The sequence below is a fragment of the Triticum aestivum genome, chromosome 5D (assembly GCF_018294505.1).
Source record: "Triticum aestivum cultivar Chinese Spring chromosome 5D, IWGSC CS RefSeq v2.1, whole genome shotgun sequence".
In the NCBI taxonomy this organism is placed as follows: Eukaryota; Viridiplantae; Streptophyta; class Magnoliopsida; order Poales; family Poaceae; genus Triticum; species Triticum aestivum.
In genome coordinates this window covers 294,960,242-295,032,330 of record NC_057808.1, presented here as the reverse complement: position 1 = coordinate 295,032,330, position 72,089 = coordinate 294,960,242, and the positions used below count along the sequence as shown (strand labels likewise).

The 72,089-nt window shown below is 47.3% G+C and overlaps 1 pseudogene; it reads right to left on the bottom strand.

Annotated features, from left to right (window-relative positions):
* Window positions 1-37,853: 37,853 nt before the first annotated feature.
* LOC123121286 (putative disease resistance protein RGA3) lies at window positions 37,854-57,785 on the bottom strand (annotated as a pseudogene).
* Between the last annotated feature and the right edge of the window lie 14,304 nt (window positions 57,786-72,089).

Sequence of the window (72,089 nt, the reverse complement as noted above, 5' to 3'; positions counted from 1 at the left end):
AATACTTAAGAAAATTTCTTCTTCAACATCTTCACATAATCTTGTAAACCGCCATGACATCATCTTTTAGGATCATGGTAAACCGCCGTGACGTCACCTGTCATTAACGAGCCTCCGACAATCGAGGTGACAACTCCGCCTCATATCCAAAATTTAGGCTCATCGATTTTCGCGCCTGACGCTTATCTTTCTGCCCTTATAAATAGGGCCAGGGGGTCTTTCCATTTTTTCCCCTCGTGCCTCTTCCTTACGCTGCCCGACCTTTGGAGCTCCGCCGCCACCGTCGACTTTCGCTTCTGCCTCAACTCCGGCCGCTGCATCACCCTAAACGCACCAGAGAAACGCGGCGCCTCTCCGCTCTTCCATCAGCATCAGTAAGCCTTCTTTCCTTCCGCCATAGATCTGTCATTAGGGTTTCAGTGTTCATCGGTGTTCGGCGGTGTTCGCCGGTGTTCGTCATTGTGCAATAGCTCTTTGATTCAAACCTTGATATTTATCCTGTACAGCGATAGCCGTAGCCCTTCTTTTCCATCCATGCATCTCGTTTAAGTAGAAAATCCCATCTGAACTTTCATCAACTGCTTCGGTACCAATATTTAGGTCTGAATATATTTTCATTTTCTAACATGCGGTAGATCCAAAATTATAATGCCAACTTGTGAAACCTGTTTTTCCCTTCACTTATACATCTTTAATACCAGATTGGGTGGTTTAACTTCATATACAAAATGATGACCCAGTAGATACCATTAGTCCCCTGTTGAACCGCCAATGCTTTCATCATTGTACTGTTTCCATTGTCAGACTCCGGTTTACGAATAACCAATTCTGGTTTATCAATATACTTGTATCCTTAAACTGTTGTATAATTATCCACTGTAAATCTTAAACCGGCAATAATCATGTTTCAGACTTCTATTGCCATGGCCAAGCAAGTCTATGAGTGTAATTGGGCTCCTTCTCGAGTAACCGAAGAACAGTTAAACAATCTTGTTAAAACGGGCGCTTTAGCCAAGAAAGATGTCATCCACTGGAGGGTCCCTGGCCCAGAAAATCCTCCTACACCCAAGGATGGAGAGGTAGTCGTGTTTGCTGATCATCTCGGACGAGGTTTTAGCCCTCCCGGTTCAAAAAATTTCCGAGATGTACTAGCCAATTTTCAGCTGCGCCCTCAAGACATCGGTCCCAACTCTGTGACCAACATCTGCCAGTTCCAAGTATTCTGTGAGGTTTATCTGCAAGAGGAACCTACATTCGAACTGTTTAGGGATTTCTTTCACTTAAACCGTCGCACCGAGTTCTCGGATGGACCCAATACGGAACTGGGCGGAATGGCTGTTTAGAAAAGGAAAGAAGTCACCTTCCCTCATCCCAAACTTCACAGTCACCCCAAAGAGTGGAACCAGACTTGGTTTTATTGCATGGATACCTCTCCATCTGATGAAAACCCCCTGCCGGGTTACCGCCCTGAACGCCTGAGCAACACACATCCTTTTCCTCAGAGGCTGACTGCAAGAGAGAGGGCCAACTATGCTCCTCAATTATCAAAGCTTAGAGCCTTCATGGCAAACGGTTTGACAGGAGTTGATCTTGCTCGTTGTTGGATAAGCTGGAGTATTCTGCCCTTAAGCCGGCGCTTCGGTTTGATGTGTGAATATACGGGGAGTTTGAAGGATGCTCAGCGGCACATTGACATTCAGCTTACAGATGCAGAAGTCACTGAGGCTGTAAAAAAGATACTGAACGAACCGGAGGCTGTCTGTGCCCAAACCGGACTACTCCCTTTCTGCACCTTCAACAAACCACCAGCTGTAAGAATCATATAATCTTTTTATCTGAAGTTTCTTCTGTCCAAATATTCTCTAAAAGTGTGATTATTTTCTGACAGGGTGATGATCCGTTCTGGATAAAGAAACCATCACAGGACAAACCGGCGAAGCCGCAAGACAAACCGGTCAAGCCAGTTCGTCCAAAGACCAAGGTTGTTAAAAAACCTGCCAAGAAAAGGACCAATGCATCCTCCGATCTACCAGCTGATGACGATGTGGGTAATCCGGAACTAGAGGTAGAACTTGACTCTCTTGGTTCATTTTTCGTACATCTCATTGAAAATGATTATTATCAGGACGACGCTGAAGGCAGTCATGCTAAGGACGTAGAGGCAACCATTCATTCCTCCGATTCAGATCCTCTGCCAACATCAAAAATCCGTCAAGCAAACCAGAAAGTAAAATTATCTCACCCTCTTGCTTACTTGGATCCAAACTTTCTTTTGAAGACGCAGCAGCACGAGGCTCGCCGTACAACCCGGCACAGCGGCCAGGTAGTTACCTCCGCCGGTTTACCGAACAGTCCGGTTCGGAAACGCCGATCCGAGGTCTCTTATCCCATTGATACTTCATACCCCAAAGCAGGCTGTTTCCGCCAGCCTCTTAACCCGTCTGATTCAAATTATCAGGGTACTTCTCACTCATCTTCTGGCGAGTCATCGGCCACACAGCTTCCGCCCCTCAAAACAGTTCCTGGGTGAGCTATGCACGTGTCTTTATTCTTGATGTGTTATCTTTTCATACTGTACTGATTCTCATGTCTATCTTTTCTCAGCGCCAAGCCGAGACCCAGCAAGAAGGCTTGGTTAAGCAAACCGGCTGATGATAATGTAGCTGTTGAACCGGAAAAAACTCCAGATCCAGAAGAAATTGACGCTGACGACATACTTAACGATCCGCTGCCTCAAGACCATGATTTCCTTGCCAAACAAGTGCAAGTTGACACTACAAGCCATGCAGACCGGCCAACCAGCCCTGTCCAAACTGATGACAAACCGATCAGTCCAGTTAAGGATACTGACAAACCGCCGACTCCAGTGAAGGCTGCTGATGACCAAGATGATGACATTATGATTACTGGCACTGGCCACACCACTCCTGGCAACCTTGTCGCTTTGTCAAAGCATACTGCCAAGGACGACCTCTCTGCTATCGGCAAAGGCAAATGGAATGCCGATTTATCAAGCTACGCCCATCTCAATGCTCAAGACATTCACTCTGGCTTCTTGAACCGTCTGTATACCAGCCATGACTATGAAGCTAGTTTGGTAAACTTGATGAAGGAGCGATATGAGGTAACTACTATTTTTCTCTTTTGTCCAATTGCAGTTTATCAACTCCTAGTAGCCCCCAAGTGAAGGTTTATGATACCGATCTAAACCGGGACTGTTGTCATAACTTAACTTTGCATATTTAGCCTCCAGGGACCGGATTACCTCTTTATGATGAACCGGTTCCTTAAAATTTGCCATACTGCTCTTTCACCGGTATAGCTCCCAAGGGCCGGTTTAACTTTATAAAGATGAACCGGGACTGTATAAGAATTCCTATACCAACAGTTTTTGAGCAAACACACATTAGCCCCCAAGTGCCAAGATTAATACTTGTATTGTGCTTGGGACTTGTAGAAATTTCTGATAAGGAGCAAATATGCATTAGCCCCCAAGTATCAAGGGCATAACTTGTTATGTGCTTGGTACTTCAAATGTGTACTGTCAACTCATTATATATTTGTCTCTTTATAGGCTGAACTGAGCAAAAAGGAATCTCAAACCGCCGATCTCCAAGAAAATATCAAGTCCCAACAGGCCGAAGCTTCCAAGGCAAAAGATGAGCTGACAAGCGCCTTAGCCGCTATGGAAAAGCTAAAAGAGAGCTTCAACAAGGAGCGGGTGGATTGGGAGACTGAAAAATCCGCTTTGATCAAAAGGGCTGAGAATGCAGAAGCCGCTCTTAAACCGGTGGTTGATGAACTGACCGGCGTAAAGCGGCAGATTCATGCCATGACTGCTGATGTGTTCGGTAAACATCTTTCCCTTAATACTTTCAACATATCTTTCTCATGTGTTGTCGGTTTACTGATGTTTGCAATGATGCAGGAACTCACATTAGTCATCTGGGCTCTGATGTTCAGAAGAAGCTGAAGGCTGCCTACACGCTGATAGAGCAACTGTATACCGGCGCACAACGAATTATCTGCACCGCTTCTCACAATAAGCCGTCCCTGACGTTAATCAAGGATACCTTAGACAGGCTATCTATGCTGCCTGCCCGGGTAGAAGAGCTAAAGAGGTCTGCTGCAAGGGCTGGCGCTCTGACCGCACTAACCCGGCCAAAAGCATGGGTGCCTGACCTTGATCCGACGGACGTGGCTAAAGGCTACCCAAGCTTAAAAGAAGACGGATCAGAATTTGGCACTGAAGATCTCCGCGCCATAAACCGGGAAGTACGTCCACTGGCTTGTCAACTTGCTGAAGAGGCTGATCTTTCATTTTACCAGGCGAGTTACGATACCAATAACAAACGGGTTGCTGCACCAACTCCTGAGGCTCAAAACCTGATCCCTCCAATCCGTAAGCACACTTATGCCCCTGACATTGAACCGTCCACCCTTATAAGTGACGAAGCTGTGTTCCAAGCTTTAACTGGGATCGACTGGACAACTGTTGACTTCCAGCCGCTGGGTAGAGATGAAGAAGATGAACCGGTGCAAGATGATCCGCAGCCGTCAGGTCAAGCTGATAAGCAATCATAATCCGGGAGCCTATTTAATCTTCCACGTGCTGCAATACTTGTTGAGAAACAATTATCCCTTTGGGCACTGAAACGCCTTGTAATAGGCTAGTTAAAACACTTGGTATGTTATGCCTTCGTGCATATTTATCTGCAACTGATGCGTGCTAATCCGCCATGCTTAAGATATGATGTTCATAATCCATAGCTATTTATTCAAGTTGTTCCTGCAGATAAGAAGCTTAAAGCGCCCTGGCGGTTTACCACCGGGCGGGTCATGATACACAAATATATATATGACCATGGTTTATAACCAAGGTTGTAAAAGATAACCAAATATGGAAATATATGATACCTGTGACCTTTAGGCATAGTGTTGGCTGACCAACTTTGTAATGAGGGTAATAACCCTAATCCGGAGTAGAAGTAACTCCTGTTATATGATGCCGGTTTATCAGAAAACCGTTCCGGGCTGTGATAAACACCGGTTTATTCCATACTGGTGAATTTTAGCCAAAACCAGGCCGGGCTGATAGTCTCCGGATTATAACTTGGTCATGTACTGACAACTTGTAGTTGACAGCCTAACCGGGTTGATAAACGCCGATTTGAAAACGTCACAAATCTTATGAAAATGAAGAAAACTCAGCAAAAAGGCAAATAAAAACCGTTGTAGTCGAGGCTTTTCACGGGCTGCCAGGCCCTAAATTCGACAGCAAAGAAATCCCAAGCAACATCGTGAGCTGTCCTCAGTGGGTGCCTATGTTTCAGCTGTTGTTTTACAACACTCTCTTTAGCCCCGGATTGACATGGCTTTGAGCCGATCAAGAGGTGTGACTGTGGTTCGGATACGACCAAGCCCCCAAGTGATGCTTTGGCATTGCACCGATCAAGAGGTGTAGCTATGGTTCGGGTTCGACCAAGCCCCCAAGTGATGTTGTGGCATTTCGCCGATCAAGAGGCGTAGCTATGGTTCGGATACGACCAAGCCCCCAAGTGATGTTGTGGCATTTCGCCGATCAAGAGGTGTAGCTATGGTTCGGATACGACCAAGCCCCCAAGTGATCTACTATGAAGCTTTGAGAAGCTAAGTCAAGGGGTAAACCGGACGCCGCTTTGTAAGCTCCATGTGACCACACATGATGTAAGAAAAACAACAGATACCCCACTTTAGCTGAGGTTCCGGTTTATTATATTGAACATAATATATACATTGTCATAATATGTACATAAGCAGAGCCTATAGCTCAAGTATAGTAAGGCCGAAGATGAGCAATATTCCACGGTCGGTTGGTCTCCTCCTCCGATTTACGTGAGTCTTTGCGCTCTCGAACATCGACTAGGTAGTACGACCCGTTGTGTAGATTCTTGCTGACCACAAAGGGTCCTTCCCAAGGGGGGATAGCTTGTGCATATCCGTCTGATCCTGGATGAGCCGAAGCACCAAATCACCTTCTTGAAAGGTTCTAGTTCTAACCCGGCGACTATGATAACGACGCAGATCTTGCTGATAAATCGCCGAACGGGCTGCCGCCATGTCACGTTCTTCATCTAACAGGTCAAGAGCTTCCTGCCGTGCCTTCTCGTTGTCAGCTTCAATATATGCCGCTACACGAGGCGAGTCATGACGGATGTCACTAGGAAGAACTGCTTCCGCTCCATAAACCATGAAAAATGGTGTGTATCCTGTCGATCTGTTGGGTGTGGTATTGATGCTCCACAACACAGAAGGTAACTCCTCAATCCAACAACCCGGCGTCCGTTGCAAAGGAACCATAAGCCGGGGTTTGATGCCTCTCAAGATCTCTTGATTGGCCCTCTCCGCTTGACCATTAGACTGTGGGTGAGCCACTGATGACACGTCCAGCCGGATGTGCTCACGTTGACAGAATTCCTTCATGGCACCTTTTGACAGATTGGTACCATTGCCTGTTATAATGCTGTGTGGAAAACCAAACTGGAAGATCACCTTCTTGATGAATTGAACCGCCATGGCTGCATCACACTTACTAACTGGCTCTGCCTCCACCCACTTCGTGAACTTATCAACCGCCACCAAAAGGTGGGTCTTCTTGTCCTTGGACCTCTTGAAAGGTCCAACCATATCCAGCCCCCAAGTTGCAAACGGCCAGGTGATTGGAATCATCCTCAATTCTTGAGCCGGTACATGAGCGCGTCTTGAGAATTTCTGACAGCCATCACATCTTTTGACCAAGTCCTCGGCATCAGCATGAGCTGCCAACCAATAAAAACCGTGACGAAATGCCTTGGCCACCAAAGATTTTGAACCGGCGTGGTGACCACAATCTCCTTCGTGGATCTCACTCAAAATTTCACGGCCTTCCTCAGGAGACACACAGCATTGAAATGCCCCTGTCACACTGCAATGATGTAACTCTCCATTGATAATAGTCATGGATTTGGACCGCCGGATTATCTGCCTGGCCAGAGTTTCATCCTCTGGTAACTCGCCCCGGTTCATATACGCAAGATATGGAACCGTCCAATCCGGGATAACATGAAGGGCCGCCACCAACTGAGCCTCCGGATCAGGAACAGCCAAATCCTCTTCACCAGGGAGCTTGACGGACGGATTATGCAAAACATCCAGGAAGACATTAGGTGGAACCGGTTTACGTTGGGAACCCAGGCGGCTTAAAGCGTCCGTCGCTTCATTCTTTCGCCGGTCCACATGATCCACCTGATAACCTTTAAAGTGACCTGCAACAGTATCCACCTCAGGACGATATGCTGCCATTAGTGGGTCCTTGGAATCCCAAGTGCCGGACACTTGTTGAGCCACCAGATCCGAGTCACCGAAGCACTTAACTCGGCTTAGATTCATCTCCTTAGCCATTCGAAGACCATGGAGTAAAGCCTCATATTCAGCTGCATTGTTAGTGCAAGGGAACATTAAACGGAGAACATAACAAAACTTATCACCTCGTGGGGAAGTTAATACGACTCCAGCCCCCGAGCCCTCCAATTGCCTGGACCCATCAAAATGAATAGTCCAATAAGTATGATCCGGCTTCTCCTCTGGCGCTTGTAATTCTGTCCAATCATTGATGAAATCCACAAGTGCCTTAGATTTGATCGCCGTTCGGGGTATGTATTTCAACCCGTGAGGCCCGAGCTCGATAGCCCACTTAGAAATCCGGCCCGTTGCTTCCCTGTTCTGGATTATATCCCCCAAAGGAGCAGAGCTGACCACCGTGATGGGATGACCTTGGAAATACTGCTTAAGCTTCCGGCTTGCCATAAAAAACCCATACACCAATTTTTGCCAATGCGGGTACCTCTGCTTGGACTCAATAAGTACCTCACTGATATAGTAAACCGGCCGCTGAACCAGATATTCCTTTCCTGCCTCCTTGCGCTCCACCACAATAGCCACACTAACAGCCCGAGCATTAGCTGCCACATATAGCAACCATGGTTCTTTATCCACTGGAGCGGCGAGAATCGGCGGATTAGCCAGCTGCCGCTTTAAGTCCTCAAATGCTTCATTAGCAGCGTCACTCCAGACGAAGTTATCCGTTTTCTTCAACATCTGATACAAAGGGATGGCCTTCTCGCCAAGGCGACTGACAAACCGGCTCAATGTGGCAATCCGGCCTGCCAGGCGTTGAACAACATTGATACACTTCGATTTAGCCAAGGAGGTGATGGCTTTGATCTTTTTCGGATTAGCTTCAATGCCCCTGTTAGACACCAAAAATCCCAAGAGCTTGCCTGCAGGTACACCAAAGACACACTTGGCCGGATTAAGCATCATTTTATAAACCCGTAGGTTATCAAAGGTTTCCTTCAAGTCATCAATCAATGTCTCCTTCTTCCTTGATTTTACCACAATATCATCCACATAGGCATGAACATTGCGGCCGATCTGTTTATGAAGACAATTCTGCATACACCATTGATAAGTCGCCTGGGCACTCTTGAGCCCAAAGGGCATGGACACATAGCAGAAGGCTCCAAAGGGAGTTATGAAGGCTGTCTTCTCCTGGTCCTTAACTGCCATTTTGATCTGATGATAACCAGAATATGCATCCAAAAAGCTTAAAGGCTTGCAACCCGCCGTAGCATCAATAATTTGATCAATACGGGGGAGGGCAAAAGGATCTGCCGGACAAGCTTTGTTGAGATCTGTGTAGTCCACACACATACGCCAAGTGCCATTCTTCTTGAGGACCAGCACCGGATTAGCCAACCACTCAGGATGGAATACTTCAACGATAAATCCAGCCGCCAAGAGCCTGGCTACTTCTTCTCCAATAGCTTTGCGTCTTTCTTCATTGAACCGGCGGAGAAACTGCTTGACCGGTTTATACTTAGGATCAACATTGAGAGTGTGCTCAGCGAGTTCTCTCGGTACGCCTGGCATGTCAGAAGGCTTCCATGCAAAGATGTCCCGATTCTCACGGATGAACTCGATGAGCGCGCCTTCCTATTTTGGATCCAAGTTAGCGCTGATGCTAAACTGCTTGGATGAATCGCCAGGCACGAAGTCAACAAGCTTAGTCTCGTCAGCCGATTTAAACTTCAGGGCCGTATCATGCTCTGTAGTTGGTTTCTTCAACGAAGTCATATCCGCCGGATCAAGATTGTCCTTGTAAAACTTCAACTCTTCTGTTGCACAAACCGACTCAGCATAAGCCGCATCACCTTCTTCACACTCCAGAGCAATCTTGCGGCTCCTATGCATGGTTATAGTTCCCTTGTGACCCGGCATCTTGAGCTGCAGATAGACATAACAAGGTCGTGCCATAAACTTAGCGTAAGCTGGCCGTCCAAATAGGGCATGATACGGGCTTCTGATTTTCACCACTTCAAAGGTCAAGGTTTCTGATCTCGAGTCATGCTCATCTTCAAAAGCCACCTCCAGAGCTATCTTACCAACAGGATATGCCGACTTACCATGCACCACACCATGGAACACCGTATTGGACGGTTTAAGATTTTTATCTGTTAGCCCCATGCGACGGAAAGTTTCATAATAAAGGATATTGATACTACTCCCTCCATCCATGAGCACCTTAGTGAACTTATAACCTCCCACCTGAGGTGCCACCACCAGAGCCAGATGACCCGGATTGTCAACCCGGGGTGGATGATCTTCTATACTCCACCCAATCGGCTGCTCGGACCAGCGCAAATAACGGGGCACCGCCGGTTCAACGGCATTCACCACCCTTTTATGAAGCTTCTGATCATGCTTGTCCAAGCTAGTGGTGAAGACATGATACTGTCCGCTATTCAACTGCTTCGGGTTGCTCTGGTAACCCGACTGCTGCTACTGCTGCTGCTGATTGCCCTGATGATTATAGCCACCTTGGTTACCTTGATTACTTTGATTGTTATGTCCACCCTGATTACCGTGAAAGCCTGAACCGGAATTTCCTCCGCCACAACCCGGCCCATGAGAGCCGGGGCCCGAACCGCCTCCTGATCCATGATCATACCGGAAAGAATCAGAATTTTTGAACTCCTGCATGATGTAACAATCTTTCCAGAGGTGCGTGGACGGTTCCTCCTTCGTCCCATGCTTTGGACAGGGCTGGTTCAACAGATAAGACAAACGGTCTGGATTAGGATTTGGCCTTCCACCGCGCTGGGGCGGTTTACCCTTACGCCGCTGGCCCTTGTCATGTGTATTAGTGTTAGCCACAAAATCTAAACCGTGGTCCGCCTTACGCTTTCCGCCGTTTCCATGACCCGTCGGGTTGTGGTGCTGTCCCTTGGCGTCGCCGCCCTTCTTTCCCTTCCCTGTCTTATCATCGTCAGACTCGGGATCCTTGGTACTATCAGAGTCGGCATACTTCACCAGCGCAGCCATGAGGGTTCCCATGTCATTACAATGACGTTTGAGCCGTCCCAACTTCAACTTCAGGGGTTCAAACCGGCAATTGCCTTCCAATGTTAAAACTGCGGTGTCAGCGTTGATGCGGTCTGATGAATGCAAAATCTCCGAAACCCGACGCACCCAATGGGTTGTTGACTCTCCTTCCTCCTGGACACAGGCAGCTAAGTCCACAATTGACATGGGCTGCTTGCATGTATCCTTGAAATTCTGAATGAACCGGGCTCTCAACTCAGCCCATGACCTGATAGAATTAGCCGGTAAGCTCTTTAACAAAGTGCGGGCTGTCCCTTCTAGCATCATGATAAAGTATTTCGCACATGCCGCATCATCCACATCCAGCATCTCCATGGCCATCTCATAGCTTTCGACCCATGTTTCAGGGGATAAATCGGCAGTGTAATTCGGCACCTTGCGCGGGCCCTTGAAATCCTTAGGCAGGCGCACATTGTGTAACGCCGGGACGAGACACGGCACTCCCAAAGAACTAGAGGTAACTCCTGGTTCCACCGATGTGGTTGGACGAACCGGAGCAAGCTGGCGGGCTTCATGCTGCGCCGCTAACTCGGCCTCTCTGCGTGCCCGAGCCCGGTCCACCACCTCCTGAGCATCACCAGCACCACCCGCCGGGTTATTGCCACGGGGCGGATCACGGTTCCGCGCATTGCTTGACACTGCCGGTTCATCCATACGCCTGCTGTAACTCCGGCTTGGACGGGGAGTAGAATGAATCCGATCGCGACTATATGAATAAGCCTCCTGTTGAACCAAGGCTGTCTGAAGAAGCTCCTTAACCCGACGCGTCTCGACCGCCGCCGGAGAATTGCCTTCGATTGGGATGGCCGCCAGCCGTGAAGTGGCAGCGACAATGTTGTCCATTGGGTTAGAATAATGACCTGGTGGCGTGGGGACATGCGGTACTACAATGTTGTTCTGACAAGGTGGATCCACCAAACGTGGCTGAACCAGCGCCCCTGCTCCAGGTGCCTCTGCCCGGTTTACCACCGGCGGATTACTGGTCCCTGCTCCTGGGGTGTTAAAGAGATTTCTAGCGTCATAAACCGGCGGCAGGCGAGATCGGTGCCTCCTTTTCAGGACTTCGTTCGACGCACTCTGATCCAGCATAATCCGGTAAGCTTGTGCACCCAAAGCGGCCCGCTCCGCGGCTATCCTGGTATCCTCAGCTGCTAAGTCGGCTTTGGCCTGGGTGATCTGATCTTTCACTTTTGCGATTTCCGCATTGTGTGCATCCTGATCCGCCGGGTTAACCTCCGCCATCAGCGTTGCCAACGCGTCAAACAAATCAGATAGAACCTGAGCTGGCGGTCGCACAGGGCCTCCTACCCCGGCCGCTGCCGCCGCTGCCGATCCGGAAATCATCGTCGCTGCAGTCGAAGAGTGGAGCGCCGGTTGCGTGCTGGCCATGAAGATCGCAACCCGGTTTGGCAGATCAAAGGGGTCCGAAATACTGTCGCCAACGGAACAGCCCCCAATCCGGCCATCTTGTAACTGATATAACGACTCAGTCTCTCCGGTCGATGACTCGTCGCCGGAATAAACGACGGTCTCACCACCAGATTCTGATCTATCCTCGGATTCCCCTCCATGGATAACTCCCATGAAGGCACGCTTCATGACAGGCTTGACCCGGGAAGATCTCGCATGCTGAGCCGTTTCAACGAGGTCCGTGCAGATGTCCGGCTCAGGGCCCGGTTCGCCGATCTTGCCAATGAAAACGTGTATGCCACCAAAGGGGACCCAGTACCCGTACTCGATTGAGCTGGCCTCGGGGCCCCAGCCTACATCATCGATGTAGAGCTTGCCGCGACGACTCTTGGTCATCCGGCCCACAGCGTAACCCTTGAGTCCTTCGAAGTTGCCCTCCAAGAACTTGAAACCATCGTGCGATAGCCCCACGGTGGGCGCCAACTGTCGTGGTTTTGTCACGGCAGATGTCCTAGAGAAAGGACTTAGTCATGGAGCCATCGCTACGGGTTAGCTTAAAGGGGTTAAAGCGGTCAAGGGACGCAAGAGAGTTTTATACTAGTTCGGCCCCTTACGATGAAGGTAAAAGCCTACGTCTAGTTGTGATGGAATTGATGGGGTTTCGATGACCAGGGAGCGAATACGCTTTGCCTGAGTCTCGAGTTGTTGTCTGTTGTCCTTGAACCGCCGCCGGGTCGTCCCCTTATATACATGGGTTGACGTCCGCCGGTTTACAGAATCCCGAGGCCGGCTCATAATCGTGTCCGGCTCGGTCTCTGCTACTTCTGTCTTGCAACACAAGTTTACATATCAATGCCGGTTTATGTCTACAGGCCTTAAACCGGCTTTGGGCCCTGGGCCTTCATGAAGCGTCACCGTCTATCTTCATGGACTTCAGATACAGATAAACTACTTATGGGGTTAACCCGGCCTCTCCTGGCCGGTTTACGCCCAGTGGTAATATCCCCAACAGGACCACCTAGTGAAAATGTTACCAACAGAAAGATCTCGACGAGACAAAGAAGTGAGCGTTGGTTTCACCTCAATCGGAGTTACGGTTGCGGAGTTATGAGGGGTTGAACACCAAGGACCAATCTGTAAAAAGTTTCCCCACAAACAAGTCCCTGGCAGCTGAAATAGAAAGCGCCTTCGGTTAGAATACATTTTCTGCACAAAGAAACGTATTTCGAGCCGAAGTGCAAAGTGAATACGCTTTCAGAACTGAGAAAATGCATTTTACATAAAAGAGGAAGGGAATATGCTTTCATATACCGAAAACGTATTCCAAGAAAACGGTTCCACTTATCCAAATGGATAAGGTGGTGGCTCACTTACGGGTGGGGTCCGCGGGGAAGAGGGGTCCGCCTGGCCAGCTGGGCAAGGCGTCGTCTTCTTCCTCCTCGTTTTGTTCCTCGACAGAACAGAGGAGGCGAGGAAGGATGACGCCGGTGCCGGCCTGGCTTCCTCCGGCCACCCCCGGCCAGGGAGAGGCCACCGGCGGGCGCGGCTCGGCCGGCCGCATCCATCCAGGGGGAAGGGGCATGCCGGGGAGGGCAGGGGAGGCGGCGACGGGAGGAGGCAGGAGGAGGACAGAGAGGTGGGGGCGGTGGTGATGCTCGGTGCTACGGCCAACTCCGGCGAGGGGCAAGTAGGTGGGGCGGCTCGTGGTGGTGTGGTGAGGACGATGGTGAGGTCGGGGAAGGCTGGAGAGGCTCGCGGTGGCCGGACGAGGAGGTGCCCGAGAGGAACGAGCGGCGGCCGTGCTCGGGGAAGACGACCTCGAGGGACTCAGGGGTAAAAAGAAGAGGTGGGGGAGGTGCGCCAGGAGGAGAGGAACTCGTTGGTGGTGGTGGAACTGCGAGGGAGAGGCTAGGATCGCCGGAAACAAGAAGAGACCGCGATGGCCGAGGCGAACTCCGGCGAAAAACGGCGAGATGAGGTCGCTCCGGTGGCCAAGTGATTCGAGGGAGAAGTGGGTGAGCTGCGGAAGGACTCGGGGCACGCTTATATAGCCGAGGGGACGGCTCTAGAGCATCGCTAGCGAGCTCGAGCAGTGCTCTAATGGTGGACAGCGGCTGGACGCGGCACGGGGATGGCGCTAGCGGCGCATTTATGGCGAACGACGACGAAGCAGCAACGCAGGGCGATGTAGTAGAGCACGGGCGAGCTCCAGGACACGGAGGGACGTCGAGACGAGGAGGAAGGAGACGGGAACAGGGGCAAGAACGCGCCAGAGCTTGCAATCTGCATGGCGCAAGCGTGATCACCACGCGCACTGGAGCAAATAGCTCGTTCCGGCCGGACCAACCGTGTCTAGTAGAATGACCTTAGTGCCCTGAGTCTAAATGAAGAAATAATTGGGTCCAGGGGCAAAGAAGAGATTTGCAGATGGCCCCAAAGCAAATCAGCAGCCAAGTGTTTGTGTTGTGCAGTGGGTACACCAACTTGGTAACGAAGTAAATAATTTATCTGGTGATGATCAGACACTAAGGTGATGTTGATCACCAAAAATCAGATTAAGAGGAGGAGTTTAGTGGGCACTTGTTGAAGAAACCATCATAATGGCCAGAATAAAAGATGATGAAGGTGCCCTCATATACATGATTGTCATGAGCTGAAATTTTCAGGAGGTGGGTTATTTGATCATATTAATACACTGAAAAGTTTCATACCAATTGGATATACCAAAGTGGTACTTGCTTCACAATGCTTTATTATGACCAGAAACTTGGAAAAATTGCACAGGGCAATTGGCTAGATGAAATGGGCCAAAAGTTGGTGGAGGGAGTTTATATGGACAGGAGAATGCCCTGGAAAAGTTTCAGCTTAAATGAAGCAATATAAAATATAGTTGCTTCACAAACTGAAAATCTGACCAGAAACCAAGATTTGGAGCTGGGCTCACATAGATGAGTTACATGAGCTCAAATTTGGTGGAGAGTCATGATTTGATCATATGAAGGGCCTTTCAAAATTTCAACTCATTTGGATATGCCTAGCTTGTACCTCCTTCACAATCACTTCCCTCAGACAGGAACTTTGAAAATCACTCAGGAAGCTTGGCTAGGCAAATGAAGTTGAATTTTGGCACATGGCAATTATTTGGACAAGAAAAGATGTACAAAAATTTTGGGGTCAATTGGGCAAAGGTAAATGGCACCTGCTTCACAATCTGCCATTCATGACAGAATAGGAAAATAATTAATTGAGCATGATGAGGAGCATGGCAAATGAAATATTTTGCCATATTTGAGAAAGATATGACCCAAAAAAATTATGAGAATTATTTGGGAATTTTAGGAGTGATGGAAATATAGGTTGCTTCACAACCTAGGGCAAATTGGGTTATTCCTTTAATAGAAAAGGAATATTCCCAAGGAAAAGAATATTAGGGTTTGGTCCAAGATGAAAATGGCAAGGTCTAGGAATGGATATGGGGATGACAAGCCACTCTAGAAAGAAAGAAGAGGGCATCTTCTTCATTTTCCAGACCACATAGCCACGGAAAAAGGAAACTCAAGCAAAAATCTCAGAGAAACAAAAGAAAAAGAAAGGGCCAAAAATCAGGCTGTGACAGAACTCTTAGTTAGATCAATCAGAAAGGATAACTTGGTGTTATTTTAGTATGAACTCTTGGATAGATCGATCGGAAAGGATAACTTTGAGGTGGTTTCATACCCAACAAACAATTTCTTTTTATGTTCTCCTCTAGATAACAACTTTGGAGTGATTCTTCATCGCACGTTGAGGGATGGTTATATGATCCAATTATATTAGCATTGTTGAGAGATTGCACTAGCGAAAGTACGGACTCTAAGCCTTGTTTCCAAGCATTGCAATACCGTTTGTGCTCACTTTTGTTACTTGCTACCTTGCTGTTTTTTATTGTTACTATTACAAAAATCAATATCTACTATCATTACTACACTTGTATCACCATCTCTTCGCCGAACTAGTGCACATATACAAATTACCATTGTATTTGGTGTGTTGGGGACACAAGAGACATTTTATTATTTGGTTGCAGGGTTGTTTGAGAGAGACCATCTTCATCCTACGCCTCCCACAGATTAATAAACCTTAGGTCATCCATTTGAGGAAAATTTATTAGTGTCATACAAAACTTTGCGCTTGGAGGCCCAACACGAGTCTACAAGAACAAGTTGTGTAGTAGACATCAGTAAGCAAACAAATGGTTCGGATTTGGCATCCCCCCATTCGGCTACGCATTGTGTTTTGCACTCTATCTCTCATGTCTTAAAATAAGAAACTATACTAGCATCGGGTTTCTCTAAAGAATCTAACCTTGGCTTTAAGTTTCTGAAACAAAAATAGTTAGAACATACATGCCTCATTTGAGACCAAGTGTAAGCTAAGTATGAAACAAGCAAAGCTACCCATGTAGATATAAACTGTATAGACAACGGGAAAAGCTTTGATTGTAATAATTTTTCACTATTGGTCTTTCTGAATGGTGCAATATGTTGACCGATATGCTTTGTGACAATTTGATTTCTAATAAACAAATTACCATTCTTCATTGGTCTCTCAATATTGCTTATGAAATTTTTTCTTATAGATGCATCAACAACAAAGTTATGACCAAATTGGAATATAGGTAAATTATTTGCTAAATATACATCTTCAATTAGGTTGGGAGAGCATGATGGTTGCATTACATAAATAATACCGTGCTTCGCTTCTAGATTGCTTCCCAACAGCTCGTTGTCCTCTTTTCTTGTTTCCGTGTGTCATTACATTGAAGATCTTTGTCAACCCAACTTTGTCGCATGCTATTGGAAGTTCCTACATATGGTGTTTCGACTTGATTAACCAGACCCATCATGTTGTTCATCGGCATATAAATTTGTGGGGTTACCGATGCATGAGAGTTAGGATACATATGTTGTATGTTGCTAAAATCATAAGAATTTGAAGCATGAAGATTATTTTGTATCGGCCCTTGCACGTAATTAGATGCATGATTGATAAAACTAGGGCTACCTGATACATTATGCTCATTAAGTGACCTAGCAACAACATATGAATTATTTAGATCTACAAAGGGGAATTTGGTATTCATATTCCTTTGTAGATTGCAGCGACTTGATGACGATCTCTTCGTAGTAAGAACAGGCTAGAGAGTGTTCGAAACTTCTTCCCCAGCGGAGTCGCCAAAAAGTGTGCTTGCACACGAACATGTCACCGTGTACCCTCGACGTCGGGGTGATCCACTACAACTCGCGTCCAAGGAGACCCGACCGTAAGCGCGGTACGCAAGCAATCTGGCGAGCGCTTTTGTAGACCTGAAACCCCACGCGCCCGGGAGGGACCCCGTCAGGGCGCGAGGCGGCTATGGGCTGCTGAAAGGATCGATATAGTTGACTAGAGGGGGGTGAATAGGCAACTAACAATTTTTAGTTTTTCCTTACCAAATTAAACTTTGCATCAAAGTAGGTTGTCTAGATATGAAACTAGGTGGGCAACCTATATGATGCAACAACAACACGCACACAAACAAGCAAGGTATATAACACAAATAAGCTTGCACAAGTAAAGGGAAGAAATAACCAAGAGTGGAGCCGGTGAAGACGAGGATGTGTTACCGAAGTTCCTTCCTTTTGAGGGGAACTACGTCTCCGTTGGAGCGGTGTGGAGGCACAATGCTCCCCAAGAAGCCACTAGGGCCACCGTATTCTCCTCACGTCCTCACACAATGCGAGATGCCGTGATTCCACTATTGGTGCCCTTGGAGGCGGCAACCGGACCTTTACAAACAAGGTTGGGGCTCTCTCCACAACTTAATTGGAGGCTCCCAACGAAACCACGAAGCTTCACCACAATGGAATATGGCTCCGAGGTGACCTCAACCGTCTAGGGTGCTCAAACACCCAAGAGTAACAAAATCCACACAAGAAATTATGGGGGAAGCAAATATCCTTTGGTGGAAGTGTAGATCTAAGTCTCCTCCTTCAATCCCTAGCAAATCAACAAGTTTGAGTGTCTAGAGAGAGAGATCGGGCAAAGAGAGCTTGAGTAGCATTAATGGTGGAGTGAGAGAGGAAAGAGGTAAATGTGGTAGGTGGAAGAAGCACCCTTATATAGCAACCCTAAAAAGCCAATACAACGTTTTCTGTACTGCAGCGATACAACCGCTCCTTGTCCCGGTACAACCGGGACTCACGGTTGATGTGCAGAACCCTACCAAGCGGTACAACCGGGCGACCAGGCGGTAGTACCGGTTTAAGAGAATAATCGGACCAACCGCCCAGCCACCGCTCGACTACCGCATAGAAACAGTAGGGAGTCACCCCTGAGTGCGGTAGTCGAGCGGTACAGGACCGGTGCAACTGCTTGGTCTTGAGCGCTCGGGGCAGCTAAGTCCTGAGCGGTAGAACCGCTCCGGACACCGGTGGTACCGGTACGACCGGACCAACCGGGCCACCACCGCCCGAGTACCGCATCAAAACAGAAGTCTGACCGGTACTTGGCCGGAACAACCGCCCTAGCTTTTGCTGTGCATGGTGGCGGTACCACCGCCCGGAAGCAGCGGTACAACCGCTCGATCAAAGCTGGTAAGCGTCAAGAACCAGCGGTACAACCGCTCTAGAGAGCGGTACAACCGCTGGGAAGCCACAATAAGCAATAGGATAAGAAGGGAGATGATCTCTCTCACAAGAAAGGAAGGCAAGAGAGGGGTGAGGAAGTGTACGTGAGAAGATTCCCCCAACTCTTTCCAATGTGGATTCCCTCTTGATAGTACGGGTTCCCTACGACCAAAGAGATAAAAAGCGTAGAAAACTCCGTCTTCGATCTTTTCCTTCCAGAGAGAATAGCTATCCGATGAAAGCCTAACCACCGAGAGCCTGAAGCACTTAGCACACGATTAGACCAACAACAGGTTGTCATCATCATCCAAAACACAAAGTATGGAAATGCCCTTACAATCTCCCCCTTTTTGGTGGATGATGACAACAACACGATTTGCACGAGGGAAGTCTGGAAAATGTAGACGGGACTCCCCCTAGATGTGTGCCCCAGTTTTGGCACCCATTAAGGGCGAGACTCCCCCTAGATTTTATAGACTCACCACTCCTACTAGATAAGCGAAAGTAAGCAATAAGACCATAAAATGGACTACAACGAATAGTGCAATAATATCACTGATAATAACCATAACAAGATAGCTTAGATAGGCACATGTCTTACACCATGCAAGATGAGATAAGTAACAAGGTTCACAAGCTGAAGTTCAAACACAACGCACGACAAAAGGAAACACAAACCCAAGCAAGGCAACAACCACCCATGCAAATCCCGAGACCTATAGAACTCTCTCCCCCTTTGGCATCAAGACACCAAAAAGGAAAAGAGCGAAGCTAGTGCCCCAGAGCTCAGTCGTCCTCCTCTGACTCCTCGGTCGCATCTGGATCCTCATCAGCAGACTCGTCATCATCGTCGTGATCGGATTCCTCCATGGTATCGTCAGCTGCAGTAAAGGAGGTGGAGGGCTGGGGAGGAGCTTCATCATCAGTCCAGGTGTTGTGGGTAGATATCCAACGCTCCTCCGGTGTGATGCTCTTCTCAGAGCCACTCTGAACCGGCATATTGAGGTGCTTCATCATTGCAATTTGACGACGCTAGGCATGCTTCTCATTGACATGGGCCTCATACATCCTCTTCTGGATGTCAGACTGGAGGCAGAAAGTCTTCTTCACCTTGGCAGTGAGCTTGTCCACCCAAGAGGGCTTGGCCCCTGGCTCCATCTCAAAGTCCTCATCGTCAGAAGTGGCATAGACATCCTCAGGAGCATTGGCAGGGAAGCGAGGCTCGGCATGCTTCTTCTTCTTGAGCAGCTTGACCTCGTGAATAGTGAGATTATCGGGAGAAGTGAGAGCCTCTCCAGGACGGCGAACCTCCCAAACTGAGTTCAGAAAGCACATGACAAACGGAGCATAAATGGGGACCTTCATGTAGATGACCATGTTGAACATCTCGTGCCACAGCCAGTTGGACACATCAAACGTTTCCCCAGAGCCCACCTTGGTCTTCATTGCAACCATCAAGTCAACAAGATAGCCATGGATTTCATCTTGATCCCCACCTTGGGCAGAAGCACATTGCGAAACACGCGATGCATGATGTCATAGACCTTCACCAAATCCTTAGATTCTCCAATAATACCACGGCCCCGAATGTACAGAGGGGCAAGCTTCTCCTTAGGCATGGACTCAGGATGATCATGAGGACGAATGCCACCCCTTCCTTCCAGACCGGTATCATCATACCCAATAGCATTGCAAAAATCCCTCCAGGGAACTTGAAAGAGCTCATCACGACACATGAAAGTGAGAGTGCACGCGTCATCTTCTCCAAAGTGAACCGTGGCACAGAACTGATGGACGAGTTGAACATCAAAGTCACAGTTGACAGACATGAGCTTGACAAGATCAAACTCCTCACAGAGAGCCAATGCCTCACCAAAATACTCCAAGTTGTTCCTCCAATGGTCAATATCGATGGTCCACTGCTTGGCGTACCTGTTCTTGTTGTGCTCAAAGAGTTCATGAACAATCCGCACTTGCATCTCATTCCGGAACTGAACGGTGGTCCAACGAGGAGCAATGGGAACCTCATAAGGATTCTTCGAGCGGAAGGCTTCCCAATCCTTGGCTTTCCAACGGTGCAACGGCAACACCACACGTTGCTTGGCAGCGGCAGACTTTTCACGGCGAGTGGGCTTGGTGGGAATCACAACCTCTTCTTCGTCATCAGACGCAGCCGGGCGCAAGGTCCTTCGGGCCCTCTTCTTGGTCTTGCGAGGAGCAGAGCGAGAACTAGAGCCACCTGAACACACACACGAGGATAACACAAGAAACCCAGCAAAGATGAGAGGATTGCACACACAAACAGAGGAATAGATAATTTGCACAAACATAGAGAACAGAACAGGGCCACGTGGTGCAGATATCCCGGTTGAACCGGTTCTCCCACCGGTAGTACCGCTCCAGCGGTTGTACCGCCCGTGGAGGCGGTAGAACCGCTGAACAGTGGTACTACCAGTAGGGAGTAGATCTAACCGCGAAATATGAATCACACTAGCCATATTCTAATCTCGAAGAAGTGCAAACTAAGCAGGAGGCAAAAATAGATTTCTTCCACCCAATAGTTTAAATAATAAATGCGAAATGTCATGTAATGCCCTAGAAGTAGGGAACAAACCCTAGAATGAAGAACGAAAGACAGTGGGGCATTACCGGCATCCATGGGAAGAAATCGGGAAGGAGGAGGCCTCCTTGGAGAGAATCCACGGAGACCCCACGGATCTGAAGCGCGAGAAGCACTCCGGGGCAGAGGCAATGGCGACCGGCGGCTAGGGCACAAGATGGGAAGGGTTGGGGAAGAAGGGAAAAAGAAATCCCCTCCAGCCCCGATGGGTATAAATAGGCCCAAAGTCGCGCGGCGGTTGTACCGCTCAAGGAAGCGGTTGTACCGCTGCCTGGTACTAGCCAGTGGTAGCAGGCGGTACTTCCGTCGCCAAGAGGCAGCGGTAGTACCGCCATATCCAACCGGTAGTACCGGCCAGACGGGCACCCTAGTGGTTGTGCGGTGGAACCGCTCAAGCACCGCTGGGAGACCGTCTGGGGCGGGACAGCCCGAGTGCACCAGCGGTAGAACCGCCTGTAGCACCGGTTGTACCGTCCGATCACCATCACCTAAGCCATGATCAAGTATGTGCAATTGGACTAGATGGTTCAAGGACAGGGAAGGCTTGGGATAGACAGGACACTGGATAAAAGAGTGAGGATCTCCAAAATCCTAAGAGGAAAACACGAAAGAAAACCACACTTGGAGATCCCAACACCTAGAGCCTACGAAAACAAACTAAGGCAAGGACAAGGAGGACAAACACAAAGCACAAACTCTTCCAAGGAGGGTCGGTGGCCATAGCCACCTATGTATGAGTCAATTGGTATGGCACCGCGAAGAATTATCCTTGGGCCCATGACCAAAACTCATCTTTAAAGCACAAGTACCATCAACAATGGCTAATGTGAAAGAGTTGATCAATTTATGCATAATGGGGGGAGGGAGAGTTCATTGATAGAACAACACTCCCCCTATGTCCATGCTTACATCTAAACAAGATAACAAGTTGAGTATGGTGGGTGTGCAAGGGTTCAAGCAACAGTGCTCGAATCAATGATATTTAGCTCATGCCTTAACTCGCGAAATATTGCTTCATCCAAGGGCTTCGTGAAAATATCTGCAAGGTTATCATGAGTGTTGACGTAGTTGAGCTCGATTTCCCCTCGCCTAATGTGATCTCGGATGAAGTGATACCGAATCTCAATATGCTTTGTCTTGAAGTGTTGCACCCGGTTGAGAGAAATCTTGATGGCACTTTGATTGTCACACCAAAGAGGCACTTTGTCACAAATGACACCGTAATCCTTTAAAGTTTGCCTGATCCATAGAAGTTGTGCACAACAACTACCGTCCGCCACATACTCCGCTTCGGTGGATGAGAGAGACACACAACTTTGCTTCTTAGAAGACCAACTTACCAAAGAGCAACCAAGGAATTGGCACCCTCCGGAAGTAGACTTCCTATCCACTTTGTCTCCCGCCCAATCCGAGTCCGAATAACCTACAAGCTTGAAGTTTGCTCCTCTGGGGTACAATAAGCCAAAGTTTGGGGTATGAGCCAAATATCGAAAGATTCGCTTGACCGCCACAAAGTGGCTTTCCTTAGGTGCGGCTTGAAACCGTGCACAAATTCCCACACTCAACATGATATCCGGTCTAGATGCACAAAGGTAAAGCAAGGAGCCAATCATGGAGCGATATACCTTTTGATCCACCGCTTTACCATTGGGATCAATGTCAAGTTGGCACTTGGTGGGCATTGGAGTGGAAGCCGGCTTGACATCACTTAGCTTGAATCTCTTGAGCATGTCTTGAGTGTATTTGGATTGGTTGATGAAGGTTCCTTCTCTTCTTTGCTTCACTTCAAAACCGAGAAAGAACTTCAACTCTCCCATGGAAGACATCTTGAACTTTGAGGTCATGAGTGTGGCAAATTCCTCAATGAAAGCTTTGTTAGGGGAACCAAACATAATATCATCAACATATAGTTGGCACACAAACAAATCCCCTTTGGCCTTCTTAGTAAAAAGAGTGGGGTCGATTAGCCCAACTTCAAATCCACGGTCTTGTAACAACTCGGTAAGGTAGTCATACCACGCACGTGGGGCTTGTTTAAGGCCATAGAGTGCCTTATCGAGTTGATACACATGATCGGAAAAGTAGGGATCCTCGAACCCAGGGGGTTGCTTGACATATACCAACTCATTAATAGGACCATTAAGAAAAGCACTCTTCACATCCATTTGTTGCAACTTAAAGTTATGATGAGAAGCAAAAGCAATCAACAAACGAATGGATTCAAGGCGAGCAACGGGAGCAAAGGTTTCACTGTAGTCGATACCCTCGACTTGGGAGTAGCCTTGTGCCACCAATCTTGCCTTGTTGCGAACGATGGTCCCATGAGCATCTTGCTTGTTCTTGAATATCCACTTGGTTCCAATGACATTGTGGTTCCCCGTTGGCCTTGGCACCAATCTCCACCCATTTTTGTACTCGAAGTTGTTGAGTTCTTCATGCATGGCATTAAGCCAATCCGGATCTTCGAGTGCTTCATATACCTTTTGGGGTTCAACACAAGAGACAAACGCGTGATGTTCACAATAGTTTGCCAATTGTCTACGAGTGCTTACCCCCTTTTGAATGCTTCCAAGCACATTTTTCATGAGATGACCCTTGGTGGAGAGCTTGGATGCAATCTTGGCGACACGACGCTCCAATTCCTCCTCAGTGGTGAGTTGAGGAGCGGTCACTTGATCATCTTGAGCGCCGTCATGAGCTTGTTCTTGATCCTGAGCTTGCTCGGAGGAGAGAACTTGACCTTGGGCATCACTTGGTGTTTCAACACCGTCTTGAGCATGATCGTGCCCTTGGTCTTGTTCATGAGGTTGAGGGCCTTCACTTTGTTCTTCGAAAGCGTGTGGCCTTGGGTTGGTGATGGCTCCACTTGAGTGGAGTATTGTCCTTCTCCTTCGGCCACAAGGGGTTCCTCAATGGGTAGGATAAAACCAACACCCATTCTTCTTATGGCTTGAGGAGGAATTTCATCACCTACATCACAAGTGCCACTTTGCTCCACTTGGGAGCCATTATTCTCATCAAACTCCACGTTACACGTCTCCTCAATAAGCCCCGTGGACTTATTGAGGACACGGTAAGCATGAGAGTTTGTAGCATAACCAACAAATATGCCCTCATAAGCTCTAGCCTCAAATTTAGACAACCGAACACCCTTTTTGAGAATGAAACACTTACACCCGAACACCCGGAAGTACTTGAGGTTGGGCTTGTTACCGGTGAGTATCTCATACGGAGTTTTGTTCAAGCCTTTGCGGAGATAGAGACGATTTGAAGCATGACACGCGGTGTTGATGGCTTCGGCCCAAAAGTTGTATGGAGACTTGAACTCCGTCATCATGGTCCTTGCCGCATCCATCAACGTCCGGTTCTTCCTCTCCGCAACACCGTTTTGTTGAGGGGTGTAAGGTGCGGAATATTGATGCTTGATCCCCTCATCACTAAGAAACTCATCCAAGGTGTAGTTCTTGAACTCGGTGCCGTTGTCACTTCTTATTGTCAAGATCTTTGCATTATGTTGACGTTGGGCTTCATTTGCAAAGTCAATGACGGTTTGTTGGGTCTCGCTCTTCCTCTTGAAGAAATACACCCAAGTGTATCTTGAATAGTCATCCACAATCACCAAGCAATACTTCCTACCCCCAAGACTATCAAAGGATGGAGGCCCAAAGAGATCCAAGTGAAGGAGCTCCAAAGGCCTCTTCGAGTAAATGATAGTCGTGGGAGGGTGAGCCTTCTCATGAAGCTTTCCTTCGATACAAGCACTGCAAGCACGATCTTTAGCAAAACTAACATTCGTTAGTCCACGGACATGGTCCCCCTTGAGAAGACTTTGAAAAGATCTCATATTGACATGGGCTAAGTGGCGGTGCCAAAGCCATCCCACATCAACTTTAGCCATTAGGCATGTCGCGGTCTTAGTGGGTCGCTCCAAAAAGTTAATCACATATAGACCGTTCTCGACATGCCCAACAAAGGCTACTTTAAGAGTCTTGCTCCACAAGAGGGCCACGTTATCAATATCAAAGAAAGTGGCAAAACCCATGATTGCAAGTTGACGAACGGAAAGTAAATTGTATGCAAGGGACTCAACAAGCATGACCTTCTCGATCGTGAGATCATGAGAAATGACAACCTTGCCGAGTCCCAATACCTTAGAAGACGAGGCATCACCCCACTCGACATTGGTGGGCATATGGAATCTTGTGCACGTCCACCACCAAGTCCTTGCTTCCGGTCATATGATTTGTAGCTCCACTATCGAGCAACCATGATCCCCCACCGGAAGCAAACACCTACAAGAGATCAATGCTTGGTTTTAGGTACCCATTTTGTAATGGGTCCTTTGATGTTAGTAACAAGGGTCTTAGGAACCCAAATAGACCATTCAATATACTCATGAGGAGAACCAACAAATTTGACATAAACATGCCCATCACTAGCACGGCACAAAACATAAGAAGGGTTAAAGTCGCCGGCTTTGTTGGAAGGGGTGGCATTGCCGTTCTTGACACCGCCACCCTTCACATTGTTCTTCTTCTCCTTGGAAGCACCCTCTCCCTCCTTCACAAAGGTTTGCTTGAGAGGGGAGGTCGTTTGGTCTTGTCATTCTTCTTCTTATTCTTGGGCATGGGTGCGAACACAATTCCTTCCTTGCCCAAAACTTCCTTTTGATTGCTCAAAAGGTCGTTGAGGTTCTTCTCACCTTGAATGCACGACACAAGGCCTTTCTCAAGTTGTTCCTTCAACTTAGCATTCTCCTCAACAAGATGCACATGCTCACAACAAGGGTTAGTAGCATTTGCATTATCAATTAACACCATATGGGGAAAGGTGGCTTTCTCCTTGGTTAGCTTCACTTGGAGTTGATCATGAGACTCCTTGAGGCTAGCATGACTACCTTTCAAGGCCTTGTGAGCCTTGTCAAGTATATCAAACTCCTCCTTGAGTCTAGCAAGATCAACCCCAAGTTTGGCTTTCTCGGAATTGAGCACACGAGAAACAACAAGAGCATGATCAAGATCTTTCTTTAAGTTGGCATGATCATCGTTGTGTGACTCCTCAAGAGCCAAACGAAGACCACGCTCTTCTTCAAGAGCATTGGAAAGATCCGAAATCTCATCGGCATAGTCACGACTATGACCCTCCATCTTAGAGATGGTATCTTCATGAGCCTCGATCATGTTATTGGCTTCACCAAGTTGTTCCAAGAGAGCAACGAAGTGCTTCTTGGATTTACCTTTGAGTTTGTTCATGAAAGACTCAAACTCATTTTCCTCCACACTAGACCCCTCACGTTCATCAATGCAATCCATCAAAGAGGGATTATTAATGATGATAGTTTTGATGTTGGGGGTTACCTTGTTGGTGGCTTTAGCCATGAGGAACTTGGCGGTGAAGTTCTCATTAGGTGAGCCGAAGAGAGAAGCCCGTGAAGTTGTTGCAATGGCAACGGAGGCCATGGCAACCGACTCACCATCTTCATCATCATCATCATCCTCATTGTACTCTTCTTGTACCACCAATGCCTTGGGAGGAGTCTTCTTGGTGAAGTTGCTCTTGTTGGGGAAAGACTTGGCCTTGTCCTTTCGGATGAGCTTGCCACCATTGTCTTCCCTCTTCTCATAAGGGCACTCCGCAACAAAGTGGCTCACATTGCCACAATTAAAGCAAGTCCTCACTCGTTGCTTGCCTTTTGCGCCACTTGAATTGTTCTTGTTGAAGTTGGGCCTTGAGTTCTTCTTGCTCCAAAATTGCCTTGAAGCAAGAGCCATGTGTTCATGATAGGCATACTTTGTATCTTCGAGGTTGCTCTCCTCTTATTCCTCTTCATCCTCTTCCTCCATACTAACCTTGGCCTTTAGAGCAAGGTTGGGCTTCTTTACTCGTTGAGAGCGAAGTACCGCATTGTCGGCGGTCTTGTCCAAGATCCTCATAGCAACGAACTCATCCAACACTTCACTCGAGGACAAGGTGTGGAAGTCCGGTCTTTGACAAATGACGGAGGACATGGCTTTGTGGTAGGGCATCATTGCCTTGAGGAATTTGCGCTTGATCCAATTGTCATCCGTGCCCTTACTTCCATGATCTCGGAGTGAGACCGCGAGTTTGGTTACCCTCCGATAAAGCTCACGAGGTTCTTCATCTTCTTTCATTGCAAACTCATCGGCTTCATCTTGCACCACTTCATAATTGGAGCATTGAATGCTTGCGCTTCCCCGGTAGAGGGAACCCACTTGGTGCCAAGCATCTTTGGCCATGGAGTAGGGCCGGAGATGAGGAAGATCTTCGGGTGGGATTGCTTCTTGGATGATGAAGAGAGCATTCTCATTGAATTGATTATCCACGGCTTCTCTAGGAGTGAAGTTGCTTCGGTCATGCGGATAGAAACCTTCTTCAATGATTCTCCAAAGGTTAGTGTTCACATGATTTAAGTGATGCTTAAAGCGATAGTGTTGGAAATATGCCCTAGAGGCAATAATAAATGGTTATTATTATATTTCTGTGTTCATGATAATAGTCTATTATTCATGCTATAATTGTATTGTCCGGAAATCGTAATACATGTGTGAATACATAGACCACAACCTGTCCCTAGTAAGCCTCTAGTTGACTAGCTCGTTGATCAACAGATAGTCATGGTTTCCTGACTATGGACATAGGATGTCATTGATAACGGGATCACATCATTAGGAGAATGATGTGATGGACAAGACCCAACTTAAGCATAGCATAAAAGATCGTGTAGTTTCGTTTGCTAGAGCTTTTCCAATGTCAAGTATCTTTTCCTTAGACCATGAGATCGTGCAACTCCCGGATACCGTAGGAGTGCTTTGGGTGTGCCAAACGTCACAACGTAACTGGGTGACTATAAAGGTGCATTACGGGTATCTCTGAAAGTGTCTGTTGGGTTGGCACGGATCGAGACTGGGATTTGTCACTCCGTGTAAACGGAGAGGTATCTCTGGGCCCACTCGGTAATGCATCATCATAATGAGCTCAATGTGACTAAGGCGTTAGTCACGGGATCATGCATTGCGGTACGAGTAAAGAGACTTGCCGGTAACGAGATTGAACAAGGTATTGGGATACCGACGATCGAATCTCGGGCAAGTAACATACCGATTGACAAAGGGAATTGCATACGGATTGATTGAATCCTCGACACCGTGGTTCACCCGATGATATCATCGTGGAACATGTGGGAGCCAACATGGGTATCCAGATCCCGCTGTTGGTTATTGACCGGAGAGGCGTCTCGGTCATGTCTGCATGTCTCCCGAACCCGTAGGGTCTACACACTTAAGGTCCGGTGACGCTAGGGTTGTAGAGATATATGTATGCGGAAACCCGAAAGTTGTTCGGAGTCCCGGATGAGATCCCGGACGTCACGAGAGGTTCCGGAATGGTCCGGAGGTGAAGAATTATATATAGGAAGTCCAGTTTTGGCCACCGGGAAAGTTTCGGGGGTTATCGGTATTGTACCGGGACCACCGGAAGGGTCCCGGGGGTCCACCGGGTGGGGCCACCTGTCCCGGAGGGCCCCGTGGGCTGAAAGTGGAGGGGAACCAGCCCCTAATGGGCTGGGGCGCCACTTTGGGCCTCCCCCCCATGCGCCTAGGGTTGGGAACCCTAAGGGGGGGGGGAGTTTCCCCTTGCCTTGGGGGGCAAGGCAACCCCTTCCCCCTTGGCCGCCGCCCCCCCCTTGGAGATCCCATCTCCAAGGGCTGTGCACCCCCCCTTGGGGGCCTATATAAAGGGGGGGAGGGAGGGCAGCACACTACAGCCTTTGGCGCCTCCCTCCTCCCCTGCAACACCTCTCTCTCTCGCGCAGAAGCTCGACGAAGCCCTGCCAGAGAGCCGCTACATCCACCACCACGCCGTCGTGCTGTTGGATCTCCATCAACCTCTCCTCCCCCCTTGCTGGATCAAGAAAGGAGGAGACGTCGCTGCACCGTACGTGTGTTGAACGCGGAGGTGCCGTCCGTTCGGCACTCGGTCATCGGTGATTTGGATCACGGCGAGTACGACTCCGTCATCCACGTTCATTGGAATGCTTCCGCTCGCGATCTACAAGGGTATGTAGATCCACTCCTTTCCCCTCGTTGCTAGTAGACTCCATAGATGCATCTTGGTGAGCGTAGGAAAATTTTAAATTATGCTACGATTCCCAACAGATAGACCCAAGAATCAAATTCCACATTCTTCTCAATCTTAGGGGCCGGGCCGGCATGATTCAAATGAGTGGAAGGAAGCGGTCCACCATAGACAAGTGGGGGTTCCACATGGGCAAAGATGTCGGTGCCATTTTTACCACTAGAAGAAGGAGCTTTCTCGCTAGTAGCTTCCCGCTTGTCGGAGGTAGCATCCGTCACCTTGTTAGCGGGATCACCCACTTTCAACGGTGCAGTGGAGAGTTTAAGCCCTTCTATGAATGTATTAAACATGCTTTCGACCTCGGTCGTCATGGAGGTTTTCAATGTGTCCAACGCCACATTGAATTCCTCACGAGAGACCGCGGTTCCCCCATCTCCCGTAGACGAGACCAGATTCGCACCGGAGTGCTCCTCCACACCGTCTACGACGTCAACCATACTCTTCGGACGGTAAAGTCCTTAATAAAGAGACGAGGCTCTGATACCAATTGAAAGGATCGATATAGTTGACTAGAGGGGGGTGAATAGGCAACTAACAATTTTTAGTTTTCCCTTACCAAATTAAACTTTGCATCAAAGTAGGTTGTCTAGATATGCAACTAGGTGGGCAACCTATATGATGCAACAACAACACGCACACAAACAAGCACAAATAAGCTTGCACAAGTAAAGGGAAGAAATAACCAAGAGTGGAGCCGGTGAAGACGAGGATGTGTTACCGAAGTTCCTTCCTTTTGAGGGGAAGTACGTCTCCGTTGGAGAGGTGTGGAGGCACAATGCTCCCCAAGAAGCCACTAGGGCCACCGTATTCTCCTCACACCCTCACACAATGCGAGATGCCGTGATTCCACTATTGGTGCCCTTGGAGGCGGCAACCGGACCTTTACAAACAAGGTTGGGGCTTCTCCACAACTTAATTGGAGGCTCCCAACGAAACCACGAAGCTTCACCACAATGGAATATGGCTCCGAGGTGCCCTCAACCGTCTAGGGTGCTCAAACACCCAAGAGTAACAAAATCCACACAAGAAAGTATGGGGAAGCAAATATCCTTTGGTGGAAGTGTAGATCTAGGTCTCCTCCTTCAATCCCTAGCAAATCAACAAGTTTGAGTGGCTAGAGAGAGAGATTGGGCAAAGAGAGCTTGAGTAGCATTAATGGTGGATTGAGAGAGGAAACAGGTAAATGTGGTAGGTGGAAGAAGCACCCTTATATAGCAACCCTAAAAATCAAACCGTTACTGCGTTTTCTGTACTGCAGCGGTACAACCGCTCCTTGTCCCGGTACAACCGGGACTCACGGTTGATGTGCAGAACCCTACCAGGCGGTACAACCGGGTGACCAGGCGGTAGTACCGGTTTAAGAGAATAATCGGACCGACCGCCCAGCCACCGCTCGACTACTGCATAGAAACAGTAGGGAGTCACCCCTGAGTGTGGTAGTCGAGCGGTACAGGACCGGTGCAACCGCTTGGTCTTGAGCGCTCGGGGCGGCTAAGTCCTGAGCAGTAGAACTGCTCCGGACACCGGTGGTACCGGTACGACCGGACCAACCGGGCCACCACCGCCCGAGTACCGCATCAAAACAGAAGTCTGACCGGTACTTGGGCGGTACTTGACCGGAACAACCGCCCTAGCTTTTGCTGAGCATGGTGGCGGTACCACCGCCCGGAAGCAGCGGTACAACCGCTCGATCAAAGCTGGTAAGCGTCAAGAACCAGCGGTACAACCGCTGGGAAGCCACAGTAAGCAGTAGGATAAGAAGGGAGATGATCTCTCTCACAAGAAAGGAAGGCAAGAGAGGGGTGAGGAAGTGTACGTGAGAAGATTCCCCCAACTCTTTCCAATGTGGATTCCCTCTTGATAGTATGGGTTCCCTATGACCAAAGAGATAAAAAGCGTAGAAAACTCCATCTTCGATCTTTTCCTTCCAGAGAGAATAGCTATCCGATGAAAGCCTAACCACCGAGAGCCTGAAGCACTTAGCACACGATTAGACCAACAACGGGTTGTCATCATCATCCAAAACACAAAGTAGGGAAATGCCCTTACAGCTGCCCTAGGCCGACCTGACCGCCCCTAAGGCCTCGTGAATTCGCTGCCCTCCAATCTCGAAGAACAACGAAGAACGAGAAGCAAGATACAAGGTAGACAGAAAAAGGTAGATGAACACGAAAAAGTATGATAGATTGATTTATTCGATTGTGTGTTGTTCAATTGACCGTCACCCCTTACATATATATGAGGCGAATAGACTTCCCGTACAAGAAACGAACTCAAATCATGTCCAAATCATAAAAAGTTACCCTAACTCGGACTATGAGGGTCGGAACTTCCGGGCTCAAATTATATCAAGTACCCTCTTGCACTGAATCTACAGGTTGCATATAACTTCGGATCATGATGGTCCAAAAAGCAAAGTTGTAGATTTTGGAACGGAGAAAAACTCGTGTGTTGATCACTTTTTCATTCAAGGTCGTTTTGAGGTTGAAACCAGGCCTGCAAATCTGCATATAATATTGAAAACCCCGTTTTCTGTGAGCATTGGTGCAATGTCTCTGTTTAGCCCGGAACCACCCCGGAAGTTTTGCTCGGAACTTCCGGGGCAGACTTCTCATACGAATTCCGATTGAGACGTTTTTATATCAAAATTGATATAATCCATGTAGAACACTTTCTCATATGAGGCCATCCTGGAGGCGTAATTGGTTGAACAGTACTCTGCACACAAAATCCTAGTACTCTGAGCAGAACTTCGGCCCTCGAGATGAGATCAGACGGTGATGGCCCAAACTTCCAAGATGTTCATGTCAACACTACCGAACTTTTTCATTGAGAGCACTTCTTCATTTGAAGCCATCTTAATTAAATTTTTGACCATCCCAAAATCTGGTGCTAACAGGTATGTCTCTGATGGATCTCATGATACCCTGTCGGTGTCTGTCTTTGTTGGATCCGCTTGGATCTGGTCTTCGTTTGTCTACGTATGTGTGTCTGCTGGTTGGATCCTTCCCATTATGTTATGCTAGTCCTATGGAGTCTTAGCACGACGACTTCCCGACTGTCTACTACAACAATGTTTGCCCGGCTCCGATAAGGGCGGGGCGATGACGGCGGCGCGCCTTCAGCTCGCTCCAGTGCTTGTAGTTGTCGCTAGGTGGCCTACAGATTTGGATGTAAATTTTACTTCTAGTGTTCTTTGTACTACCTTGACAGTTGATGAATAGATCGAAAGTTTTATTGCAAAAAAAGGTGTGGAATAAAAAGGGAGAAAGGGAATTCGAACCCGAGACCAGAGACTTTCTTGAACACAGTATAATCAAAGCCGCTTACATACACGAGCATACTACGAGCATCTCCAAGAGACTGAGCCACCATAGCATCTTGAGATTAGTTAGGCTCATGAGCACGTGTAGGGACCGACCCAACATGTGTGCATTTTGCACGAACAAGAAATACGCTTGGGCAAAGGGCAATTATTTGGACAAGAAAAGATGTACAAAAAGTTTGGGGTCAATTGGGCAAAGGTAAATGGCACCTGCTTCACAATCTGCCATTCAGGACAAAATATGAAAATAATTAATTGAGCATGATGTGGAACATAGCAAATGAAATATTTTGCCATATTTGAGAAATATATGACCCAAACAATTTATGAAAATTATTTGGGAATTTTAGGAGTGATGGAAATATAGGTTGCTTCACAACCTAGGGCAAATTGGGTTATTCCTTTAATAGGAAAGGAATATTCCCAAGGAAAAGAATATTGGGGTTTGGTCCAAGATGGAAATGGCAAGGTCTAGGAATGGATATGGGGATGACAAGCCACTCAGGAAAGAAAGAAGAGGGCATCTTCTTCAGTTTCCAGACCACATAGCCACGAAAAAAGGAAATTCAAGCAAAAATCTCAGAGAAACAAAAGAAAAAGAAAGGGCCAAAAATCAGGCTGTGACAGAACTCTTAGTTAGATCGATCAGAAAGGATAACTTGGTGTTATTTTAGTACGAACTCTTGGATAGATCGATCGGAAAGGATAACTTTGAGGTGGTTTCATACCCTACAAACAATTTCTTTTTATGTTCTCCGCTAGATAACAACTTTGGAGTGATTCTTCATCGCACGTTGAGGGATGGTTATGTGATCCAATTATATTAGCACTGTTGAGAGATTGCACTAGTGAAAGTACGAACCCTAAGCCTTATTTCCAAGCATTGCAATACCGTTTGTGCTCACTTTTGTTACTTGCTACCTTGCTGTTTTTTATTGTTACTATTACAAAAATCAATATCTACTATCATTACTACACTTGTATCACCATCTCTTCGCCGAACTAGTGCACCTATACAAATTACCACTGTATTTGGTGTGTTTGGGACACAAGAGACATTTTATTATTTGGTTGTAGGGTTGTTTGAGAGAGGCCATCTTCATCCTACGCCTCCCACTGATTGATAAACCTTAGGTCATCCATTTGAGGAAAATTTGTTAGTGTCATACAAAACTCTGCGCTTGGAGGCCCAACACGAGTCTACAAGAACAAGTTGTGTAGTAGACATCAGTAAGCAAACAAATGGTTCGAATTTGGCATCCCCCCATTCGGCTACGCATTGTGTTTTGCACTCTATCTCTCATGTCTTAAAATAAGAAACTATACTAGCATCGGGTTTCTCTAAAGAATCTAACCTTGGTTTAAGTTTCTGAAACAAAAATAGTTAGAACATGCATGCCTCATTTGAGACCAAGTGTAAGCTAAGTATGAAACAAGCAAAGCTACCCATGTAGATATAAACTGTAAAGACAACGAGAAAAGCTTTGATTGTAATAATTTTTCACTATTGGTATTTCTGAATGGTGCAATATGTTGACCGATATGCTTTGTGATAATTTGATCTATAATAAACAAATTACCATTCTTCATTGGTCTCTCAATATTGCTTATGAATTTTTTTCTGATAGATGCATCAACAACAAAGTTATGACCAAATTGGAATATAGGTAAATTATTTGCTAAATATACCTCATCAATTAGGTTGGGAGAGCATGATGGTTGCCTTACATAAATAATACCGTGCTTCGCTTCTAGATTGCTTCCCAACACCTCGTTGTCCTCTTTTCTTGTTTCCGTGTGTCATTACATTGAAGATCTTTGTCAACCGAACTTTGCTCGGCTACTTGTTCTTGTCCTTGAAGCTCATCAATTTCTATGGCACGAAACTCACAGGACAAGAAGTAGGTTCCATTCACTTCAAAAAAATCAAGCATGGTCATTTGGCTATGCTTGCCATGCCCTTTCTCAATAATGCTTGCCTCTTCGGATTTGATCGACTCGGAGTATATACTACTTGATTCCACTTTTTCAATCGAAGCGCTTTCATGTTCTGAGTCATCCTCCTTTTCATTGATTCTACCAATTGGCAATGCTTCTTTTATTTGAGCCAATTCTTTTTCTCCTTCTAGCGGCGAGCGGCAAAATTGGTTTTAAGCATTTTCTCATTCTCACCCCACTCCGGATATAATTGCCCCTCAATGCTTTTAGATTATTTTGGCAATGACACACGGGCGTTGTCGAAACTTTGCAATAGTGTAGGGCGTGTATAATATGATGTAGTACTAGGTGAAGGCATATGCATTTTTGTAAAACCGTATTTTTGTTTGTCAATTTTATCAATTGGCAAAGATTCATCTTCTTGCAAAACTCTAGCTCTTATTGCATTATAATCCGAAACTAGTCCCTTATCATGTTCTTCAAGGCAAAGAGCGCTAATCTTGTTATTTCCGGCTATATCCCTTTTTCATATAGCCACTTCCCATTCTGTAAGGAATTGCTCCATAATACTTTTAGATTCTTTCGGCAATGAGGTTTGTGAAATTGCGTAGAGGATGCATTATATGCTCCAATATGAGATGATGGCATGTGCACTCCTGCAAAATTTTCACTTATTCAGCTATGACCATGAAGGTGCGGAGCCGAATTATGAGCATTTACAGTCGTATACGGTGCCGAAAAATGAGGTGTAACATATGACGGTTGAGAGTAACTGGCCGAATAGCTAGTAGTAGCATGGCCAATTATCCCATCCATCGGCATGGTTGAACTAGTATATCGCAAATTAGTTGCCGATGAATAAAGAGATGTAACACTTTGTCGCATGCTATTGGAAGTTCCTACATATGGTGTTTCGACTTGATTAACCAGACCCATCATGTTGTTCATCGGCATATAAATTTGTGGGGTTACCGATGCATGAGAGTTAGGATACATGTGTTGTATGTTGCTAAAATCATAAGAATTTGAAGCATGAAGATTATTTTGCATCGGCCCTTGCACGTAATTAGATGCATGATTGATAAAACTAGGGCTAGCTGATACATTATGCTCATTAAGTGACCTAGCAACAACATATGAATTATTTAGATCTACAAAGGGGAATTGGGTATTCATATTCCTTTGTAGATTGCAGCAACTTGATGACGATCTCTTCGTAGTAAGAACGGGCTAGAGAGTGTTCGAAACTTCTTCCCCAGCGGAGTCGCCAAAAGTGTGCTTGCACACGAACATGTCACCGTGTACCCTCGACGTCGGGGTGATCCACCACAACTCGTGTCGAAGGAGACCCGACCGTAAGGGCGGTACGCAAGCAATCCGGCGAGCGCTTTTGTAGACCCGAAACCCCACACGCCCGGGAGGGACCCCGTCAGGGCGCGAGGCGGCTATGGGCTGCCCTAGGCCGACCTGACCGCCCCTAAGGCCTCGTGAATTCGCTGCCCTCCAATCTCGAAGAACAACGAAGAACGAGAAGCAAGATACAAGGTAGACGGAAAAGGATGGATGAACATAAAAAAAGTATGATAGATTGATTTGTTCAATTGTGTGTTGTTCAATCGACCATCACCCCTTACATATATATGAGGCGAATAGACTTCCCGTGCAAGAAACGAACTCAAATCATGTCCAAATCGTAAAAAGTTACCCTAACTCGGACTACGAGGGTCGGAACTTCCGGGCTCAAATTATATCAAGTACCCTCTTGCACTGAATCTGCAGGTTGCATATGACTTCGGATCATGATGGTTCAAAAAGCAAAGTTGTAGCTTTTGAAACGGAGAAAAACTCGCCTGTTGATCACTTTTTCATTCAAGGTCGTTTTGAGGTTGAAACCAGGCCCGCAAATCTGCATATAATATTGAAAACCCCGTTTTCTGTGAGTGTCGGTGCAATGTCTCTGTTTAGCCCGGAACCACCCCGGAAGTTTTGCTCGAAACTTCCGGGGCAGACTTCTCATACGAATTTCGATTGAGACGTTTTTTATATCAAAATCGATATAATCCATGTAGAACACTTTCTCATATGAGGCCGTCCTGGAGGCGTAATTGGCTGAACAGTACTCTGCACACAAAATCCTAGTACTCTGAGCAGAACTTCGGCCCTCGAGATGAGATCGGACGGTGATGGCTCAAACTTCCAAGATGTTCATGTCAACACTACCGAACTTTTTCATTGAGAGCACTTCTTCATTTGAAGCCATCTTAATTAAACTTTTGACCATCCCAAAATCTGATGCTAACAGGTATGTCTCTGATGGATCTCGTGATACCCTGTCGGTGTCTGTCTTTGTTGGATCCGCTCTTCGTTTGTCTTTGTATGTGTGTCTGCAGGTTGGATCCTTCCCATTCTGTTATGCTAGTCCTATGGAGTCTTAGCACGACGACTTCCTGACTGTCTACTACAACAAACAATGTTTGCCCGGCTCCGATAAGGGCGGGGCGATGACGGTGACGCGCCTTCAGCTCGCTCCAGTGCTTGTAGTTGTCGCTAGATGGTCTACGGACCTGGATGTAAATTTTATTTTAGTGTTCTTTGTACTACCTTGACAGTTGATGAATAGATCGAAAGTTTTATTGCAAAAAAAGGTGTGGAATAAAAAGGGAGAAAGGGAATTCGAACCCGAGACCCGAGACTTTCTTGAACACAGTACAATCAAAGTCGCTTACATACACGAAAGAGACTGAGCCACCATAGCATTTTGAGATTAGCTAGGCTCATGAGCACGTGTAGGGACCGACCCAACATGTGTGCATTTTGCACGAACAAGAAATACGCTTGTTCTTGTATACTTTTAGATAAAAGGCACAAGCAGCCCCCGACTTTAAATTAATAAAACTGAGAAAAGGCCAACAAAGTTTTACAATCGTTACATATTAAAATCATGAGCTAGCTAAAAATAAGGAGTGCCTAACGATATGGAGGCATGTTGTTTTGTCGGCAATCAAAAGAAAGGAAGAAATAGATACCTGTGATATGGAGGAATGTTGTACTTACATGTACAATTTTAATAAGGTCTAGTTAAAAAAACAATTTTAATTAGGATTGCTTAATTCTAATTTAAGTTGTAGCCATTGAGCTACATTTGAGTGCGGATGGAAAAAAGAAGACCCTGCAGATCCAGTGCAATGTCTGGTTAAAGAAGTATCACCAGACTCCTACAATTGCAGGTAGTATGAAAACATCTTCAGAGAAACATCCTCGGATAGTAACATAAAGCAACTGACCATTTGTGAGAAAATGAAGGGATCAAGATGATAATTAAATTGGGAAAAAATAATAGCACTATCATGGTGTGTGCAACACTACAATATTTTGGTTCTGAAAGTAAACCTGCATGTTGGTCACTTGCCACAGGAAAAAGATAGAAGATGCCGTAATTGTACTTCTATTGTATGCCTGCTTCTTGGATGCATCAGGTACATAAAAACAGTTGAATATTCTCGAAGTGCAACAGCTCAGAAGCTTGATCAGGTTGAAGTAGAAGTTCTGTATATGAATTAGTAGTTTAACTAAACCAGCCACATGCGCAGAAAACTCATCGTGGGTTCAGTAAAGCGAGATGGAAATAACCAGCTGTGCGCCCATGATCATCTTATCACCAGTAGTAGGCAGTCCTCACCTAGACTCCTACAACTACACAGAGAACGCCGAGCTGTCGCCGGCAAACGGGTTGGACGACACATCAATCTATGCATATTGTCCATGCTGGAACAAGGATCATGCATTAACAATTCCCAAACTCAGAACCCATGTTGGCAGTTTCCAGCAACCAAAGTGCCAATTAACTGAGCAAAACAAACCCAACCAGGCGCTGTGAAGAAGACAATAGTGTGGGCTCTTCTACCCTCAAAACTACAATCAAACTCTGCAGCGTTTCTGGATTGCAGCAGCAGAACACATAAAAGGATCCAATTCAGGGCAAGGGACGTGCGGACGGCAATCCTGTAGGGAACACGGCAGATTCCTTGCAGTCCTCCAGTAAGCTTCCTGGCGACGTCAATGGCCTCGAATCACCATGCACAACGGGCATGGACGGAGTTCAGAGTCGTAGCAGCCTGGTTTTGTCAGCTTAGCACAGCTCGTCCATGGTCGATGAGAATGGTACTCCCTCCGTAAAGAAATATAAGAGCGTTTGGATTACTAAAGTAGTGATCTAAACACTTGTATTTTTTTACAGAGGGAGTACAAGTGTAACCAGTCAGCAGAGGGTTACAGCAGCAGAGTTCATGGCAAAGGATTGTCAGGGGCTCAAGGTCACGGTGCTGCGGAAGTTCCAGGGTCCAGCTTGTCGCCTACTTTACCAGTCAGGCGCAAAACCGAAACTGCTGATTTCTACCGGGGAGAGAGTGGAGGAGAAAGTGTAATATCAGAACCGATAGGAGAAGCGTCGTACTGGGTCATTTGCAACTGTGGACTGCTCACATCAGGCGAATACTGGTGCTTTGTCATCTTCCCTTCTTCAGGAAACTCCGCATGCCCGCTGCTCTTGTCTCTGGAATCGACACCACTGGGTATCCACTCCACTTTCACAAATTCTTCCCAACTCCTCTCGTACTCGTACGGCTGTCCTATGCGATTTCTGTGGTCTTTCCATATTTCCCACAGCCGCTCCCCTACCTCCTCTATTCTTGGGCGATCATCCACTTCGAAACTTGTACACCAGGATGCTAAACCAAGCCAGTCTCCAAGAAATTCTTCATCCACATGATCCGCCAAACGGTCATCCAATATCTCACTGACATGGCCTGCCTTAAATCTCTCGAGAGCCTGCATGCACAACATAGGCTAGCGTGTCATTCTACAGAATTTCAAAACACAAGGACAAAAGGCATCGGCCATTGCGGTTATGAAAACTGCACTAGACCTCCGAACGCATATCTACATGACATGAACTTCATTAGGATAGACACGTCAATGGAGACAAAAGCATACGAGGTTCAACTTACCCATGCCGCAATGCCAGGGCCAAGATGGTTGTCAAAGATCCCTGAGTCTCGCATGTCTTGATCCCACATTTGCGGTCCACGGGAAGATATAATTTCTAAGAGTATTACACCAAAAGTGTAGACATCGGATTTAGCTGTCAGCTCACAGTAACGGTTGTATTGTGGATCTATGTAGCCAATTGTCCCTATCACTTTATCCATGTCACCACTTGCTGACAATTCAAAAGTACCCAACTTTGCTCTATAACTCTCTGTCAGAAGGATTTTCGTTGTCTTCAAATCATAACAGATCATTGTTTCCCCTGCTACAATCAAATCATGACCATAACGAAAAACTTCTCATCAAATACCCATGATCAAATAAAGCTACCAAATTAGTTGAGCAGTCGCAAGCAAGTATAAATGATCAACGATTTTGAGAACACATAATTTATCTGCTCAACATTTGAATTAGACAAAATGGAAGACTAATTATTAAATAATTAAGTCAGCTGAATGAAAATGATATTAATTATTAAATAATTAAAGTCAGCTGAAGGAAAACTCGTCCTGATAAAAAGGGATAGCAATGTCTTTCTCACCCAAAAGTCAAGCTTGGTCCTTTCTCTGCCAAAAGGTCTCCCATGCCAGTTTATAATCACAGCATATCCTTCTCCCACCAAAAAAATCAAGCCTAGCCTTCACTCCAAAATTTTCGGATACCCCAGTTCATGTCTCTCTCTCACCTAGGAGCCCTATCTCATTAAAGACATGCAGTCTGGCTACATTTCACAAAACTGTAACTCTTACCCAAAAAGGCTTTCGCTCCGCTTTATATATAAAGCAACGATCATCAACAACCCGGTACAAACGCACGCCTCCACAACACACGCACACACCCAAGGCAGGATACATAGGTGCTGACTTCGACCGTGAACACGCCACCGCGAAGAGATGAAGCCGCATACGACGAACCGTGGGCTCCAAAGCGCCGCCTTCATGAAGGTTAAGACACCGGAGCGCCGCCAACGCCCGATCCGAGGATCAGAATTTCCCCTGGAGCAACACGATAGGCAATGAGAGCCGCGGCGACACCTTCAAGAAGGGAACAAGCTTCGTTGCCGCCGGTCCGTCCGAAGATAGAACATGTTTTCACCCCGGCCAACGCTCACCGCCACCGAACACCACACCCCGGCTACCACGCCGCCCACACGGCCATGGCCACTGGGCAGCACCGAGCCAGAGGGGCCCTAGCCGCCGGCCCAAGGCCTCTAGAGTGCATGCAGTCAACCTAAGTTATTTTAACTTGGCCATGTGAAAAATGAATCGGGTTCGTTTTTCAAAAATATATGATGATGCAAATTTGTAGTCAATTTTTAATCTGGAAATCGTGCTAACGTTCAAAATCATCCACTCTTTTTCTACTGGAGTATGCATTGAAGTACTCGATTCTTTTTTTGTTGAGAAACTGAAGTACTTGAATTTACAAATATCAAAACTATATGGTGCAATTTAATCAATGTGTAATGAACCAATATTGACACCATGGGTTATCACTTTCTTACCAGCACATAAATGAAGATAAGTCAAGGCAATAGCAACATCAATAGCGATCGATATGCGTTGATCCAAATCCAGGATTTTCTGATGTTGGCCTGTGGATAAGTTAAAATTGATGCAGGTTATTCAAATTTCCCAACCGAAGGAAAAATAAATGAGCAACTTAACATACCATCCAGGTGTTGCCTTAGACTGCCATTTGGAACATACTCACTGATCATAATAAACTGATTTCCTTTATCAATAAAACATAGAGACCTCACCAAACTCCAGTGATTAATTGCTGTAAGGAGCTGCACTTTCTTGTGAACTTCCGCAGCACGATCACAGCCCTGAAAACAAAAGAAGACTTAATTACCACGTGCTGAGGAACAACATCGTTATTATTATTTGGGGAATTCTCTATACTAGGAATGACAGGCCGGCTGCAACTGCGACGCATGAGGAGGCTGCAGCAGCATACCCGAGGCTACACCCTTTAGTATGATCAGGTTTCGGTAACGAGTCATGTTATTGTTCAGAAAAGGGAGCACCTTCCAGAGTTCAAATTAGGTACAGATTGACTTCGAACCAACTTGTCAATCACGCCATGGTTGTCCTATATAAATAGTCTGTACTCATTCGAGGAATGAGATAATAAAGAAGTTTACGCCCTAGAGTCCTTTTCCTTACCATTCTACCCTAGCAGCACCGGCTAAGGCACGGGCCGGCCAGATTACTGATCTCCGCCCTAGACCTTCCCCAGGAAGACCAAATTAGCATCTCTTGTCCTGGTACCATGGTACACGTGATAGATATTTCCTTCAGTGTAAGATGCATCTAGCCTTTACACAGAAGTGAATATTTTCAACCGTTTACCTGTATTTTGCTAGTGGGGAAGTATCCTGCTCTTTGTTTGTATGAGGTATGATCATATGCTCTTTTCTCTTGAAACAGGCTTTGCCCCACTTTATATATAAAGCACAAACGACCGAACCGATACAAGGTGGTGGGGATAACCCCTTACAAGCAAGCCAAAAGATAAAAAAACGACAACCGAGACGGCAGCAAGAACGCCACCAACCCGAAGCCGAGCATGAAAACAGGGGGTGCCACACCTAACAAGATGCTGCCAAGACTACCGAACCGGAACTGAACCACGCCGCCTTGGGAAATCACCGGACCCCGACACACCAAACACACCAAGCTATTGCCGGAGAGGGCAAGCGTCTGCCCTCTCATTCCGGGCCATGGAGCACTGATCCTGGCAGTGGATAGCGAGGACCGAGGACGGTGACGACGAGGATAGGAGACCAACGAATCCACTTCAAGCCAGAGCCGAAGAAGCATCATGCCAGGATCAAAGCACGCCCGAGACGCCGATACGCTACAGCCGGATGATACTTGAGTTCCTCGACAATGCCCCCAGGATGGTAACAGCGCAAAGCGTCGTGGCCGTCGATCCCGAAATGATAAAGTAAGGTTTTCACTTGGAACCCTAACACGAAGAGGAACCCACAATGACACCCCCAGAGCTAAGTGACACCGTTGAGCATCACCGTCGCCGGCGCCAAAGCACGGATCTTTCGCTCGGATGCTCACCATTTCCACCTAAGGCACCACCAAACCCAACCCCAGGTAGGGACCGCCTTGCCAGCTCGACACCTCCAGATCCAGACCAGGGAAACGCCACCGCCAAGTCATGAGAACGCCAGGATCACCCGCCGCCCCTCCCATTACTACCCACATAGCCAAGAGGAGGCACCACCCGCTGTCGCACTGCTTGCCGCAAAGCCAATCGCGCAGCCTCACCATCGAGGGCCACCGCCCTGGAATCCAAGACTGACCCACCACCGACACCGGAACAACATGTTGTCCGAGACTAGGCACCTAGACACGAACAACGCCCGGAGCGGAACCGCCGTCAGTCAGGACCGGACAACCCCGATGCCGTGACTGACCGGACATCCCCGATGCCGACCCACGTGCAGATACACCCCGGTCACGGGTGCCAAATCCCACCTCGTTCCAGCTCCACCACGACCAGGACGAGGAACATCGGGGACAACCAGCACCATGTAACGGGTCGACTGCCCGCCGCATGGTACCAGGCTAGCATGCCTCCATGGGCAAGATCCGTCCATCTGAATCCGGCCAAGGACAAACCCCGAGGCCCGCCACCGTCCAACCCTAGCTCCCCACTAGAAGACCAAATCGCCAGCCACTAGTTCTTGCGCGCAGCCACCCGCGAACTGCCGGTCAATCAGGCCCACACCCGAGCGAACCCATGTCCTGCTCTGCCCAAAGTCTGCCGACTACAAGATCTAGCGCATAGGCGCCACTACCCCGAGCGTGCCAGGGCTCAAATCTGCTCGGCCATGTGGGGCACCACCCGCAGCACACTGCAGCACATCGGGCTCTAACCCCACCGCCGCATGCTAGCCCGGACACGCAGCAGGGCACCACCGACCATCACCAGATGTGAAGCCACTCGCGCCCGTGCCGGCAGCACGCAGCTCTGTCGCGACGCCACTCACGAAGCGCCACATCCCCGCCGACGAGCTGCCGCCCACAACGCGCCACCATGTGAGGGAGGAGCGTCGATGCCTGCCGAGCTTCGCTCGGTGGCACCCGCCAGCGGCATCAAGGAGGAGAGTGGGAGGGGGAGGCGATGGAGGCCGGGACTAGGGGTCACCCGGCTGCCGCCCGCGGGAGCGACGGGGGCGAGGGGAAAAGTCACCCTTTGCGCTTTTACTTTCACCATCTGAGTTTTAAGAGATTTCAGATTTGCAACTTCCAAAAGACCAGCCAATTGTTCCTAGTGGGTTCGGCACTTCCTCACTGGAGAAGCTACAAAAACACATGCATCGTCACTTATGTAGGACACCCCTGTGCCATCATCTGCGGGCTCTTCTCCACCGCAGCCAGCGCCCTACACCTACTCGTGCTCCTGCTATTGCCACCAAAGGGAAGATGCCACGCTTCCCGATGGGTGTCATTGTTCGCCAGCTTTCCTCCATGGCGGCCAGCCTCTCAGCACTACTTCCTTCGTTCATCACGATGATGCAGAGGCCAGGGTCAACCTCCTTTTTGAAAAAAAAACACTACTCCCTCAGTTGCCGCAACTGAAAACCCATGCAGGCACTGCTGCTGTCCACCTCAGTCATGGTCAGCCACCCAGATCTAGGTTTCGATTTTCTTTTTTTTACGGGAAGTTAGTTTTCTTTTAACACGGTATAGACACAAACGCTCATACATATGCACATACACTCACCCCTATGAACGCAAGCACGCACACCCTATGAGCACCCAAGAGGCCGAGCAAGCACATCATCTTGAGATTGACGAAGTCGCCATAGACGCCTTCATAGTCGACGGAAACGTCTCCTTCCACTGAAAACACATCGCCGGAAGGCCTAAAATAAATCAAGGAAAATGCGAGCACCGGTGTCAAGTCTAGGGCTTGAACTCTGTTGGCTAGGTAAATGCCCCTTAGTAAGAGGGGTAGTTATGACCCCTGTGGACCACCCCCATGGGAGCGGTGAAGAGAAAGCTCCCATTGGGCTCGCCGTGCATTTGTATGGTCTGGAGAAGCTTACTTGTCTTATAGTTTAGCGGATACCACTGTCCTCCTAACCATCCAACCACGGGTTGATTTCTAAAGGTCTAGTTCATGTCTTCTTTACGTTTGGTGGATTACTAATTTTCAGAAGTTCACCAAAGATTGTTAGAATTAGTTGTGTATCTTTTAAGGCTTATCCAAAAAAAATGGAAGTTAATCAATTTTTAAGTAGAGAAGTCCTCCATGAATGCTGATTTTATTTTATTTGTGAAGTCGGTCCCTTCAGACTCGATCCATTAAAAAATGTAGCCCAGTTAATTTGCGGAAACCCAAGCGTAAACCATTATGACACGCCCGCAAGACAGGACACCCTAACCGATCTGGCTACCCACAAGACCCACACACATCGCCAAAGAGAGAAACACCATAGAGGTTGCCTACAAGGTGTCACCGTCATCACTTCTCCGGTTCTCCCCGAGCAAGCGACTCCGACTCCACCGTAGACGACCAACTAAGAGACCTTAGAACAAACAACATACGAGAACTTTGCCAGTCTACGCCAAACATGTTGCCACCGCATCGCCCCCCGATGCTATAGCTCCGACTTCACGCCCAGGGATAAGACGAACAGTTGACGGTTAAGAGCATGCATGACCCTACTCCTCTTGCCACCATAATCATTGCCACACAAGTCACAACGCCACCTGACGCGAGGCAACCGCCCCAACATCCGCACCGACATGGCCGGGCAGCCACTTGTCGAACCCGATGCCATGTCCGTACAGCCCCGGTACGGCGAAAGGGAACAATGACCTTCAAAGGCGACGCCCCAAAGGGGGCAGCGGCATTGAAAACGACACGCCGCCCGACTCACACCGGAGTCTTAGGCTTTTGCCCCACGAACATGATCTAGAAATGAAAAGATGAGGAGGTGTTGAACATGATTCAGAAGTGAGGATGAGGAGGTGCTCTGCAACAGCCCCCCAAGGAGGACAAGCGTCGTCCACAGACGCCACGCCATCTGAGCTTTCGCCCGGAGCCATCCACCCCACCACCCGCACACAACTGGCGGCGCAGCGCCACCGGCCCACACGCCCGCTGGCCCACGCACCTCATATGTGATGGCAGCTTCGCATCACACACACACAAGCCACCAACCTCGCCGGAACCTCAGCACTAGCACTGCACGCCACCCCCAGTCACCTTCATCCCCGACAGCTATTCTGTTGTGGTGGGGTGCGTTTTGTACCTGGCCGTTGATGATCGTTGCTTCATATGTAAAGCGGGGCCAAAGCCTTTTTCGGTAAGAGCAGGGACACCACAACTGCGCAACCACGCCACTCCCCAAATCTAGCCCGTGGAGCACCGCCACACCTCAGTGATGAGCGGAGAGCGTGGCCAGACCGCGGCCGCCACCTAGCGGTCCACACGCGCACCCGCGCGGGGACGCGCCACTGCCAGCCACCGCGCGCTGCAGAGCCTCCACCGCACACCATCATCACTTCTCCCAGAGCAAGCGACTCCGACTCCACCGTAGACGACCAACTCTGACTTCACACCCAGGGATAAGACGAACGGTTGACGATTAAGAGCAAGCCATGACCCTGCTCCTCTTGCCACCATAATCATTGCCACACAAGTCACAACACCACCGGACGCGAGGCAACTACCCCAACATCCGCACCGACATGGCCGGGCAGCCACTTGAACCCAATGCCATGTCCGTCCAGCCCCGGTATGGCGAAAGGGATCGATGACCTTCAAAGGCGACGCCCCAAAGGGGGCAGCGGCATTGAAAATGACCCGCCGCCCGACTCACACCGGAGTAAGCTTTTGCCCCACGAACATGATCCGGAAGTGAAAGATGAGGAGGTGCTGAACATGATTCAGAAGTGAAGGATGAGGAGATGCTCTGCAACAGCCCCCCAAGGAGGACAAGCGTCGTCCACAGACGCCACGTCATCTAAGCTTTCGCCCGGAGCCATCCACCCCACCACCCCCACGCAACTGGCGGCGCAGCGCCACCGGCCCACACACCCGCTGGCCCGCGCACCTCATATGTGATGGTAGCTCCGCATCACACACGAGCCACCAACCTCGCCGAAACCTCAGCACTAGCACTGCACGCCACCCCCAATCACCTTCATCACCGACGCCCGTTGTGTTGTGGTGGCGTGCGTTCTGTACCCGGCTGTTGGTGATCCTTGCTTTATATATAAAGCGGGGCGAAAGCCTTTTTCGGTAAGAGCAGGGACACCACGACTGCGCAACCACGCCACTCCCCAGATCTGGCCCGTGGCGCACCGCCACACCTCAGCGACGAGTGTGGCCAGACTGCAGCTGCCACCCAACGGTCCACACACGCACCCGCGCAGGGACGCGCCACTGCCAGCCACCGCGCGCTGCAGAGCCTCCACCGCACCACCCAACAAGCCCCCCCCCCCCCCACACACACACACCCCTTCGATGGAGAAGGGGCCCGCTGCGGCCACTAGCGGTGGCGGCGGCAGCTGGGTCGCGCGCCTAGGACGACGCGGGCCAGGAGGGGATTTTTTTCATTTATTCCTTATGTGAAGCAGTTCAGCCACACCCCTGATTTTTTGAAAGTAGTTTCAGAATTCTTGGAATTTCTTCCAACAATGTTGGAAGGTTGTCCCAAAAAAACTGGAAGTTTATTTCAAAAGCATTTTAAGACCTGTTTCAAGAATTGTTGAAACTATGGAGACGGCCATGAATGACGGTCGGGGAAGAGGGGACGTGTACTTTCTAACAGCACACACAAGGGGCTGTAAGAAATTGACTGTGCCAGGAAGACTGACAGCAAATTAGCATCCCCCATGATCCAAGTCCCCAACCTTTTCTCTCTTTGATCCCCATGTCATGGGGCCTATCCTTGCTCCTCATACCTCTGGTATCATTGGTCCTCAAGACCCGTACCAACCCCAGCACGTGACATAAATATAAAGTAACAAAATTAAGACCTACCAGAAGTAGTTTGTCAGCAAACAAAGCATCATGAATAATACCGTAAATGAGCGGCAAAGAAACAGCAAGTTTTTATTAGAAATAAATTGCTAAATGATGAGGAAGGACACAAATCGAGAAAATAAGAGAATAGGCGAATGTGGAGACAACCTTTTTAGCTCTCCTCACGGCAACAATTTGGTTATTTGGTAAGATACCCTTGTAGACTTCCCAGGATCCACTTTCACTTAGCTTAAGTGCAGGTGAAAATCTCCGAGTAGCCTTCTGAACCTGCTTAAGGCTTAAGCTCAAGGATCGTACTCGAGGTATTTGTGCAGGCATTTTGGACCTAGACAGCTGGTGAGAGGTTGGTGGAGTCTCCACTGATGGCATGCTTACTGCAGAGGATGTAATACGCTCCACTGGAAATGAAAAATTGTTAAGCACAACAGTCAGACAAAGTTTAATTCTTCCTAATGTTTCCGCTTCCAAAATAATTTCACAAATAAGACTTCCAGATGTACCCTTGTTTGCTTTTCAACATAGTAGTCTGGTAGAGTATATGAACACAGAAGGTGGGCCACAGCAAAAAGATTGGTAATCGAACTGTACTGAATGCTCGCTGGCGCAAAAGCATTGAGGCGGCTGCCGCTGCGTACAGTTTCTTTTTTGTGGCTTTTGGCTTTTTCTCTGTTTCTTCTTTGTTGCTTTAGTCATTGTGCTATTTCGGCGCTTTCTACTATTACAAAATGACATGCATTTGATGCGTGTTCGAGGAAAAAATATTAGGTAAAGTTGGAACCATGCCCCTACACAGTCAGCAGTTTTAAAAATGCCACTGGCTGTGAGAATGACATATGGGTCCACCTAGTTACAACTTACAAGTTTGCAGTGCTCTGGTTTCAAATATTAGAGATGTATGTTTTGTAGTAGGACACTTATTTGTATTTCCTTTTGTATTAGGATTCCTGCTTTATCTCTTCCCCTGTACATGTATATATATTGGCCTCGAGCCCATGGAATTGATCAATTTGCTATTCCTAAAAGTTAATGTTTTTTTTCTCGAGAAAACACAAAGCTTTCGTCTCGAAGCATTCATAGGACGTTAATGCTTTTTAAGCTGCAATAATAACGTTTAATGAAGGCACAACATTTCTGTCATACTTCAACAAGCCACAAAAGAAAGCCATCTAATAGCACTTAAAAGAATCTAAAGCATTGTTTTATCCCTTGAGAATAATTATGCATATATCTCCACTGATCAATGCATACTTGATCTGATTCATAAGCTTAGATCCAATTGAACCATTCAGTTTCTGAAAATAGCTAAATCCTTCTATTCTCTTCTACTTGTCCTATCAGACATCAACGTGGTCAAACAATACACAGCTTTGGCCATTACTACTTTTAGTTATAGATTAAAATTACTAGGAGGATTCGCTTAGGTAGCTGGAACGTAGGGTCTCTGACAGGGAAGCTTCAGGAGCTAGTTGATGCAGCGGTGAGGAGAGGTGTGGATATCCTTTGCATCCAAGAAACCAAATGGAGGGGACAGAAGGCGAAGGAGGTGGAGGATACCGGCTTCAAGCTGTGGTACACGGGGACGGCTGCTAACAGAAATGGCGTAGGCATCTTGATCAACAAGAGCCTCAAAGTATGGAGTGGTAGACATCAAGAGACGTGGGGACCGGATTATCCTTGTCAAGCTGGTAGTTGGGGAGTTAGTTCTCAATGTTATCAGCGCGTATGCCCCGCAAGTAGGCCACAATGAGAACACCAAGAGGGAGTTCTGGGAAGGCCTGGAAGACATGGTTAGGAGTGTACCGATTGGCGAGAAGCTCTTCATAGGAGATCTTAATGGCCACGTGGGTACATCTAACACAGGTTTTGAAGGGGTGCATGGGGGCTTTGGCTATGGCATCAGGAATCTAGAAGGAGAAGATGTCTTAATCTTTGCCCTAGCCTACGACATGATTGTAGCTAACACCCTCTTTAGAAAGAGAGAATCACATCTGGTGACTTTTAGTAGTGGCCAACACTCCTAGCCAGATTGATTTCATCCTCGCGAGAAGAGAAGATAGGTGTGCGTGCCTAGACTGTAAGGTGATACCTGGAGAGAGTGTTGTACCTCAGCATAAGCTGGTGGTTGCTGACTTCCGCTTTCGGATTCGTGTCCAGCGGGATAAGCGTGCCAAAGTTGCTAGAACGAAGTGGTGGAAGCTCAAGGGAGAAGTAGCTCAGGCGTTCAAGGAGAGGGTCATTAAGGAGGGCCCTTGGGAGGAAGGAGGGGATGCGGACAATGTGTGGATGAAGATGGCGACTTGCATTCGTAAGGTGGCCTCGGAGGAGTTTGGAGTGTCCAAGGGGAGGAGAAGCTTAGATAAGGATACCTGGTGGTGGAATGATGTTGTCCAGAAAGCGATTAAGGTGAAGAAAGATTGCTTCTGACGCCTATACCTAGATAGGAGTGCAGACAACATAGAGAAGTACAAGATGGCGAAGAAGGCCGCAAAGCGAGCTGTCAGTGAAGCGAGGGGTCGGGCATATGAGGACCTCTACCAACGGTTAGGCACGAAGGAAGGTGAAAGGGACATCTATAAGATGGCCAAGATCCGAGAGAGGAAGACAAGGGATATTGGCCAAGTCAAATGCATCAAGGACAGAGCAGACCAACTCTTGGTGAAGGACGAGGAGATTAAGCATAGATGGCGGGAGTACTTTGACAAGCTGTTCAATGGGGAGAATGAGAGTTCTACCATTGAACTGGATGACTCCTTTGATGAGACCGGCACGCGTTTTGTGCGGCGAATCTAGGAGTTTGAGGTCAAGGAGGCGTTAAAAAGGATGAAAGGAGGCAAGGCGATGGGCCCTCATTGTATCCCCATTGAGGTGTGGAAAGGCCTCGGGGACATAGCGATAGTATGGCTAACCAAGCTTTTCAACCTCATTTTTCGGGCAAACAAGATGCCAGAAGAATGGAGACGGAGTATATTAGTACCAATCTTCAAGAACAAGGGGGATGTTCAGAGTTGTACTAATTACCGTGGAATTAAGCTGATGAGCCATACAATGAAGCTATGGGAGAGAGAGTCATTGAGCACCGCTTAAGAAGAATGACAAGCGTGACAAAAATCTGTTTGGTTTCATGCCTGGGAGGTCGACCATGGAAGCCATTTTCTTGGTACGATAACTTATGGAGAGATACAGGGAGCAAAAGAAGGACTTGCGTATGGTGTTCATTGACTTGGAGAAGGCCTATGATAAGATACTGCGGAATGTCATGTGGTGGGCCTTGGAGAAACACAAAGTCCCAGCAAAGTACATTACCCTCATCAAGGACATGTACGATAATGTTGTGACAAGTGTTCGAACAAGTGATGTCGACACTGATGACTTCCCGATTAAGATAGGACTGCATCAGGGGTCAGCTTTGAGCCCTTATCTTTTTGCCTTGGTGATGGATGAGGTCACAAGGGATATACAAGGAGATATCCCATGGTGTATGCTCTTTGCGGATGATGTGGTGCTAGTTGACGATAGTCAGACGGGGGGTAAATAGGAAGTTAAGAGTTATGGAGACAAACCTTGGAATCGAAAGGGTTTAGGCTTAGTAGGACTAAAACCGAGTACATGATGTGCGGTTTCAGTACTACTAGGTGTGAGGAGGAGGAGGTTAGCCTTGATGGGTAGGTGGTACCTCAGAAGGACACCTTTCGATATTTGGGGTCAATGTTGTAGGAGGATGGGGGTATTGATGAAATGTGAACCATCGAATTAAAGCCTGATGGATGAAGTGGCGCCAAGCTTCTGGCATTCTCTGTGACAAGAGAGTGCCACAAAAGCTAAAAGCCAAGTTCTACAGGACGGTTGTTCGACCCGCAATGTTGTATGGCGCTGAGTGTTGGCCGACTAAAAGGCGACATGTTCAACAGTTAGGTGTGGCGGAGATGCTTATGTTGAGATGGATGTGTGGCCACACGAGGAAGGATAGAGTCCGGAATGATGATATACGAGATAGAGTTGGGGTAGCACCAATTGAAGAGAAGCTTGTCCAACATCGTCTGAGATGGTTTGGGCATATTCAGCGCAGGCCTCCAGAAGCTCCACTGCATAGCGGACGGCTAAAGCGTGCGGAGGATGTCAAGAGAGGTCGGGGTAGACCGAATTTGACATGGGAGGAGTCCGTTAAGAGAGACCTGAAGGATTGGAGTATCACCAAAGAACTAGCTATGGACAGGGGTGCGTGGAAGCTTGCTATCCATGTGCCAGAGCCATGAGTTGGTCGCGAGATCTTATGGGTTTCACCTCTAGCCTACCCCAACTTGTTTGGGACTAAAGGCTTTGTTGTTGTTGTTGTTATAATGACATAGAAGAACAGGATGCTCTTACTTTTATTGTGTGGAGCGTCTATGCAGTCTTTTGTTGTGACACGGCATAAATATTAGCCTAGAAAAATACCTAACCACAAACAGGAGTATTCTTTCCTTATGCAGAGGTGTCATTAATACACACGAAAACAACTTAATGTCAAACAAATATATGTTCAGTTTAGAATGACAAATAAAATGCAGTAACCTGAGTTGACAAAAGGTTTTCTATTCAGTCTAGAGTGGCAAATATTTATGTGCTAACCTGATTGTCCCGAACTGGTATTAAACTTGGGGAAAAGTTTCCGGATTATTGAGGTACCAAGGCCTGTTGTGGCTGGGTTTTGCTGTAAAGATATCAAGGATGATTCACCGGGGGATTGCCAGCCCGATGAGTCCACGTCCACAACATGGCGAGTACTCGTATAGGCATCATCCTGTATTTCCGTAAGATAACTGGATGTGAGGACCAGTGGACCACAGAAAAGTGTGAAAAGTAATATGTTTTTAAATATTATGTCATTAACCTGACATATTTTGTACAGCTAAGTAACGGGAGAAGAAAAGTAATATGTTGAAGAAATAAGTACAGCAACAAATGAAGCACACAGTTACTTGCCTGAGTGGTCAATTCATTTAAAATCCTTGTCCCAGATGAGCTTTGGTTCCTTTTTTCATTCGGAATCTTTCTACTGGATGATTCTTGCGTGTATCTTACCCCTAGGAGCTTGAAAGAGGTTACTGCTTCACCATCATCCCCCACACATGCATCAATTACTATTTTCTCGATAGTCTGCAAGGATTCAAGCCATTGCAACCAACTGGAAGATATCCTGCACCCAGTAATCATTATGTTTGCTGGTGATGGAGATGACAGTGGCCCCAAAGGTTCCCCACATGACAGAATCATGTTACTATCTTTTATTCCATATTTCTGACACTTCGGCAGAGATGGTTTGAACATAAGATTAGGGCACGATAGCACGAACAATTCCTCAAGAGCAGGGAACATGAACTGCTGATTCCCATTGTTTGTCAACAACAGTATAGGCAACTCTTCTAGGTTTAGTAAATTTTCCAATTTGAGGTGTAATAATTTCTTGAAGGGCTGTGTGCCCCCAGAAAGACCCATACCTAGATTTACGAGGTTAGGCATATCTCCTATATGCAAGTGCCGCAAATTTATTAGCTGGCCCAGTGGAGGAAGATCTTTACAGTTTCCAAGGCAGAGCAGATGGAGTCTGACAATGTTGGGGAGTAAAGTCACCATGTTGTTCATCATCCATGTAGGCCATGCAAATCCTGAATACCCAACTAGCTCAAAATGCTCTAAACTCTGGTGTGGTTGGAGCTTTTCCAGAACTTCTTCACCTAAATCTTCATCTATTCCATGTACAGCTGGATGAGAAGTATTAGTCCACTCCAGCTTAAGGAAACGTAGCTCTGGTCGATTCTTCAAATTTGCTCTCTCTGCAATAGTTAAGCCCCTGGACCCTCTTGTGAGGTCTGGAATAACAAGCTCGTCGGTCGTTAAGTGCCAGTTTTCATCAATCCTAACAGAGCACCGGATGTATGGTGGAAGACAGGCCACTATCATTGGATCTTTCGTCCACAGAAATTTCAGTCCTGTCATTTTCTGTATGATATCTAGGAACATTTGAGGTAAACTATGGGATGGATGCTCAAGAGCACAACCAGTGAGGTCCAACGTATGCAGCTTCTGAAGCCTAACAAAAGACACAGGTATGACGAGAGGATTTTGCGACAAGTTCAGATATTCTAGATTGAACAAGTAGCCAAGAGATTGCATACAGTCAATGGTAGGGATGCACTGTGAGAGATTCAAAAACTTCAGTCCAGTGAAATTATTTAAACAGTTAGGCCGAGTCGGCAGCTTAAGACATTGCTGTAGATTCAGATACTCCAAACTGGTTGTTAACATCCCAACACTTACATGAAGTGCCTCGCAGCCAGTTAGATCCAAAATTCGAAGGTTCTCGATATTCCCAAAGGACGGAGGGAGGTTTTGAAGTCTACGACACCTCCTAAGTATAAGGACTTCCAACTTGACGAGATTACAAAAAGATCCAGGCAATTGTTCGAGCTCATAGCAGCTCGACATGTTCAGAGACCTAAGAAAATAAAGGTTGCCAAAAGATTCTGGTAGCTGCTTGAGGTTGAAGCAACTAGATAGGTTTAGATCCTCCAATTTCATTAAATTACCAAATGAACGAGGCAACTGTGGAAGCTCAGTGCAGCTTGACAAATCAATAAACCGAAGATCCTGAAGATTGCAGAGAGAGTCAGCTAGCTCACCAATATCATAACGACATGACACCCTAAGATGCTCAAGTGTTTGGAGATGACCAAGGGTTGCAGGCAAGTTTTGAAGTATGTCACAGCCTTGCAGGTTCAAATATTTTAGCTTCTCTAAAGAACCAATGAAAGAGGGCAATTCCTTGAGAGAAGTATTTGATAGATCCAACGCCTCAAGATTTATCAATGTACTCATGGAGGAAGGTAATGTCTGAACCTTTAAGCCAGAAATATCAAGGTATCTTAGATGTTTCAAATGGCCAATGGAAGCGGGTATTTCTTCAATGCAGCTTCCACTGAGATTCAAAACACGCAGATGCTTCAGTAATTCAAATGCTTCTCGATGGAGCTTTATAGCCTCAGCATTCAGGAAGTGTAATGCCCTTGCCCTTGTGAGCAGTGCACTGCAAAGTGTTGATTGCTCTTTGTGATGGGTCAACAATGCATATTGGAAGGAGAGCTCTTTTGCATTATCATTCATTTCTCTATCATCCAAAATAATAATATCATTGCAAGCAACATGCCTTGCAAATTCATGGACGAAGTTATGCATGTAGAGTGTTGTAGGAGATGTACTGATCTCCATTCCATTAACCTGGAAACAAACAGAACATAAATCATATAATTCCCCAACATAACCACCTTATTTGAATTTGGACTAGTTTACAACCATCCGTGGGAGAACCTAACTATGATACAGAACATGAACCAAGAAAATGTGATAGGAAAAGGCTAAAGGTGGGTGTCAGTGTTTAAAACCTCATCTAACTTCTCTTGCCCTGCCTGGCAGCATTTTTTGGGTGAATACTCACGGGGCAACAACTAGCAGATAAATATCCAGTGAATTTCGAAATCCCTTTTTTTTCTGGAAACCTTCATTCTGAGCCTGAAGCTCTCAAGCAGAGAAAGATACAGGCAAGACATGCATGCATAGTCAACCTTCTAGAGCAACAAGAAAGGAGGTAGTAGTAGGCAAGCAACATGACCACATGAATGGTCATCCTGAAAGATCGAAATGGAAGCTCCCAAAGATATTCCAAACTAAAGCTATGACATCATTGATGCATTCAAATCTAACTAAATTATTACTACCTCCGTTCTAAAATACAAGACCTCCTAGAGAGCATGCTGTCAAGCTTCTCTCTCTTTCGTAACTAATGAACAAAAAACTACTTAGATTTGTTTGGTACAAACTGTAGCATTACATTTTTCATGAAAAATAGCTTCAAAATTTATTTATTTTACTAAGATATACATATAAAAAAGTTGCTCAAAGTTGCATCTTGAGACTGTCCATATTTAAAACGTCATGTATTTTGAAACGGATGGAGTACTAACTAAAGGCTAGATAAGCTCAATATACTACATACAAATACCAGAATCTTGTAATACGCATGATTCATCGTGAACCTATTGGTGAGTCCTTTACCATCTGATAAAGAAAGTACCATTGATTCTAAAGGATAATAACCTTGATCATATATTCATGAATGACAGGCGAAGATTGTTGAGAACAAAAGTTACGTATTTACTCATCAGTCGAAGTTCATAAATGAAAACCGTAAACAACAATAAGTAAAATATGAACTTACTAACGTAGGCAGCAAATTTTCACAATGGTATATCCGTAAATGGTTGAAAAGCATACTTCAAACAGTAAAAGAAAAGACTGTCAATCCAACAAATACTTGGTGACTTACTGAATGTGTCTTCCTGACTTGGAGGAAATGTATTGACAGAAGGTCCTGAATGTACATCTCCGCCTGCACATAGGATGGCAAAGCTCCGTGTTTTGATCCAATAATATCAAGCGCAATCCACTGTCTGATAAGTTTTTCTTTATCAATAATAGATCCCTTAGGAAATACTGATAAATATAGAAAGCATAGTTTCAGCGCTGAGGGCATGTCATAGTATATTTGATTCAGTGATGAAAACACTTTAACTTTCATGGAATATGTGCTCTCTAATTTCCATATTGGTTCATCCCTTGCTGCTAACCAGACATCCATGACTTGATTGTGCACTACTGAACCAAGAAAATGAGCTAAAGATGGTATTCCATCACATCTTTTCACAATTTGCTTCCCAATTTTCTTCAGGCATGCATTAACAGTACCTCCATCCCCAAAAGCTTTTTCAGAAAATATTTCCCAACAGTCATCTTCAGACAATGGAAACAACTTGTACGGTGGGAAAGTGTGCATTAGCTCTGCAGTTATTTCACTGGAAGTGGTCACCAAAACCTTGATCCACTTGTTCGTACGCCTGAGCATTTCCTTCACTTCATCCAACTGGCTTTTATCTATGCTACAAAGGTCATCCAAGACAATTAGACAACGTTTGTCATGTAGTGTCTTCTGCAAACGATCCTTTAGCAATTGGAGATTTTCATGGATCTGAATGTTGGTATTGATTTCTGAGGATCCTTCTTTTGTTCCATTAGCTTGTGAGATTATATCAGCAGCAATGTTTTTAAGGTCAAATTTCCTATTTAAGCCGATCCAAATACGAAGATCTAAATTCCACCCTTCTCCCTGGTCATGGAAAATTAATCTGGCAAGAGCTGTTTTCCCCAAACCCACAAGGCCAACTATGGGAATGATGGACAATGTTTCTGTATCATTTTCCAACATTAATTCCTTTATTTTTTCTTTGTCACTATCTCTTCCAACAATTGCAGCTCTATAGAACTCTTCTTGGATATCAGATTGCTCAAGATCAGACTTTGGGTGCTGCATCAAACTGAAAACCACAGAATCTCTTGCTAAAAGATCCAACCTTTTTCTGAGTATCTTCATTCTATTCACTCTGGTATCGTACAAGAAAAATGGACATGAAGAACACAATGATGTTGCCTGCAAAATTTATTTTAAAAATGATCAATCAACGAGTGTTTTAACTAACCTAGATGGTGCAATATAGCTGATGCGTTGCACCGCCAAATCAGTTGTACAAATATATATACAGCAGCAGCTCCAATTCAAACACTGATTGTAGAAATACTAGTATACGACAGGAGCAAATGTAAACTGTAGTTGGCAATAAATCTAGAAAGGATCAAAGTGTGGCACCGTAATAACCTAAAGAGTAGCATTTTCGACACAAAACGAAAAGGAAATTTTAGTAATTTGCACTAGCGGTTATCCATTATAAAGAAGATGCCTGGGCAAGGCGCATTTGGGGGTTGGGACTATCGAACCTTTGTAATACAGCCGGTCCTCTCAGATCCGATGCCATTTTGGTCTTCAAACTCGTCCAAGAGATGTTCAGTATCATAGACAATCTGATTTATCTTCGCCATCCAATCCTGCACCTCCGTACGCGCCCTAAAATATCTCTCCACACTTAGCAGCACAACTTGCAACCCCGACAGAGTTCGCCACAGATGCGCCACGTGCTCGTCTACGCCCGAGGGTAGCTCCGACCGGCGAGCGTCGGAGGCCAACCGGCGTAGGAGCCGGTCAACGACGGCGCCGGCGGTGGCCATAAGGCATGTGGACTTGGCTTATGGATATTCCACGGTTTTGAACTGGGGGGTAGAGGCGAAGAAGAAGACCGTGTGTCCGTGTCCATTTAAGTCTGTCACGAGCTCATCCTAGCGAAGGGGATCGAAGAAGGGAAGGGGATGAGATCGAGACTTGGAGAAGGGGGAATTCTTTCCAAGGAGGAGGTACAGATTAGGTGAGAGGTTCAGAGTCTTGACATAATTTTCCACACACGCACATCTACTGGCTCTATAGCCAGGCCACACTTGGCAACTCGCCTTACAGGTGGGTCCGTGCCAGTAGGCAACGGGGCCCACCGAATCACACATCCACCGCATCAGGTCCTGGTGATGCCGGTGTGACATTCCCCTCTTCTTCAGAACGAGCGCCATCTTCAGAAGCGTCGCCATCTCCAGCCGCCGGCGCGTCCCAGGCTGCTGCTTGAGGAAAACGGCGGCGGAGTGTGTCGTAGTCCTCCCAAGTAGTCGCTGCCTCGCCGCTGCGCCATCGCACCTTGACTTGCACCAGAGCACTGGCTCCCCGCTTGACCATGCGGCGCTCGACAATCTCCACGGGTTCGTCGTCGTGGCCGGCAAGATCGGGTGGTCGGGGCAGCTCGGAGAAGACCGGTGTGTAGTTGGGGGTGAATGGCTTGAGCTGAGAGACGTGGAAGACGGGGTGGATCCTGCTGTCCGCCGGCAACTCCAGTTTGTACGCCAGCTTGCCGATCTTGTCCAGCACCACAAATGGCCCGAAGTACTTGTATGCTAGCTTGGCGCACGGTCTGTTCACCACAGACGATTGCGCGTAGGGCTGGAGCTTGAGGAGAACCGTGTCGCCCACCTCGAAGGAGCGCTCGGAGCAATGCTTGTCCGCCTGTTTCTTGAAGCGATGCTGGGCGCAAAGAATTTGCTCGCGCAGACGCACCGTGTGCAGTCCCAGGGCTCGCCGTCGATCATGGGCACCGTCTTGTTGTCCCAGAGTGTCATGGCGCCCAGGTTGGGTTCAACGCCATACAGAGCCTTGAAGGGGGTGCATTTGATTGAGGAGTGGAACGACGAGTTGTACCAGAATTCCGCTGTAGGTAGCCAGCGGCGCCATTGCCGGGGCGAGTCGTACACAGCGCAACGCAAGTACATCTCCATGCACTGGTTGACGCGTTCGCTCTAGTCGTCCGTTTGGGGGTGGTAAGCAGTGGAGAAAAGTAACTTGGTGCCCGCGCTGGCGAAGAGCTCGCGCCAGAGCGCGCTGGTGAAGACGCGGTCGCGGTCGGAGACGATGGAGCTGGGGATGCCGTGCAGCTTCACGATCTGATCCCAGAAGACTTTGGCGACCTGAGGAGCCTTGAATGGGTGTCGAAGCGGAATGAAGTGCGCAGATTTGGTCAACCGGTCCACGACTACCATGATGGAATCGAAGCCCTCTGACGATGGTAACCCTTCCACGAAATCCATGGTAAGGTCGCGACAGGGAGCAGTTGGCACGGGCAGGGGCGCGAGCGTGCCCGCCGGCTTGGACTGCTCGTGTTTGGCATGCTGGCACACGGAGCACTGCCGCACGTAGTCGGAGACGTCGGTCTTCAATCCGTCCCAGACGAAAAGCTTCTTGATGCGCTGGTAGGTGGCCGTCGCGCCGGAGTGGCCACCGAGCGCGCTGTCGTGCAGAGCGCTGATGATCTTGGTGCGGAGAGCCGTGTTCTTGCCGATCCACAAGCGCTCCTGCTTGCGGATGAGCCCTTTGTAGAGCTCGTAGCCGTCGCCATCGGGACTGTGGATCGCGAGGCGCGCCAGACAATCCTGCGCGTCGGCGTCCGTGGCGTAGGAGTTGGCCACCTCTTGCACCCATGCCGGCTGGCAGATGGAGAGAGCGTCGAGGTTCAGGGTCGCGCCCACTCGAGAGAGCGCGTCCGCGGCTCCGTTGTCGCTGCCGCGTCGGTAGCGGAACTAGAATTGCAGTCCCACTAGCTTGGCCATGGCCTTGCGTTGCAAGTCAGTGGCGAGCTGCTGATCTTGCAAGTTGCAGAGGCTCTTGTGATCTGTGACGGTGGTGAAGGGGCCCCGTTGCAAATACGCGCGCCATTTCTCGACGGCCATCATGACGGCGAGGAACTCCTTCTCATACGCCGACAGCTTCTGATTTCGCACTCCCAGGGCCTTGCTGAGAAACGCCACCGGGTGTCCATCTTGTGCCAGCACCGCGCCGACACCGGTGTCGCACGCGTCCGTCTCAATCGCGAACGGCCTTGTGAAATCTGGGAGCGCGAGCACCGGCGCAGTCACCATGGCGCGCTTGAGGAGGTCGAACGCCACCTGTGCCTGCTCTGTCCACTCGAAGCCCTTCTTGGTCAGTAAACTTGTGAGCGGCTTGGCAATGATGCCGTAGTGCGCAATGAACTTGCGGTAGTAGCGGGTGAGGCCGAGGAAGCCACGCAGCTCGGTGGCAGTTGTTGGGGTCGGCCATGCCACCATAGCTTGCGTCTTCTAGGGATTCGTGGCGACGTCGTCCTTAGAAATGATGTGGCCGAGGTAGGAGATGTTGTCTTGCGCGAAAGAGCACTTGGACTCCTTGGCGTACAGTTGGTGCTCGCGAAGCAGAGCGAGAACGAGACGAAGATGTTCCAGGTGCTCCTCCAGCGTTTCACTGAAGATCAAAATGTCATCCAAAAATATGATTACGAACTTGCGCACGTACTTGGCGAAGATTGCATTCATCAGGCACTGGAACGTGGTCGGCGCGTTCGTTAGCCGGAATGGCATGACCTTGAAGTGGAAGTGGCCATGGTGCGTCTTGAACGTCGTCTTCTCTTCGTCGCCCGTGCGCATGCGTATCTGGTGGTAACCAGCGCGGAGGTCCAGCTTGGAGAAGAATGCCGCTCCAGCCAGCTCGTCGAGCAGTTCGTCCACGATGGGCAGGGGAAATTTGTTCTTGACCGTGGCGTCGTTGAGCCGGCGATAGTCGACGCAAAAGCGCCAGGTGTCGTCCTTCTTCTTGACGAGCATCACGGGCGCAGCGAACGGGCTCATACTGTGTTCGATGACACCCGACTGGAGCATCTCTTGAACTTGGCGCTCGATCTCGTCCTTCTGCAAGGGCGAGTAGCGGTACGGGCGCGAGTTCGCGGGGCGCGCGTCGTCCACCAGGGTGATGGCATGATCGTAGCGGCGCTGAGGAGGCAGGCCCTTGGGTTCGGCGAACACATCAGCGAAGTCCGTCAGGACGCTCTGAACACTTGGTGGGATTTTGGTCGCCTGCGGCTCGGGTGAGCGGGGCAAATCCAGCACGGCCATGTACCAAATGTTGTTGCCGGCTTGCCATTTGCGCAATTGCTCTGGCTCGATCTCCTCCACCTGCTCATGCTGCTTCGGTCGAACACCTTGCAGGGTGATCATGGCGCTATGGTGCTCGAAGGTCAGCGTCTTATCGAGCCAGTGGCAACTCATCGGACTGAACTGCTCCAACCAGTCCATACCGAGCACGCCGTCGTAAGCACCCAACTCCAGTTGCCGCATATCGGTGGTGAAGGTGTGGCCCTGAATCCACCAGTTCAGACCTTGCACCATGCTGTTGCAGGTCATGCGCTCGCCGTTGGCCACGCGAACCTCCACTGTGGGCACTGGAACGGTTGGAGCGTGCACGCGCGCGGCGAGCGCCTTGGAGACGAAGCTGTGCGTGCTTTCTGAATCCACCAAAAGCAACATGACTTGATTGTCGACGAGCGCGCGCACACGAATGGTGCGCGGTGACTCGGTACCGGCGACCGCATGGGTGGAGAGCACGCAACATTCGGGCGCGGGGTCCTGATCCACTGGGGCGTCGAGCAAGTCCAGGGCGTGCACCGCGTCATCAGTAATCACTTCCCCATAGTCGCCTACTTGAATTGTGAGCAGTTGTGTGGCCGGCTTGCATCGATAGTCGCCGGAGTAGCGGTCGCCGCATTTGAAGCAGAGTCCGTTGGCGCGGCGATGCTCACGCAGTTGCCGTTCGCGCGCCAGGTCGTCGTTGGGGGCCGCCGCCCGGCCTGGGCACTCCCACAGCTCGGGCAGGAAGCGGCAGTGGTGGTGGGGTGGTGGAGGTTGCCCTGCCGGAATGATCTGTGGTCGAGCACGTTGCATGCCGGCCTCTTCTTCCACGATCCGGGCCAACACTGCTGCGCGCGTGATGCTTGACGGCTCTTGGAGGCGGACCGCAGCCCGCAAATCGTCGCGCAAACCCAGCAGGAACTGTGTGACGAACAACTTGGGGTTGAGCGACGCATCCAGGGTGAGCAGGTGGTACATGTGTGTCTCGAACGCCGTCTTGTACTCGGCGACGGTGCTGGTTCGGCGAAGTTGCAGCAACTTATGCATCTCCATCTCGAATTCATCCGATGCGAATTCGCTGATGATGGCCGCGGCGAACTCCTCCCACGTCGGCGAGCGATGTGTCTGCCGGTACGCCTGGTACCAGTGTGCGGCGTGGCCGTCGATGTAGAGCAAAGCCGTGGTCACCCAGCTGTGCAGGGGAATGCGGTACAGGTCGAAGTAGGTGATGCAGCGGTCGATCCAGAGGCTAGGCGCGTCGCCGTCGAAGTGTGGGAAGTCGTGCTTCGGCGGCTTGAATGTGTACTCCTCGCGCTGCCCGGTGTGCGCATCGCGGCCCGCCATGAACGCGGCGGTCTGTTCCTCGCCCCCGTACGGCATGGTGTGCCGCGTGGGCAACAGAGGAGGGCCGTTGTTGGCGAGGCGGACGGCTGGACCTTGAGGGCGAGATCCGCGGGCGTGCTCAAGCAACGTCACCAACGAGGCCTGGGTGTCGCCGTCGTGGTGGTCGGCGGTGTTCGGTCGGCGGCGCTCCGCTGCGGGCGGCGAAGGCGGAAGTTCGCGCTGCTGCTGGCGAACCTCGTCGATGTCTGCTTGGGTGAGGTCCAGTTGCTTGCGGATGTGCGCCAGATCCGCGGAGACCTGCGTATTGAACGCGATCTAGGCCTCGCGCTGCTTGTCGCTCGCAAGCGTGGTCTCGTCGAAGCGCTTCAGGAGCGCCTGCAGCATGGTCTTGAGCTCTCCCGTGGATTCCGTCATGGCGGTGATGATGTGGCGAGTCTGAGCGGAAGGTTTGCTGGGCGGCGCCGTCGCACTCGCTCCAAATCAAGCCAACCCCGCTAGGGATTTTGCGGATCTTGCCGGAGCAAGACCGCACCCGCAGTGGTGGATGTTACGGCTCGATCGAGAGGATATGAGTGGCAGCGAAAGAAAATTTTGGGGGGGCGAAACCTAGCTCTGATTACCAAATGTCACGAGCTCATCCTAGCGAAGGGGATCGAAGAAAGGAAGGGGATGAGATCGAGACTTGGAGAAGGGGGAATTCTTTCCAAGGGAGGAGGTACAGATTAGGTGAGAGGTTCAGAGTCTTAACATAATTTTCCACACACGCACACCTACTAGCTCCAGCTGGCTATATAGCCAGGCCACACTTGGCAACTCGCCTTACAGGTGGGTCCGTGCCAGTAGGCAGTGGGGCCCACCGAATCACACGTCCACCGCATTAGGTCCTGGTGATGCCGGTGTGACAAAGTCTGATCACAGTGGAAAGCGATAAAATTCCACAAATTCCAGTACTAATATCATGCATGTCAACTATAGACAATTTTGATAAGACACTATCCAAAACAGATCTGGACCTCAGACAGACGCGCTCGACACAGCCTTCAAGACCAACCATCGCCATGCTTCACCTGTTTGCATGCTTCACCTGTTTGCAGGAGGAGGATAACATTGATCACATCCTCGCCCAGTGTGCCTACGTGAGAGAGGTTTGGCACCGTTGTTTTGAAGCTCTTCAGGTGAACATCCAGATCCCACTTCAGATTGACACATTCAGAGATTAGTGGCTACCGAAAAGGAGGATTCTCTAGTAGAATCTTGCGTGGTTTCGACTCCTTCGTGATCGGGACAGCGTGGTCCCTATGAAAGCAGAGGAACGCAAGGGTATTTAACAGACAGCAAGACCAAAGATCACCGCTTGAACTAGTCACTCAGGTGCTTGCAGAGATTAGAGAGTGGAGACTTGCGGGTTTTGGTGTTGGAGGTTTAGATCCTTTTGTGAGAGAGTGACTTAGTGTGTGTAGCTGGTGTGGGTGTGGAGTTCTCCAGTCAGGTTGTTCGCAACCAGATTTGGCATCTTGTAACTACAACTCTCTGCCTTCTATAAAAATATGGTACGCCATTGGCGTACTCTCGAAAAAAATTGATAAGATGACGTAGAATTAAATGAAGAAAAAAGGTTGTTCCAATCTTGCTAATACACCTTCCCCTCCCCCCCCCCCCGCCATCTGAGTGAATGAACCCATGGTACTTAACATTGTTTTTTTCAAAAAGATCCGATCTATTATAAAGGTTCACCGGAAGTACAAAACACATAAAACATAATAAAATTACATCGAGGTTCATGGACCACCGAGCGACCATTGCCTCCCCAAGAACGAGCCGCCGACGCGCCGATATCGTCCCTCCTATACCGGAGCCGGACTGACCTTGTCGATGAAAGCCGGGAAGTTTGGGTGCACGTGCCCCTAAGGACCAGCTTCCCGGAGCCATAGTCGTCGTCGTTGAATCCATGAATTGATCTAAAGAATTTGACACTAAATATCGTCTTTACATACGCACGACGAGAAACCCTAACCTCGCCGCCCCGAGGAGCTGGCAGGAATCTACGCCAGAGCTCCGTCTAATCCGTCCCAGCGGATGAACTTGAGGATGATTGGAGCCCGGAAGACTGACTCGAAGAAGACGTGCCGCCATCCATCCAAACGCCGCCCCTGCGAGAACTAAAACCCTACTTGTCTACTAGCTGGAGACAAGTCAATAGAAACCCCCTCCCCGCCACCAACCGCCAGAGCAGCAGACAGAGGGGAGGAAAGCTTTTCCTAATCGCCTTACAAGAGGGGAAGAAAAGCAATCCTACTTAACAATGTTTATCTTCCGAGAGATATCCGCAGTTAATATGATCTTCCGAGGGTGATCGAGTCCAAGCGTGCCCAGAAGCAGACCACCAGACAATCTATGCTCTCATACAAGTAGTACAACAATACCTAGATTGGTCCAACTCTACGATCTCCTTCAACATGTCCGACCATCCAGATTTCATCCCTAATCCCGGGAAGAACGCCCTAGTGCTGAATCCAATCATCGAAGTACTCCAGCCCACAAAGGTGCTCATGGACGGCGGGAGCGACATCAACATCATCTATGGACACAATTAAGAAGATGGGCCTCCCTTTGACCGGCCTCCGGCCCTCACCGACGCACTCCCATGGTATCATACCAGGAAACACTAAAAAAAACTTCTGTGATGATACATGTTTGTCACAGTAGGTCACGTTTTCTGTCATGCATGTACATCCATGACGTTTTTATGACAGAATCAAGATAGTCATACATGTGCTATTGTAGAAGTGTTCCATGACAATAGCAAAATTATCATCATGGAAGTGTCCACTTCCATGACGATAAATGTTGCGTCATGGAAGTGTTTTCATCAAGGGTAACCGACACGTGGCATCCACCGTAATGGGTTGTCGTTAAGCTATTGGGTTCCAGTTTGGATCCGATAACCCGTTAACAGCCCGGACCAATGGGGATTTCCACGTGTAAAATTCTCATTCGCCGGAGGATCCACGTGTCGGCTCAGCGTTGGACAGATGTCATCCACTCATTGTTCGGGAGACGCCTATGATACATTGACACGTGGCAAAGCCCAACAATGGCCCATTTAGGTGAAAGAGGTCGGCCCAGTCAAAATTAGCAGGCCGGCCCATATAGGGCCTACTTGTGTCTGGTTTATTTAGGCCCACGACCCATACGAGATGTGCCAATTCGGCCCGTCAACGACCCGTTAACTATTTGACACCATTGCAGCACATCATCAGTTTGAGCCCGTTAACAGCCCGTTATATATTTGGGCTAGATATCGGCCCGACGTAGTTTCAGCCTGTTAACAACCCATTCAAGGGATGGGCCAATTTTCAGGACGTACGTCTTTCAGCCTTTTAGCAACCCATTTAAGTGTTGGGCCAATTTATAGCCCAGTATGTCTTTCAGCCTGTTAACGGCCCATAAAGGAGTTGGGCCATTTGCAGTCTAACCTGAGTTTTGGCCTCTTAACGGCCCATGCTCTTCATGGTCCAATACCAGCCCAGTTTCTCTTTCGGCCTGCTAAAGGCCCACAACACAGTTGGGCCATATACAGTCCGACCTGACTTTCAGCCTCTTAGCGGCCCATGCTCTTTATGGTCCAACACCAGCCCGCTGTCTCTTTCGGCCTGCTAAAGGCCCACAATACAGTTGGGCCATACATAGCCCAACCTTAGTATTGGCCTGTTAACGGCCCGTGAAATTGAATGGGCTCACTTATTGCCCGCTTCAATTTCGGCTTGTTAACGACCCGAGAGGTAACTCGGCCAAGCATTAACTGTTGGCTCATTTCAACTATAGCAGCCCAATAGAGCTTTCGGCCTAGTTACGGCTCATCAACTTATTGGGCCCACTAAAGTTCGAACATGTGTGTAGGCTCAATTAGACAAAGTCGATTTTGGCCCAGCTATAATTTGAGGCCATAACGATGAGCATTTATGGACAAGACCAAAACCGATCAATCAAAGGCCTAAAAGAATTTTGGCCCCTGTGAGCCCATTAGGGGGGCCCATTAAGGGCAGTGGGCCGCTATCCTTCATATAGGGCCCACGATGGTTCATGCCAGCTATTAATTTCACTGCTTTTTTGGCTTACTAGCGACTAGTTAGCTGGAATGCGAGGCCCGCTAAGCAAATGAATGGCATACAAGGAAAAACATTGCACATCCAATATATATTACAGGAAATTCCACTGGGCAATCAACGATTGATGCCAGTGCAAATAAATGAACAGAACTTAACGATCTACAACCTCACAATCTGCAACCTCAGCGCGGATGACGCCCATAAGCATGTGAGCAAGTTCTTCCTTCTTTGCTACACTGTCTCTGGAAACATTGATCAGTTGTTTTTGCGCAAGAATGTGCACCTCTGATTCCTCCATAATTTCCATCATTGCTTCAGCCAGTAATTGGTTCACAAACATACATTTTTTTCGTTGGATTTGAGACAGAGGAAACTGAATAGATTCAGATGGCGATTTTGGCAGTCTTGTATTATTGATAGTGGAGAGTGTCTCAACCACTTCATCATATCATAAATTAGGAGGGGAACCGAGCAGATTAATCAAGAGTTATTGCCATCTTACCTGCCCTAGATTTATTGGAAAGAAACAATGGGGTTGCCTTGCTGTTTTCAGAGTTTGTCTTCTTATCTTCAACAGCCTACACCAAATTAACACACTAGCATTGCTATCATTGGCCAGGTCAGATAATAGGAAAGCAACATTGACACAATGAATGTTTGGGCAACCAGACCACACCAGCCTACACCAAACTAACACAATATGTCACAGCTATCATCAGCCAGGTAAGGTAGTAGGAAAGCAACATTGACACAATAAATGATTGGGCAACCAGACCACGACACTACATTTTAGTAATGTGCATGATATGAGATAGTACACTCATGCAGCTCAGTATGCAAAACTACCAGGCAGTTTTCCTTACAAAAATCAACATTGTCGCCTTTAATTATAATTTTTCTACAAGTAAATTTAGATCAGATAAAGGTTGGATTGACGCCGATTAACAAAATACATGCTGATGTAAAAATATAGTGATATACAACAGGTACTTACATCAGCATTGGAGCACATAGAATTCCCGCAAGATACTTTCCTCGAGCATGATCCCAGTTTAGAAAGTCTTCTATCCTTTAAGCTTATTTTCTAAAAGAGAGATGGGTAAGAAACATGTAGAAAATGATCTGAATGCTATAAAATTTCATGATGCGAGGATACGCACACGCTTCTTAGAAAGGAGTTGACATATTTTTGCTGGACTGGAGCGGACTAGTTCTTTGGGCACTGAAATATGCTTATTATCAGGAGAAGTTGGGTTTCTCTGTGCTGGAGCAGTATCTATGAACACTGGAGTTGGTTTACTATCTCCTGGCGTTTGGATCTTTTGCAAAGACCTTGTTTGTAGCCCTTCAGATTCTAACATAGCCGTCTTCCCCTTGCATGCCTTATATAAAAGAATGGTGCTTCAATTATAAAACATGCTACGACAGAGAGATGGAAAGGTACTGAAGAATAGAAAGGCGTGACACATTGACATGTATTCAAATTATGCTGGCAAAGCTAGTCACACCTTTGTTAAAATTAATGTTTGTTATCGGAGGAGGTCTGCATGTTTGTCTCTATTGCTTGTTGATTACATACCTGACATCATGATGTAATGGTAAGTCATTTTTTTGTATAGTGTCACCGAATTATCAAGGCGGTGATGGCATTTTATTTTAGTTGAACTTCACAAAAAATTCTTAAGAGAAGAGGAAAGGTCGGGAATGGTTCAATCTTTCAGAAAATACTATGTGTGCCTTCCTGACATCGGCCGCTGTTGCCTTATTTATTCCTTCAAACAGGTGGTTAGAAACAGTCTTGCTACATTTTCCCATTAAGAAATTGGAATGCCTATACTTGTGAGTCTATGCTTCAACTAGTGCCACTTTTATAGTAATCACACTTTCAATATCTGTGCAAACATGGATGCTCGATTTTAGTGGAATTGCATAATACGTCACCAACGTGTCTATAATTTTTTATTGTTCCATGCTATTATGTTATCTATTTTGGATGTTTTATATGCATTAATATGCTATTTTATATTATTTTTGGGACTAACCTATTAACCTAGAGCACAATGCTAGTTTATGTTTTTCCTTGTTTTTGAGTTTTACAGAAAAGGAATATCAAACGAAGTCCAAACGGAATAAAACTTTCGCGATGATTTTTCTTGGACTAGAAGACACCCAGATGACTTGGGGAGGGGGTCAGAAGACTCATGAGGAGCCCACAAGCCCTCAGGGCACGCTCTAGGGGGCGCCCACTGGCTTGTGGACCCCTCGGGAGTCCCCCAACCCTAATCTTTGCACTATAAATTCCCAAATATTCCCCCAACATCAGAAGCGTCCACGAAAATACTTTTCCGCCGCCACAAGCTTCTGTTCCCGTGAGATCCCATCTTGGGGCCTTTTTCGGCACTCTGCCGGAGGGGGATTCGATCACGGAGGGCCTCTACATTAACCTTGCTGCCCTTTCGATGAAGTGTGAGTAGTTTACCACAGACCTACGGGTCCATAGCTAGTAGCTAGATGGCTTCTTCTCTCTCTATGATCTTCAATACGATGTTCTCCTCGATGTTCTTGGAGATCTATCCGATGTAATATTCTTTTGCGGTGTGTTTGTCGAGATCCAATGAATTGTGGATTTATGATCAGTTTATCTATGAATATTATTTGAGTCTTCTTTGAACTCTTTTATGCATGATTAAGATATCTTTGTATTTCTCTTCGAACTATCGGTTTGGTTTGGCCAACTAGATTGGTTTTTCTTGCAATGGGAGAGGTGCTTAGTTTTGGGTTCAATCTTGCGGTGTCCTCACCTAGTGACAGAAGGGGTAGCGAGGCACGTATTGTATTGTTGCCATCAAGGATAAAAAGATGGGTTTTATATGATATTGCTTGAGTTTATCCCTCTACATCATGTCATCTTACTTAAAGCGTACTCCATTCTTATGAACTTAATACTCTAGATGCATGTTGGATAATGGTCGATGTGTGGAGTAATAGTAGTAGATGTAGAATCGTTTCGGTCTACTTGTCACGGAAGTGATGCCTATATTCGTGATCATTGCCTTAGATATCGTCATAACTATGCGCTTTTCTATCAATTGCTCGACAGTAATTTGTTTACCCTCCGTATGTTTTCTTTTAAGAGAGAAGCCTCTAGTGAAACCTATGGTCCCCGGGTCTATTTTCCATCATATATTTTTAGATCTATAAACCAAAAAACCCAAAAATACTTTGCTGCACTTTATCTATATTTAGTTTAGTTTGCTCTTTTGTTTATCTTTTATACCTATCTCTATTAGATCTCACTCTTGTTCGTGTCTGTGAAGGGATTGACAACCCCTTTTTCGCGTTGTGTGCAAGTGTTTGTTAGTGTGTGTAGGTGCATATTTGGGGACTTGCTTGTGCCTCCTACTGGATTGATACCTTGGTTCTTAACTGGGGAAATACTTATCTCTACTTTGCTGTGTCACCCTTTCCTCTTCAAGGGAAAAATCAATGCAAGCTCAAGAAGTAGCAGGAAGAATTTCTGGCGCCGTTGCTGGGGAGGTTCTACATCAAGCCTACCAAGTACCTATCATAAACTCTCATCTCTTTCACATACATTATTTGCCATTTGCCTCTCGTTTCCCTCTCCCCCACTTCTAAAACGTTTTCAGAAAAACACAAAAATATTTGCCTTTTTATTCGCCTTCTTTCTGTATGCCTTTTTGCTCGTTTGATATCTTTGCTTGTATTGCTATGTGCCTTCTATTTGCTTGCATATTTGCTTGCTAAAAATCTATTGATATGGATCCACTTAAAGTTTTCTACTTGGATCATCTTCGATCCATATGTGCTCGTGCTGAAACCCCAACTAGTTTACTTGAGGGAAAATCATTAGATGAGCATGCTCATTTTGTGCGTCACCGTTTGTCTCAAAAAGGGGGACTCTTATGGAATCAAATAAATTGTTTGCTATGCTTGGAATCTATGTGAAATTTATGATTTTACTTGTTGCTCGGAGAACCCTAAAAAACACCTTGCCTACCTATGTGAGTTTAATGATAATGAAATCCTATCTTCTTATGCCAAAGGTGTTTATAGTTACTATGATATCGAACAAATTGAAGAATTTGTCGCTTTTAAGGGTGCTTATGAAGTTGCTTCTTTGATTGAAAAGTATGATATTACTCTCTACAAATCTGAAAATTTTGACATACTTAAATATTGCTATAGAAACTATGCTTCTAATGCCTATGTTAAAGAATTTATTGAGAGAATGTCCGCTGCTTTGGAAGAAAATAATGATATGCATGAATCTATAGATAATTATGATTCTATTGATTTGATTGAAATATCCCCCCTTGATGAACATGATGCTTGCTATTCTTATGGCCATGATGACAATATTAATTATGCTTATGGATATGAACTTGCTATAGTTCCTTATGTTAAACATGAAATTATTGCTATTGCACCCACACTTGATAGTTCCTTTAATGAAAAGCATGATTGCAATGATGTTATTATAAATTCTATTAATGTCAATTGTGCTAATAATATGCAAAACCCTAAGCTTGGGGATGCTAATTTTGCTATGTCCACTACTTATTGCAATGATCATGATTGGGGTGATAATGCTTTTTATGATCTTGAAATTTTATTTAAGCCTCATGATGAATATGTTTGTGATAATATTGAAAGTGAGTTTGGAAGAGTGTCGACTCTAGGTAATAATAATCCCACTATTTTGGAAGAGTGTCAACTTTGCATGCATGTCGATCATGAAGAGAAAATTTTATGTGATAGCTATATTGTTGAATTTGATTACGATCCTACATGTAATTATTATGAAAGAGGAAAATATGGTTGTAGAAATTTTCATGTTACTAAATTACCTCTGGTAATGTTGAGATTGATATTGTTTCTTTCTTCTTCCTTGCATATGCTAGTTTATGCTTGTCTTGATAAATCTTTTCCCTATAAAATGCCTATGCATAGGAAGTATGTTAGACTTAAACTTGTTTTCACAAGTTACATGATGCTCTCTTTGTGCTTCAATTTCTTGTCTTTCATGTGAGCATCATTAAAATTATCAACGCCTAGCTAAAAGGCTTTAAAGAAAAGCGCTTGTTGGGAGACAACCCAATATTTTTCTTTTCTATTTTTATGAGATTACACATTATTACTTCTGTAGTAATTTTGGTTTGGTGTCTCAATTAGTGTTTGAGCCAAGTAAGACCTTTGGGATGGTGTATGGTGATAGTTGATTTGATCTTGCTGAAAAACATAAACTTTTGCGTCCGGTAGTAGAATTATTTAAATTCACTGAAGCATGATAAAATTCTGATTTTACACAAGATTGATATACAAATTGTCTAGGTTGTCCTAATTTTTCAGAATTTTTGGAGTTTTAAAAGTATACGAAGTTTCCAGATTACTACAGACAGTTCTGTTTTTGACATATTATGTTTTCTATGTGTTGTTTGCTTATTTTGATGAATCTATGGGTAGTATCGGGGGGTATGAACCATGGAGAAGTTGGAATACATTAGATATTACACTGATATAAATTAAGAATGAGCTCACAA